Source organism: Perognathus longimembris, chromosome 10, assembly GCF_023159225.1.
Source record: "Perognathus longimembris pacificus isolate PPM17 chromosome 10, ASM2315922v1, whole genome shotgun sequence".
In the NCBI taxonomy this organism is placed as follows: domain Eukaryota; kingdom Metazoa; phylum Chordata; class Mammalia; order Rodentia; family Heteromyidae; genus Perognathus; species Perognathus longimembris.
Genome location: NC_063170.1, coordinates 33,545,345 through 33,617,433, shown reverse-complemented (window position 1 = coordinate 33,617,433; position 72,089 = coordinate 33,545,345). Strand labels below are relative to the sequence as shown.

General features: G+C 41.5%; 1 protein-coding gene, 1 long non-coding RNA gene and 1 pseudogene across 2 annotated transcripts; 2 read left to right on the top strand and 1 right to left on the bottom strand.

The window, feature by feature from the left end:
- Nucleotides 1-11,090: 11,090 nt before the first annotated feature.
- Nucleotides 11,091-12,181, bottom strand: LOC125357933 (annotated as a pseudogene).
- A 23,642-nt stretch (nt 12,182-35,823) lies between these two features.
- On the top strand, nt 35,824-52,029 carry LOC125358566. Its single transcript, XR_007212330.1, has 3 exons — nt 35,824-35,956; nt 40,372-40,376; nt 52,017-52,029. It is a non-coding gene; the product is annotated as an uncharacterized LOC125358566 (long non-coding RNA).
- LOC125358565 (electron transfer flavoprotein regulatory factor 1-like) lies at nt 49,653-49,947 on the top strand. Its single transcript, XM_048355797.1, has one exon. The coding sequence runs from the start codon at nt 49,672-49,674 to the stop codon at nt 49,921-49,923; it is 252 nt and encodes an 83-aa protein (XP_048211754.1). The 5' UTR covers nt 49,653-49,671; the 3' UTR covers nt 49,924-49,947.
- Nucleotides 52,030-72,089: the final 20,060 nt, after the last annotated feature.

Here is a 72,089-nt window from a genome sequence, read left to right as displayed (position 1 = left end):
CAGAAAAAAAAGCAACGTTCTTTAAAAAAATAACACAACATTGAAAATATCACCAATATATGATTATGATTTTTTTCAATAAGTTAATTGCACAAAGTCACACAATGTATTGATTTAGAGCTAAAAGCTCTTTTAAACCTGGATTATCTGTAAACTCTATTGTAATTTTTTGACAATGTATACACTCTTTATCCTCAGAGCCATATGTCCCCAAAGAGCGAAAATGTTTTCCATGAGCTGCTTCTAGAAGATCAACTGGACACCATCAACCTCTCAGAGATGACCCAGGTTTATCAGCAAATTAAAGCTTCCAAGTGATTGAAGTCCATTAGTACAGAAACCCACTTGTGTTAAACTCAGTTCCTCAGTCATTGGTCCTTTAAGTCCCTAAGCATCCCAAGGAACATACTTGGGACAATGACTCATCAGAATTTATTAGGAAGCTTGATAAGACAGATTTCTTGGTCTGCTCCTTGAGTTTTGGCCCAGCATGTCTGGGATGGAGCTCAAAAATTGCTTTTCTAAATGAGTTTCAAGAGGATGCTACTGCTCGTGATTATGTGCAGGGGGCATGCTTTGAGAACCTCTGCTTTTGAGATATGGAGAAAGAAACCACTTCTAATTTTGCTACTAATTTCCAGACTATTTTGGACCTAGAGCAATCATGAAATGTTAGATGCTAGAGGGAACTTGCATTCATTTGTCTTTCATATGTACTCAAACTGATATTTATTGGCCACTATTTGTGAGGTGCTAGAGTAGACAGTTGGAGTAAGTGGAGGAAAAGCTGACATAACACTTTTCTTCTCAGCTCCCCATAGAATGGGAAGCACATTGCACAAACAAATGAGGAAGAAATATCAAAGCACAATTAGCCAGAAGTTGGCATAGGTACTTTCTATTGATCTGATAGATTAAATATGGTCACCAGGTCAATCTAGCTCCTCCCATCAAGAAACAGTTCATTTTCCTGTCTTCTGAATCTGGGCTGCCCTTCTGACAGGCTTTGATCAATAGATTGTGTTAGCTGGGCATGGTACCACCTGCCTAAAATTCCAAGCACTTGAAAGGCTGAAACAGGAGGAATTCCAGTTCAAGGCCAATTAAGATAAGACCCTCTTACAAATTAAGAGAAAGAATGTGTGATAAGTCATGTTGCAAAATCTAGGCATCAAAAGGCCTTCAGAACCTATTTATACTTGATTGCAGCAATGAGAATGCCATTTCACAAACGAACTGAGAAGAAAGACCCCATGGGAGGAGAGAGACTCTCTGCTTCAGTTCAACCAGCACCAGGCCCAGTCAACTCTCCAGATGACTGTAGACACCTGAGTGAGCCCAGGTGGGATCAGCAGAAATGCAAGAAATGACAAATACTTGTTTTAAGCCACTGCATTTTAGAACGTTTTGACATGAAGCAGGCAAGGCTAACTTGGAATCATTACATTGTGAGACAGGTGCTTTAGACTGAAGGATGACCACATGTGGGGAAGGTAAAGGGCAGAGTAGCAGAACATGATAGACCAAGCTCAGTTGAGTCTTGTGCAGATGGGCAGCTCTCAGCTCTCCAGCAACCCAAGAAAGACCTGTCCAGGAAAGAGTTAATGAGAGGGTGCGATGAATGTTGTAATAAGCCATCCAGATACCTGTTACCTACCCCGCTTCAAGGTCAAGGCATTTTGTCCTTTGGGTCCTACAAGTAGTGATTATGGCTAGCAGCACTCAGCTGATTCCTCTTGGGAAGTTCCTGTCTAAAGAGAGCTACCCAGCCCAGGGATTGGTCCATGTTGGGAGAGCTTATATCCAATGACAAGTCAGTATGTGTATGTGCCTGACCCCTGGCCAAAGCAATGCCAGACAGGTGGGATCAGCCAGGGCCTTTGTTGAGTCTGCATCATGGTTGAGGCTACATCACAGTTTAACTTCTCACTTGACTTACGCCAATCTTGGTCCTGAATTTTTTTTTATTGTTTTAGGATATCATGTTTTAGAGTTGCTTGCTATACAGTAGATAATTAATGTGCCAGCTATAGGTCTTTAGAAAACTGAGCTTAATCTCTCAAATCTTCAGTTTCCCAATCTTTAAAATGGAATAATGTAATGTTTCACACAGTTATTTGGAAGGTTAAGTGAAATATTTCAGGCAAAGTCCTTAGTATAGTGATCGTAGTATAGTGCTTCAATTCAGTATGTCCACAATTATCATCTATGGATTCAGAGTTAGATCCTCATTTTAAGATCTGAGAGTAAGTCAGGCACCTCTTAATCCTAGCTACTCAGGAGGCTGAGATTGGATGATCAGGATTTGTGCTAAGGCCCTATCCCTCTGATCAGAAAGAGATAAGGTTATTCCCTGTCACTACTCCACCATCTTAGACCTTCCTCAGAGGATTAAAACTTGAAGTCAGCAAGGGTAGACAAGTCTAAAGACTTATCTTCAAGTAACCATCAAAAAAATAAGAAGTGGAGATGTTATTTGAGTGGTAGAATACTGGCCTTGAAAGGAAAGAAGCCAAGCATGAGCACCAAACCCAGAGTTCAAGCCCCAGTACCAACACACACACACACACACACACACACACACACACACACACACACACACGATCTGATCATTTCTCCCAGTTTTAAAATCTTACAGTAAATAGTATTGATTTTTCCCCCAGAATACTGGGCAGAACTTCCTATTCTGTTGCCTAAATATGTTTTCTGAATTTTCTCTTTCTATTTGTTTCTACATTTCTACTTCTTAAAAATTGTTATGTCCATACATTTTAATAATACACAATTGATGCATAGTTGCTTACAAAAACTGGTAATGCTTGCTGTTCTCAATAGAAAGGAGACAGCTTGAGGTATCATCTTAATTATTATTAGCAGTTATTGAGTACTCATGAAGTGTTAGGGTATCAGGACACGCTCAGTACCTACTTAGGACCCCTAAAACTGCAGGCCACTCACAAAGCAAGCATTCCTTATTCCCCCAAGTTATTCCCTGTTACACAGATAAGTGAAGGAGACAAAGAGCTAGTAAGCATTTTGCCCGAAGGCACAGATGGAAAGTGTTGCCCCCAAGGGCTCCACGGATTCTGTATAGTCTGCAAGTGAAAGTACTCTCCATTCCATCAGTGTGTTTGATTGGACCAATTCCCTTTCCATTGCCCCACAGCAAAAATCGTACCTAGATGAGCTCAGCCAAACCCAGTATGGGTGTCTCATCTTTTAGCAGTAAGTCCTTTCAAGGATCTCTCTATTAATAATATGAATGGCATTGGAGGCAGCATGTTGAGTTTTAGTGATATCCCGCTTCTGCATGAATAACAGCATGTGCTGAGTCAGAAATTTGGAATTGCTTTAATTCCCTCCCTGTGGCTTTCACCTCAGGAATTGGCTTCCTCCACAGCTATGTCTTAATATGCCAGCACAACACAACAGCCTTCTTGGTTGCAAGACTCCAATTTTTCTTTTATTCAGACCTTATGGTCTCTTCTGCCCTTGAACTACAGTACAAGTGAGTTTTTACTTTAGTACATACTGTCCTGAGAAATTCAAGACCAAAGGATAACATTCTACAAAGACTGCAGAATGAGAAAGGGGTTGCGTAGTGCCATATTTGTCCCTAGTCTTCTTTGGATAGAAGAAGGACTTACCCTAAGGAGACACAACATTACAAAATATTTGTATTTAAAAAATTTTTTAATCTGATGTTTGAGCTGGGTACTAGTGTCTCATGCCTGTAATCCTAGAAGTGTAGGAGGCTGAGATCTGAGAATCTCCAATACATTACCCGCCCATTCTCCTTGGAAAAAAAGCCAGAAGTGGAGCTATGAACCATGCATTAGAGTGCCAGCCTTGAGCAAAAAAGCTCGAGGACCGCACCAAGGCCCTGAGTTCAAGCCCCAGGAACAGCACAACAACAAAAACCAATCTGATGCTTGCCATCTACAAGACACAACATACATTTTTGTTCTATTTATTTACTTTTGCTGGTCCTGGGGCTTGAACTGGTGTTGTCCCTGAGCTTTTACTCAAGGCTAGCCCTAGTGCCAGTTGAGCTACAGCACCACTTCTGGGTTTTTCTGAGTAGTTTATTGGAGATAAGAGTCTCCTGGACTTTCCTGCCCAGGCTGGTTTCGAATAGTGTTCCTCAGATCTCAGCCTCCTGAGTAGCTAGGCTTATAGGCATGAGCCACCAGCTCCTAGCTGTTCTTTATAGTTAATGAAATAAGAAGCTTATTGGGAAAAAAAAAGAGTTGTCTTAATGAAGATTATTAAATATTTGTTAAGATGACATGTTAATTAATTATTCATTATTGTTAGTAATTACATGCTAGCTTACTAGTGTGTCTTGTTTCAAAGTTTCAGGAAATGGAAATCAGATACAGTTGAAAATGGATGCCCTTCTCAAGAAGGTATAAACATCTTAATCCAAAAAAACAAAACCCTTGATCTTCTGTGTTATAGAAATCCTTTGGGTACTACACTCTGCACATAAATAGGAAAGGGGAGATTATTTATGCACAATGAAGATCAATTTAGCATCATCAGTTCATTCCATGTTGTCAGGAGTGTTTATCAAGCTCTCTTCCCGAAAGGTCTCTGCCAGATGGAGAATTCTCTGACCTATAATTCACAGACTCTATACTTAGATAGGTTTTTTAAAGGTCATCTTTTCAAATACTTTCCCTGTGTAAGGTTTTCTCCTTGACATTCTAACAGATGATTTGCAGATTCAACCACTATCTTACACCACCTCCCCTACCAAACTTGCCCTGACTCTCTTCAGAAACCTCAGCAACACAATGAGTTTCTGTAGTCTAAATGAAACTGTGCCCCTTCCCCATTCTGATGTTAAAGGGCTAATCCAGAGTGTGGCTGTATCTAGAAATACAGCCTTGAAAAGTGCATTGAGCTTCATTTAACACTAAAGTCATAAGTATGATCAGATTGGGCTGCCATGACAAAACAAAAATACTGGAAATATTGGATGGCTTAAAGGGCAGAGATGAGTTCTCTCATGAGTTTGAAAGCTGGAATTATAAGATCAAGCTAACACTGTCACCACCTTGATCTTAGCCTCTAAAATTATGAGAGAACTCATTCCTATTGTTTAAGCCACCAGTAGTTGGTATTATTTTTATGGCAGCCTGAGCTGAGATAATTCTCTACAGTTTTTGGGCCTTCTATCAAGCATGCCTCTTTGGTTGTATCTACTATCCTCTTTTAACCTTTATATCAGATTCAGTCTATTTTCCTATCCTGTTAGTCTGACACCCTTTGGTCATACATTGTTTGGCCAATATATCTTTTTTCCTAAAACACATAAATAATTCAAATGCAATAACTTGGGTCTGGTGTCACTATTAGAAATGGTTGAACCTTAAGAAGCAGGGCCAAATGAGAAGTATTTAGTTCATTGGAGGTGTACTATCGGAAAAGTTAGATCTTGGCTCATTTTTCATCTTTTTTACTTTATTTTTACTTCCTGTCCACAAAATTAGTGGATTTGCCCTTCCATGTGCTGCCTCAACACAGGCTAAAAGCAACAGGATCAACTGATCATGGATTGAAACCTCCAAAAATTTTAGCCAAAAGAAACCTTTCACCTTATAAATTATTTATTTCAGCAGCTGACTAAGGTCTCATAAGAAAAAAATCATGTTTTAGAAGCCTCCTGTTATGCTCAAATGCCTAGAAGGGAGTTGTAAAGACTTTGGGCATCCCATAAACATGAATTGTTAAATAAGTGGTAATTAAACTACTCCTCCTAGTTTCCAGGTCTGTGACCTTGAGTAAACTAATCCTCATTTTTCACATGTGTAAACACAAAATTTATCTTTTAACAATTTATGTGGTGAAACTGTAGTGAGAATGGAATGAGATACAACTGACACATAGTAAGGGATTCATTGAAAAAGACATCATTATTATTCTTCTCTAAAGCCACATTTGAAAAACAATATTTCACCTAGAAGTCATAAAATCACTTAAATTCAGTTCTTCAGTATACAAAGATATACAGGTCATTTGTCTTTCACTTTCTCTTGTTTTGGGATCAACCAGATATCTCTACACCTAGAAGAGATGAATGACAGAGCCCAGGTTCTCCTCTCTCTGCACTGTTTCTCCAGAATAAATTATTTTTTGCATCAGTAATTTTTCTACTTCTGTTAGTTGTGTATAAACAGCAATTGGATGCATACAAAAAAATCTCAACTACAGGGCTGGGAATATGGCCTAGTGGTAAAGTGCTCACCTCATATACATGAAGCCCTGGGTTTGATTCTTCAGCACCACATATATAGTAAAAGCCAGAAGTGGCACTGTGGCTCAAGTGATAGAGTGCTAGCCTTGAGCAAAAAAAAAAGTCAGGGACAATGCTTAGGCCCTGAATTTAAGCCCCAAGACTGGCAAAAAAACAAAACAAAACAATAAAAAATCTCGACTACAATATGTCCTCTTAACCACAGATATTAAATGTAAGAATGAAGAAACATTAAAGATGCACTTAATAATTCCAGAAAGTAAAGGCCTTGTTTTTTGCTTTACCTTTAAAAAATTCCAATATCCCAAACATGATTTGGAACAGTTTGTACAGAAAGAAAACCACATTAGCATCTTAGAAAACTTCGAATTGCCACATGCACATGGGGGTATGATCTGTTCTAGGATTTTAGCCTTTATTTTGATTTTTTTTGTCTCCATTGACAAAAGCCAGGAAAATTTTCCTGTAATAATACTATTTGTAAACATTGGTAAAACATAGGTCATGTTTATTAAGAATCTATTGCATTTAATTTGGAATCTTCACAAAGGATTCCTTTTGTGGCTGGCTCAGGAATCTTTCCAATGTTAAAACAGATTTTTGGTTTCTCAAAACCTCTCTACTTCTTCCAAACTCAAAAGTGTAGCCAATGCTAATTGAATTTTGAAAGAGACAATTTAAAGTTGACTAGTGTGAGTTATTACAGACCCAAATTGTTTTCTCAAAGCCTAGATTCAGAAAACCAGCCAAAAATTCTTTGTGTATGCACGCATGTTTGTATGCATGCATGAGTGTGTGTGTATGTGTATGTGTGCGTGCACACACTGGACTCAGAGCTTGGGTGCTGTCCCTCAGGTTTTGCACTCAAGGCTAGCACTCTACCACTGAGCCATACCCTCACTTGTAGCTTTTTATTGGTTAATTGGAGATAAGAGTGTAACAGACATTCCTGTTTAGACTATATTTGAACCATAATCTTCAGAGCCTAGCCTTCTAAGTCATAAAGATTACAAGTGTGAGCCATTGGCACCCAACCTGAACCAAGAATTGTTTTTTTTACAATCACTTATTTATTGTCATAAAGTAAAATGAACATAGTAAGCAGCTTCATTGGGATGTGGCCATTTCTGTAGGACCATTCAGGAAACAGGAATTCCCTCTGTTCCTCCCAGTTGAATCCACTCCAGATTCCTGGGATGATAACACAGGACACAGTTGCCCACAGTGCCCAGAGCCCCCACATCACATTCCTGGTATTTCAACTGGAAAGCAAAAGAACTTGTCCTCTCCTTTTTTTTACCTCTGGGGACTAGCATGGTGTTTGTGTTCCCTCTAAGATGTCCCAGTTCCCTAAAGGGGATGTTCATGTTTATTTCCAAAGGATCCCAAGAAAACAGCATAAGCGAGTGAAGTGCACAAAACTCACAGTATCTAAACTCTTTTGTAAAGGGACATTCCTCTGACACTACCCAGTTACCACTGGGTGTCAAGCTGTAGAACTGACATGTTTACAGCTCGTACAGGAGTAGGTACAGGTCTGGACCTTATGGGCTAGCTTGATGCCCAGCAGAATCTACTCCAAGCCCACACAAACCTGGGCAAATCTCTCCTTGTTGACTTCACACACATACAGACATAGTGGTCCTAACTCTCCAGAGGGGCTGGATACAGTCCTTGGTTTAACTGGCTCAGCCCGGATGTGTGGTTCAGCAGGTTCTGCATGGTGGCCATGGAGATGAGGCTCCCCTAGAAACTGAACAAGCTGAGCTGGGAGCACTGGCTCAGGGTGGGCAGGATGGCAGAGAGCTGGCTATCAGTGACCTCACAGTGTTCTGAGGCCAGGGTTTGCAGGGTGCCAGCCATTTTCTACAGTAGGGCTCAGAGGGGTTCAGGACTGAAGTTACCCATGAACAAACTCCTGAGACACTGATGCTTGAGCTACTGGTGCAAGAACACTGGGACAGATACCTCAAGTCTGCTATCCAAAATGGAAGTGAACTCAAAGACACACACTTCAAGGGCTTGAGGGTCCTGAGGTCCTTGTCCAACTTTTCACAAAGGAAGAAGGTTTCATACATATAAACTTGTTGGGGATTTTCCTGCTGCAGCAGTTGGATCAAGTATTTGTGGAAATTCTCAAAGCTGGAAGTACAACCTTGCATGTTTGTCTCACAGGGAGAAAAGATGCAAAGTTTCTTCAACTGGACCAGATAAGGAACCATCTTTTCCATAGTCCTGTGATTCCACAAATCATCCACAACCAGCTCCTGGATGGGGTCCAGATGAAGCACGCACAGAATGCTTTGTGTTTTAAGAGGTGGAGCCTGACAGAATCTGCAGCTTCTCAGAGCACAGCTGAACTCCGCCTTTCCTTATCTTGGCCCAGTGAAGCAAGTAGGATAGGACAAAATTCTGGCGCCCGTCAGTGATGGCAACATCTATGAATATTCTCAAGGGCAGCCTCTGTCATCTCTAGACAGTGATTCACTGCTGACTTGTCAGTCAGGGCCACTACAGAGTAGGCTCCACCAGATGTTCAGGGACATATTCCACAGATCTGTCATCTGTAGTTTGCATCTACTGAGCCACACTTTCTGCTCAAGCAGCGTATCAAGCCCCTGCAGGGTGACTTGAAACATCTACAGGTCTGATCTACCCATCAGGGCCCCCAGGGGAGGCAGGCCAAGGGCCAGGCCGGCACCATGGCCTTCAGCACCTCCATGCATCTCTTGACGACTTCTGTGAACAGTGTAGAGATCCAAGAGAAGGACCTCCAAAGCAGAGATGACCAAGGCCTGGTCCTCCAGCAGGATCCATTATGTTGACCAAATGTAGACCAGGTCCTCGGGACTCTCTGAGGACAGCAGGCACAGGCAGTGAGTGACTCCACTTATCAGAATTCTTTTCTCTCCTGGCTCCTCTGAAGCTTCATTCCCCCTGTCTACTCGCCCCTCCCTTAGCCAACTCCTAGTGTCAAATCAAAAGGCAGCATCAGCGCAGTACTGAAGCTCCACCCACTTCTGATTGGTTGGGTTTTTGTTTTGTTTTGTTTTGTTTTGCTTTCTCCAAAGGGTCCATTTAATCGCCTCCATTACCCATGACGGCCATTCAACCTGTGCCTCTTGAGAGTGAAACGCAGGGCAGGATACCAGGGACCACCTCTAGGTGCCTTCTTAAAGGTTAGCCTTCCTGGATAAGTGGTTCCATAAGCCCATCCTCGCTCTTGTATGTACATTCCTCCTCTCTGCAGCTGGGCTAGATTCTCTAAGTGAAAACTGTCTCTCTGCTCCAAGCAAACTTCTCTGAACCATGAATTCTTGGTAAGTGGCTTATGCACTTTAACTGTCCGTTTGTGATTTGATTCTGGATGAGAAATTTCTACGTCAATATAAGTCTCACTTTAAAAGAAATCTTTTAGTTAGAATAACAAAATTGAGAGACACAGGGTAAAAAAGACAAATGATTACAAAAGCAATACTTGCAAAACTGTTTAATGTAAATTTATTGAACAACTCATGCGGGGAAAGGGAAAGGAGGAGGGGAGAGGGGGGAATGAGGGAGGAGGTAACAAACAATACAAGAAATGTATCCAATGACTAACGTATGAAACTGTAACCGCTCTGTATATCAGTTTGACAATAAAAAATTTTTAAAAAAGAAATCTTTTAGGTAAAGGTCTTTTCTGAATATCAAAAGAAAAAAGCTAAAAAGAATCAAATTTCCTAGTATCATTAATTACAAAACTGAAAACAGTATTTTTTTAGATATGGACATGGAATAAAGAAGTACATCAGTCTTAATATTTTAATTTATACAATTCCCTTTGTGTGTGTGTGTGTGTGTGTGTGTGTGTGTGTGTGTGTGTGTGTTAGTCTTGGGGCTTGAACTCAGTGACTAAGTGTTGTCCTTACGTTTTTCTACTCAAGGCTAGCATTCTACCACTTGAACCACACCTGTACTTCTGGCTTTTTGCTAGTAAATTGAAGTTGAGAGTCTAACAGACTTTTCTGCCTGGGCTACCTTCAAACTATGACCCTAAGATCTCAGCCTCCTGAGTAGCTAGGATTTTTAGGCACAAACCACCAGCACCTGGCAGCGTTTAGATTCTTTAAATTTGGAATTATAATTATCTGTTTAATACAACTATACATCTAATAAAATATATACATTTAATGTAACTATACCATCTTATAACATAAAGAACAGAGCTGAGATAGTTACAATGATATTTCTATGCAGAGCTGAAATTAAACTACCCCCACATACTACATTCTATCCCCCTTTTATAAGTATCTCATCTGAAGGTATACAGAAATTATTTTACTATGTGGCTATAAAGTATCAATTCTACTGCCATCAATAAGGTATCAACAATTGTTTTTATGACATTGAGCTATTTGTAACAACCATCACAATCTTAAAATCACAATTCCAGAAACAGTGTAGTCATGCTTAGAATAGTTAAGGAAATCTAAAGACCTCATGGTATACCAAACATATAAAAAGCAGATTGATTTTACGAGGCAAGAACTCTTGCCACTAGGCCATATTCCCAGCCCTGCTGATCGATTTTAGACTATAGGTCTATGCAAATAAATTAACTAAAAATACTCTGTGTATGCTTATGTTTCTTATACAAATAACAAAAACATTCACTTCAAGAATAAACTTCTTAGAAAAAAAGTCCAAGAGTTGATCATCTTAAATTTTATGCTCATTTTTCCTACTTTAATCAATTTCCTACTTCTATCAATTTCCAATATATTTAAGCAGGAAAGTCTTGCTAATTTGAGCACATGACTCTATAAGTGTTCCTAGCTCTGCAAAGTTACATATGTCTAATGTTGCTTTTGGTTTACCATTTTTTCTTTGCTTCAAATCCCCATGCCAGTTTCTTCTTTTGAGCAGCCTGTGAATTTTCAGCTTCCTTTTTGGCTTCTACTAAGTTGTGGCAGTCAATTGCTTGACCATTTTTGCACCAAGCTCTAAGTAGCTAACTGGTTGCTAAGTTCTTCAGCCTTCTCAACATCCTACTCCTCCAAAGCCTGATCTATCCTCTTTTGGAGACCTGACTTTTCAACTTTTTTCTTTTTCACAGGAGGTTCAAATCTATTATTGGCTCTGAAACACCGAGTAAGCTCCTTCTTTCCATTGGGCTTCATTTGAGGACTGTTCACTATGAGATTCTTTTTCATTCTTCAACACATAATTTCTAGAGTGTTTCTTTTTCTTCCTCTGAATCTTGAGGCTGAAGTTTTCTGCTCAGGATGTTTTTTATGCAATTCTTGACATTTGTTCCACGTATTTCCTTGGCTTCCAAAATCCCCAGGATTTCTGGTGACACAGAAATCTTGTATTCATTTGCTTACTCCTCCTTGACATATTAGAACAGATTCGTGATGCAGTGACAGCGATAATAAGCAATTCCGTGTAGTCTTGTACTCCAGAACTTAACATCAACTAATAATCAGCCCCTGAGCGCCCAGTGGAAGCTGCACGCTGCTTTCTAGGCACTGCAGAAGCACTGCAGAGAATCAGCTGTCCACAGCACATATTTCAGCACCTGGACAGCTCCCGTCCCACAGCCTAGGGAGAACTTAAGGAGCAGCTCATTGAGCCCTCTAGTGATAGCTTTAGATGTTCCATGGCTCTTTTTAATCTCACCCGTGAAAACTTTGTTAGAAAAGATAAAAACATAAAAAGTAAATATGCAAATTCTCCTTGCCATATCCACTCCTCATAGGCAATACTGATAACACTTCTTTCCTTGCTCTCTTTGCTTTTTATTTTCAGCTAATAAAATTCCTAGGAAGATTTGTTTGGATAAGATATTCCCATGTAGCCCAGATTGGCCTCAAATTCACAATCCTCCTACCCCAACTTCCCAATTGCTGGGATTCCATGCACATGCAACCACATTAGGCCTTAGAAGACTGCTTAAAATATCAATATCAATATCAATACCTCCTACTTACTCCTGTGTGACATTACAGAGGGCTGCCTGACACTGTATGTACCAGACTAGAATGTCATAGATCTGTTTTCACTACTTCCTACGTATTTGATCTTAGCCAAATCACTAGGCTTGGTGTTCTTCAGTTCTGTGAAGTAAGGATAATAAAAATTTGTGCATCATAACAGCTATAGGTGAAAGAAATGACTAAGTACAGGTTTTCACTAACCCATAACTATTGCCTTTTTTCCACTGCTGCAAATTACACATTAGCTGCTACAGAGTGTTCTATGGTGTTAGGGATTGAATATTTATGTTTCCTCAGACTCCAATGTTGACATTTTTATCCATAATGCTGAAGTGTTTGGAACAGGGTGTTTGGACAATGATTAGGTCATTAGGCAGAGTCCTGTGTATGGCTTCAGTGCTTAGAAAAGAAGCTACAGAGGATATCCTTGCCCAATTTCACCACAGGGGACACTGAAGATGACAATGTATAAACCAGGAAAGATCTCACCAACCATCAGATCTGCTCTTCCACTTCAGCCATGTCACAAGCCCCTTGCTGCATTGTGGGACTTTTTGGGTTGTTGTTGTTGTTGTTGTTGTTGTTGTTGTTGTTGTGTGTGTGTGTGAGAGAGAGAGAGAGAGAGAGAGAGAGAGAGAGAGAGAAGGTTGGTTTTAGGGCTTGTACCCAGGGTCTGGGCACTGTCCTTGAGCTTTTTTGCTCTAGGCTAGCACTTTACCACTAGAGCACAGTTCCACTTCAGGCATTTCTGCTAGTTAGTTGGACATAAGAGTCTCCTGGACTTTTTCAGCCCAGGCAAGCCTCAAACCATGATCCTCAGATCTCAGCTCCCAGAGTAGTTAGGATTACAAGTGTGAGCCACTAGCACCAAGCCCATAATCTGTGTGTGTGTGTGTGTGTGTGTGTGCCCATATTGGGGTTGAACTATGGCCTGCATGTTTCCCTTAGCTTTGTTGCTCAAGGCTGTTGTGACTCTACCACTTGAGCCACACCGCCACTTCTGGGTTTCTGCTGGTTAATTGAAGACAAAAGTCTTAAGGACTCTTCTGCCTGAATTGGCTTTGAAGCATGATCCTCAAATCTCAACTTTCTGAGTAGCTAGGATTAAAGACTTGAGCCACCAGGGCCTGTCTTCCATAATGTATTTTTTTAGGTTGTCCACACAATTTAAAATATGATTATCCTTTTCTGTCTTTTATATCTCCTTTCATCCAGATAGACTTTTTTAAAAAAGAATTTGCTTTGGGCTGGGAATACGGCCTAGCAGTAGAGTACTTGCCTCGCATACATGAAGCCCTGGGTTCAATTCCTCAGCACCACATATATAGAAAAAGCCAGAAGTGGTAGAGTGCTAGCCTTGAACAAAAAGAAGCCAGGGACAGTGCTCAGGCCCTGAGTCCAAGCCCCAGGACTGGCCAAAAAAAAAAAAAAAAAAAAAGAATTTGCTTTTATCTCACTTGGCCCAGCTGGAAGCATTTCACGTTTCAAACCAGGGGCACATGGCATAAGTTTCACTAGCTACCCAACTTCCTCTTCCATGTGGAGCTAATATGTATGTGGTTTTCCTAAACCAAGTAAATCATCTCTTTGGAGATACACCATTTTGTGTGTGTGTGCTGGTACTGGGGCTTCAGTTCAAGGCGTGCTCCCTGAGCTTTTGTACTCAAGGCTGAAGCTGTAACACAGAAGTGGAGCCACAGCTCCACTTCTGGTTTTTTATTGGTTAGTTGAAAATAAGAGTCTCATGGATTTCCATGCCCAGGGTTGGCTTTGAAACACAAACTTCAGATTTCAGCCTCCTGAGTAGCATAGCTAGAATTATAGGCATGATCCAATGGCACCTGGATGAAACATATCATTTTTAAAATGATCACTTCCTATGTGAGTTTCACCTTTGAAATTCTAAAGGAATCTAAACAATATTTGCCTAATTCTCTCTGCTATGACTCCTCTAAAAATACATCTTAGCATAAATTGAATTAAAAAGCAACTTCCACTTACAGAAATCTGTTTCTACAAGCAGTCAAAATTACAAGACTTCTGTGTGAAAATGCTGAAAACACCATCTTTCCCCAAAACCAAAGACTGTTTTCTGTGTCAGACATCTGTTCTTCTGACAGAATTTCCCTTTATTTGTCCTCTCTAGGGTAGCTCAAGAGGTGGTGAATGTGATTTAAATCTGACAATAAAAGCAAAGCAACAATAGATGGCTCCTCTCGTCTAAAAATAAAGATGAATAAAACTCACTGGTAATTTGCCTTAATTCCTGGTTACCTCTTATATGCCAGAGAAAACGGGCTTAAAAATCTCCTTTTGAGATCTGGGAATGTGGCTTAGTGGTAGAGTGCTTGCCTGGAATTCATGAAGCCCTGGGCTTGATTCCTCAGCACCACATAAACAGAAAAAGACAGAAGTGGCACTGTGGCTCAAGTGGTAGAGTGCTAGTAATTGAGCAAAAGGAACCCAGGTACAGTGCTCAGGCCCTGAGTTCAAGCCCCAGGTCTGGCAAAAAAAAATCTCCGGTTGATTAAGATCATTATCTTTCCTTTCCTTTAACACTTTTATTCGAGACCATTTGTCATCAAATGGAGAAATGATCCTCTTTAGAATAGAAATGAGTGAGTGTTGGTGACCTTGGCTGTATTTAGTCTCTGGTCTCAGAAGAGGTAATTCTGACCTTGCTTGAGGAGCAAGGATGGAAATTAAGGACATGCAATCCACTCACCTCCATCAGCCAAAAGACACTGCTGATCTGTTTCTTTATTGTTATAATGGTGATGTACAGAGGGATTACCATTTCATAAGTCAGGTAGGTCATGAGTACATTTCTTCTTGGACAATGTCATCCAGAATGTAGTCATGATATAACAGAACAATATTTTAAAAATAAAACCCAGGGCTCTGATTCTAGAGGCAGATGGAGTCCAGTCATTCCAGTGCTCATATTATCCTTAAAACTTAAAAGCAAACCAGATGCCAGTGGCTCATACTTGTAATCCTAGCTACTTAGGAGGCTGATGACCAAAGTTCAAAGCCAGCCAGGATAGGAAAATCCAATTAAACACAAAAAAGTGAGAAGCAGAGGTGTGGTTCAACTGATTGAGCGCCATCTTTGAGTGAAAAAACTAAGGACAGGGCTGGGAATATGGCCTAGTGGTAGAGTGCTTGCCTTGTGTACATGAAACCCTGGGTTCAATTCCTCAACGCCACATATATGGGGGGGGGGGGCATCCAGAAGTAGCACTGTGGCTCAAGTGGTAGAGTGCTAGCTTTGGGCAAAAAGAAGCCATAGACAGTGCTTGGGCCCTGAGTTCAAGCCCCAGGACTGGCAAAAAAAAAGTTAAGCAGTGCCCAGGCCCTGAATTCAAGCCCTAGTAACACATGCATGTATGTGTCTGCGCATGCGCACGCGCGCGCACGCACACACGCACACACGCGCACACACACCTAAAAAGCAGCTGACCAAAGAAATCTGTTCAACTCCCTTGCCTTCTCCTCCACTTGTACTCACAGTTTCACAGCCCCTGGAAAGAAAATAACTATGGTGGACTGAATGTTTGTATCTCCCTCAAATTTGTATATGAAAATCCTAACCCCATTGTGATAGAGTAGAATACCCCTTAGCTATGTCATGAGCATGGGGCATAACGAGTGTGATTAGTGCCTTTATAAGAAGATGTCAGAGACCAGGTGAGGATACACTGCATAGTGAGAGTCTGTAACCATGAAGGACTCTGCAGAACTTCACCATGCTGCCACCTTCATCTCAAACTTTCATCTCTACAACAAGAAGAAACAAACCTCTTATCAGCCCCCAATTTTACCACCAAATCTTCTGTACTTTGTTATATCAACCCACTCTAACTAATACAGGGAATAAATGGGCATCTGTTGAGCATCTGTTGCCTGTTGAGCATTCTTGCTCTACTAAGTTAAAAGCACCCTGATTTTATTTTCAATATGTAGGACTCATTAAAAACAACCTTCCTTTTTAAAGTTCTTGAATTGAAACCCCATTTGAACAATTACTTAAAGGTAATAAAAATAAATAAATAGTAACAAAATAAAATGAATGTATCTTTTCTAAAAATGTTTTTGTGTAACAAGCAAGATCAGTCAGACATTCTCTCTGTAGTGTCTGAATCTTGAACTATAAAATACAAGGTCAAAGAAAGGTTGAAATGTGATCATTCCATTAGTGCCCACTCTGTTCCAGGACTTTTATTTTTTATTTTCTGTTTTGGTCAGCATTGTTCAAAATTAGAAAATCCTGCTCAGACTAAACCTAAGGTCTCTACTGTTTTCAGCTTCAAAATTACTGAAACGTATTGGGTAGCTCAGGGTTAAAGAATGATTAGACTTATTTTAGACACAGCAGAACCTAAGAAATGAAACAAGAGGGTGTCCATTTTTACCCCTATAGTCAACATAGTATTGGAGGTTCTAGACAGAGCAATCAAGCAACAGAAAGGAAAATGTCATTGTTTGAAGATGACAGAACAGAAAAAGAGAAAATCAACATTTTCAGAGAACCATAATATCCCCAAATAAGCCAAAGCATTTTAGGACAGAAAGAACAAAACAGGAGTCATTATACTACCTCATTTTAAATCAAACTACAAATTTCTGTAGTAATTAAAACAACATGATTGGCTATCATCAAGAAAACAAACAACAGATGACAGAAGCTGGTGAGGTTGCAGGGGAAAAAGAACTATGCACTGTGGGTAGAAATGGAAATTATTGCAGCCACCATGAAAATCAGAATGGAGATCCTTGAAAACAAGAGGGTTCTTTTTGTGATTTTGCTTTTATTTTCTCCTTTGTCACTTTTTTATTTCTGTGCCTTTTATTTTGTGTTTAAGTTTATCTGTTTTGGGACGGTAAGGGGAAGCTCAGAAATGGTGGGACAAAGGGTGAATAAATGTATCAGTGATAATAGACACTATGTTGAAAATGAACTATACAACTTGTGGGGGAGGGAGTTAGGAAGGGAGAAAATGAGGGAAGAGGTGACACAGTTCTAAAAGAAATGTACGCATGGAAGTAACACTGTGACTCAACTGATAGAGTGCTAGCTTTGAGCTGCAGAGCTCAGGGACAGCACCCAGGCACAGAGCACAAGCCCATGACCACCACCCCCCCGCCAAAGAATGTACTCATTACCTGACTTATTTAACTTTAACCTCTCTGTAATCACCTTTACAATAGCAATAAAAAACTAAAAATACTAACTAAGTGTATCGCATGATCCTATGTCTCTCCTAAGCATATATTCAAAGAAACATCAATCAGCAAGCAAAGAGATAGCAGCATATTCATGTTTATAGCAGCACTATTCACAGATATGGAGCCAGCCTAGGTGCCCATCAGCAAGGTTAATGTGATATATATACATATGTGTGTATACATATATACAAACATTTCAAGAAAGAAACACCTCCATGAGTTGCTAATATTTTCTCTGACTCCCACATTTATGTCATCTACACTGAGAACTTGCTGATTAATGTTACAAAAAAAAAGTCCCTTTGAAACCAAGTCTAAGTCTTCTTTTTTTCAAGATCCAAATTCATCCTACTTTTTGGAGCACAGCACAGCTTCAGGGGCAGTTGAAATCAAGATCACAAAGATGGGACTAAATGCCAGTTAAGCCCCTGGAGGAAATATTATACAGATAGGAAAAGCCTTAAGTGCAGAACTTTGCACCAGGATTCAGAAACCCACAATGCAAGTCGAATGGCAGCCCAAACCATTAGCTTTCCCATATGTCCATTGGTGGATGTCAGACAATGGAAACGGGCACTATGAGCACTTATGAGCCATACCCCAGGGTCAATCAGTCCAACAAAGAGTGCTATTCCCTGAATGTAATGCCATGGGAAAGGCATGTTCCCATTGAGACCTGGGAGGGAGGGGATAGCAAAAATAGAAGCAACAAAAGGAAAGGCATCTCAGTCCCAGTCACATGGCAACAGAGCAACCTAAGTGTTGGCTTTGACAAGAACACAAATAGCAGACCATTCTGTTTATCTTTTTTACTGCATAGGAGGTTTCCTTAGGAAATGACATTTGGTCTGTACCACTGACAGGAACATCAAATTATGTAGCAAGTAACACCCTAGGCATTTGACTTGGGTGTCACTGAGCTCCCCAGAGGCATAAATTCCACACAAAAAGAACGAATGGGAGAAAAATCCAGTCTATAGAATTGGAGAAAATCTTTGCCATCTATTCATCAAAACAAGTAATGTCCAGAATATATAGAAAATTCAAAATATTAAACATCAAAAAACCCAGATAATCCAAACAATATGGACAAATGAACTGAACAGATATTTTTTTCTAATGAAAAAATGCAAATGGCCAATAAATATATGAAAAATATTTAACATCCTTAGCTATCAGGAAAATGCAAATCAAAAACTGCAAATCAAATGCAAATCAAAAACCCTTATCAGTGTAACCACTGTGGAAATCAATCTTGAGACTCTAAAAAAAGACCCTATTAAAAGCAGAATTACCAGATGATTGAGCTATATACTACTCCTAGGTATATTATCCCAAGGGATTGAAATCTGCATATAATAGAGACACCTGGACACTCTTGTTTACTGAAGCACTGCTCACAAAAGCCAAGCTATGGAATCAGTCTAGGTGCCCATTGGCTGATAAATAAAGAAAAATATGGTGCACATAGACAACATAAAGAAGAGTGAGGGGCTGGGAATATGGCCTAGTGGCAAGAGTGCCTGCCTCGTATACATGAGGCCCTGGGTTCCATTCCCCAGCACCACATATACAGAAAACAGCCAGAAGTGGCGCTCTGGCTCAAGTGGCAGAGTGCTAGCCTTGAGCAAAAAGAAGCCAGGGACAGTGCTCAGGCCCTGAGTCCAAGCCACAGGACTGGCCAAAAAAAAAAAAAGAAGAGTGAGGGCTAGGAATGTAGTTTAACGGTAGAGTGCTTGCCTGGCATTCATGAAGCCCTGGGCTTGATTCCTCAGCACTACATAAACAGAAAAGGCCAGAAGTGGCGCTGTGGCTCGAGTGGTAGAGTGCTAGCCTTGAGCAAAAGGAAACCAGGAGCGGTGCTCAGGCCCTGAGTTCAAGCCCCAGGATTGGCACAAAAAAAGAGTGAAACTGTGTCATTTGCAAGCAAATGGATGGACCTGGAAATCACCATGTTAAGCAAAATAACATAAGCTCAGAAAGACAAATATTGAATGTTTTCTCTCATATGCAGAATCTAAATGTCTTCTTAGAAAAAGTAGAAAAGGAGTATTTGAGAAGAGGAAGGGGACCAGCAGAAGGGATGAGGGGACAAGAGAGAATACGGGGCAAACGTGGTAAACACCTTATGTTTTATGCCCAGATTTGGGGGCCCTAAAATCCACCAAGGAGCCAATTCCAATGCAAACGCATGAGTCTTTATTGCAAGCTCGAGCTTGGACTCACAACCATCACCAATGCAGTGGATCTGGATTGAGAGCCCTGACCCTTCTGTTAGTAAGGTTCATAAAGGTAAAAGTGTAGCACAGATGTAGGGGCTTGGCACAGGGGATAGAGTAAGCAACAAATGAGCAAGTGTGGCACAGATGTAGGAGGTTGACACAGAGGCTGGAGCAAATAGCAAGCCATTTACAAAATCAATTTTGGGGTCAGGTTGACCTAATTATCAAGATGGAGCCAGCTCTACAACATATGCATGTATGAAAATACAATGAAGCCTTTTTATCTTGTACAATTAATGAACACCAATACATTTTCCTTGTACCAGTACTGGGGTTTGAACTCAGGGCCTGGTTCTACCCCTTAGCCTTTTTGATCAAGGCTTTGTGCTTGGAGAATAAGAATGGACTTTCCTGCCTAGTCAAAAAGCCAGAAATGGAGTTGTGGCTCAAAGCTTTGAGTTCAAGCTGTAATTCTGGTACACACACACACACACACACACACACACACATACACACAGATCGAGAGAGACAGAAGGGGCAGGGGAAAGAAAAGGAAGGAAGGAAGGAAGGAAAGAAAGAAGGAAGGAAGGAAGGAAGGAAGGAAGGAAGGAAGGAAGGAAGGAAGGAAGGAAGGAAGGAAGGAAGGAAGAAGAGAAGAGAAACAAGAAACCTCTCAGAACCAATTTGGTCAAACTTTCACAAGCAGTCAAAACCCTTTCTCTAGCCAAGCAAACTCTGAATCAGGAAAAGATGCCTTTGGAGGATGAGCCTGAGCTTTCTCTATTCTTTGGCCATTAAATAAAGTTTTTCACTTGCTCTCACGGGTGTTTAGGTTAGTAGGAAAATAACCTAAAAATTTGGGTAACAGCCTTATCAGAATTCCATTCCTAGGTTTAGAAAAAAAATGGAAATAGGATTGTGACAAGTGCACGTCCATACACATTCAAAACTACATTATTGACAGTAGTTAATTTTTTGACAGTAGTCAAAATGTAAACACCAGCTCAGTGCTGATGGCTCACACCTGTAATCCTGCTACTCATGAGGCTGAGAATCACAGTTTGAAGCTAGTCCAGGCAAGAAAGTCTGTGAGACTCTTATCACCAATTAAGCACCAAAAAAGCTGTATGTGGTGCTGTGGCTCAAGTGGTAGAGCACTAGCCTCGGGCAAAATGCTCAGAGACAGTGCTCAGGCCCTGAGTTCAAGCTCCAGGACTGATACACACACACACACACACACACACACACACACACACACACACACACACACCCTAAAAGGTGAACACAGCTAAAAATATCCATTAACAAATGAATAGATAAGCAAAATAAAGTATACATACACTAAAATATGGTGCAGCTATAGGAAAAACTGAAATGCGGGTACATACCATCATAAGAACAAAGGTTGGAAATATTATGGTAAAGAAAGAAGCCAGAGCTGAGGCATAGTTCACTGGCAGAGCACATGCCTAGAAATTTCAAGAAAAGAAAAAGACACAAATAGAAGCATACTGTATAATTCCACTTCTATGTAATTTTCAGGATAAATAGATCCATAGCTGAAGAATGAGGATTGATTGTGGCCAGGACCTGTGGAAAGATAGTGATGGGCAGAAACAGCTTCGTGGTTCACAAATTTTCCTCAGGAATGATAGGAGTTTTCTGACTAGATGGGGTGGTTGTGCAACATTGTGAATGTAATTAATACCTCTGAATTGTTCACCTTAAATTCACTGATTTTATGTGCTGAATTTCACCTCAATAAATTATAAAAAGAAAAAAAGCACCTCAAATATGGTTTCATATGAATCTATTCTTTTAAAAAAACTCACTTTATTAAACATTCTTTTCAATACAAAAACAAGTCCCAAAGTCAATAACTCCTGGAGAAGACGCCCAGAACTAGAACATAGAGTTGTTTATAACTCATTGATAGTGCAGACTCAGAGTCCTTGCCAGGCTCCAGAACCACGTTGGATCCGTCAAGGGTGGAGGAATAGAACTTCACTGGGAGATGTTTCTCCAAAACAGAGGCAGTTAGTCATGAAATCATTTTTTGAGTATTTATAGCTTAATGCCCAAGGGAGACTCCTTTAAAAGCCCAATTTGTGACTTAGGAAACTGAGTCTGAGAATGCTTCTCTCTGATGACTAATGAACTCCTCCTCCTCCTCCTCCTCCTCCTCCTCCTCCTCCTCCTCCTCCTCCTCCTCCTCCTCCTCCTCCTCCTTCTCCCTCCTCCTCCTCCTCCCTCCTCCCTCCTCCTTCCTCCCCCTCCCTCCCCTCCCTCCCCCTCCTCCCCCTCCTTCCCCTTCTCCCCCTCCTCCCCCTCCTCCCCCTCCTCCCCCTCGGCTTGTGGAAAAGTAGTAGTTTGTTAGAGCTCCTGTAATGACACAGTCTGCAAAGCTTGAGCAGAGCAATGTATTTGTTCACACTGAGTCTGGAAATGCAAGATCAAAGTGTTGGCAGGGTTGATTCTCCTAAAAGTACTGTGTTTGACAGTGTCCATCCCAGATGTCACTTGTGTTTCAATTTCTGCTTCTTCTAAGGCTGGATTACAGCCCACTTGCACAGCCTCAGGCTAGTTTAATCGCCTCTGTGAAGGCCCTATCAACAAATGTGGGTACCTTCTGGAGAACTGGGGGTCAGGGCTTCCACAGATGCACACTGAGGGAACACAGTTCAGCCACAATCAATACTTTAAACTGACTCAGGGGCTGGGGGTATAGTTAAAGTGGTAAAACAAACTAGCAAGTGTGAAGCCCTGCATTCAATCCCCAGTTCAAAATAAACAAATCAATAAATGAAGCAAATCCAACATGTTGCAAAAACTTCAAACAAGAGTACAATAGTAAAGTAGATTTAATCTACCATTAACAAAGACAGGCAGTTTCAGCCTATACTCAGTGTGTGTGTGTCCATTTGAGCAGAAGCTCCACTTCTTGCTTTTTGCTGGTTGATTAGAACTAAGAGTCTCATGGGCTTTTCAGCTTGTGCTGACTTCCGACATCAATTCTCAGATCTCAGTCTCCTGAGTAGCTAGAATTACATGCATGAGCCACTGACACCCTGTTTTTCTTAAATTTTTTTTTATGGAGACTTTACTTTCCCAGCTTAATTTATTTCAAGCACTACTGACAGAGTTTACAAAAAGGAGTGAGCTGCAAGTTGCTGTTTTCCATTACCTAAGAAAAGAATCTGGAGGTAGAGTTTAGAAGGGGAAAAAAGTGACATTCTAATTTTATTTTCCTTTTTAATGTATACATTTTTTGCATGGATTTGTTTGATCTCAATCAACACTGATTTTGTGAGTAAAATGTGTGAAATGGAGGGGACTTAGGGACTCTTGAGAATGTCACTGTAAGGAATTGCAGCTCTTCAAGCTGGTGAATGCACCAGGTCCTCCGGAGAAAGGAGGCAATCAACTCCAGCTTGTCTTCTATAAATAAGGACTTTCTCCTTCTAATGGAAGTTCAGGGCTTTCCATTGGTCCCATTCCTATCTGTATAAATGCTTGGTGAGGAAGCATTTGGCACACAGAAGATTCTCACAATTCATAATGGCTTCCTCTTTTCTCTTGTTAGTTTCAAGTTCTGAATGTGTGTAGGAAGGCTCAATTGCTAACACTAATTATTTTAATCCCAATTTATTATCCAGCTTTGGAAATGTTGGCCTCCATATGTCTCTGTCTCTAAACCTATCTTTGAACATTATATGCATGAAAAACATACATATTTTCAATGAATTCAATAAATTTTTAATGAATAAGTCCAATCTTACACAAACTCTCCCAGGTGTGGTAAGTCCCACCTATCATCTCAGCATGATCCTATTTCAATTTAATATTCTTATAATACATTTTGAATTAACATATTATATGTTCACAGTTTTAAATTTTTAGGCAAAAATAATTAACATCATAAATATTACACATAAATACCTATATACTTAGATATATATATTTTTAAACCCATGATACAGTGAAGCTTCAATAAGTGAACTGCGATATAGGGATGACTGCATTTTGCTTTGACAGAAAAGATTGCTTTTTCCCCAATGGTAATACTGTATCATTCGCTGCTTGGGGCTGGAATGGGAGAGTGGATTAGATGCCTTTTTTTTTTCCAGAGTCAATAAAACTTCTTTATTTTCATTGGGGTATAGAAGTGGGGATAGGAGAGGTAGGAGCAGACTAGGGGCTTCTCCTCAAGGTCTGCACTGCTTTGCTTGCCTCAGACAACTGGGGAAATTTGGAGGAGATCCATATCTGAAATTCCATTGCCTAAGCATCTGCACACACACATCTTCCATGCACTGGATTAGACTCCCAATCCTGACTGATTTCTGGCTTGGGTTGGCTGAGTTCTTTGGCATCCACGTGATCTGGCTGACCCTACAATCTGAGCACTGAGCAAGGTGGGCCAGAAGATGAAAGAGGCTCCTAACTCTGAGACCTGGCTCTTGTCTGTCTTCAAATGGCCCGGAGTTTGAACTCTGGGTTTTCAGTATCCTCTTCTGAGATCACACAGTTAAATTAGTTGCAAGCTTTAGCAAATATTTAGCAAATATTTCTGTCTATCATAGGAGGAATTCTCTCATCTAAACCTGACTGGACCCACTAGCTATCTTAAGGAACAAAGGAAGAAAGTTGATTTTCCATCGAAGCCTTTTACTTTTCTGTCTCCTTTCTGGTGACTGTCTTTTTAGTTCACCTAGATGTACCAACACTCAGTTCCAAGAAAGCTCCTCATTGGAAATGACAGTAGGCACAGAGAAATCAGAACTTCTCCATCAATGGTCTCCATGAAAAGAACTCTTTGTCCTATCAATACTTCTAATTCCAGCTGCCCATTTCCATTTTTATGCCAGTTCTGGAGCTTGAATTTAGGGCCTAGGAACTGTTCATGAATTATTTTGTCCAAGGCTAGCATTCTACCCCTTGAGCCACAGCTCCCCTTCTGGATTTTTAGTGGTTAGTTTAAAATAAGAGTCTCGGGCTAGGGATATGGCTTAGTGGCAAGAGTGCTTGCCTCGTATACATGAGGCCCTGGGTTCAATTCCTTAGCACCACATATACAGAAAACGGCCAGAAGTGGCGCTGTGGCTCAAGTGGCAGAGTGCTAGCCTTGAGCAAAAAGAAGCCAGGGACAGTGCTCAGGCCGAGTCCAAGCCCCAAGACTGGCAAAAAAAAGAGTCTCACAGACTTTCTTCCTGCCAGCTTTGAAGCTTTGACAAGTGTTCCTCAGATCTCAGCCTCCTTAGTAGCTAGAATTACAGGCCTGCCTGAGCCACCAGTTCTCTGCTCGACCATTTCCTTACTTTTGAGACTGTACTTCTAGTTTAATTGGCTTCATTATTTATTATCTGACATTTTCTATGGTAGTCATTTTCACAGAATTACTTTTTCCCCTTCATATTTGATAAGGGTCTGTGATCAAAGGAAGGAAACCAACACAAAGCTAAAGTCAAGCAAAGCTTTATTCTGCACGGAACATCAAGAATCATACTGACCAGTCAGGGCTGTTTCTAAGGAAAGAGAGACCCTGCCTAGTCTTACAGGCTACTTTTATAGGGGAGGGCTACAGACTGCTGGGGAGGGTTATGGGCTGCAAGGCATGTAGCTGTCAGGAACTGGCTCTTATCATCATTAGTCAGGGTCAGGGAGGTTACATGCGTGCTCTTTGCTGATTGGGTGCCTCTGCCTGGTCTGGCTTGCCCTTGTTTAGTTATCAGGAACTAGCAGACCACATTGTAATGGCTTCCAGGACTTGTTTTTCTGAGCAAATTTCAGGAGGATTGTATCAGCTAGGTTATGTTAGTTCAAGCACAAAATGCCCCATAATATATCTTCTATTCTAAAATGGAGTTGCTCAGGCTATGACCGCTGTGTTAGGTCCTTACAATATTACGGTTGTTTCTCTAAAAGTATATCACATCAATTTTCAGGGGAACTTTTTGAAAAACTGGGAATACTGTAAAACTGGATGGTGGTGATGAAGGATTTTTCAAAAGGATTTCCTCAAAATTCTAAGAACTTATGAGTAAGACCCAATGCAATATTTAAACTTTGTATTAATATTACAAATGCTTATAGCATCAACTTTTGTGTCAAATCAGTATTTATGCATGAGAACTACTCCCAAAAAATTGCAAGTTTTAATCTGTTTCTGTAACTATTTTATCTCATAGTTAATAATATATTCCTGGAATTTCTGAAAATCAAGTCAAATTATCATGCACAGATAAATATTTAATTCTATTTAGTAGACAAGGTAGAGGTGTCCTATTTAATTAATGATTACACACACAGATATGAAACATCTGCCTTGGCTCTTGTAGTTTAGTCATGTAATTTCATGTAATTATTCCCCACAAAGAACCATTCATTCAAAATAAAATTCTTAAATTTGCTTTGATTTTTTTTTCTGTGAGTCATCTAACCTGAGTTTATTGAGCTAGAAGCATGATTCAGTGGCAGAGCATTTGCTGAACACATTTGAGGCCTCAGCATCACTATCACAGCAAACAACAACAAACAACCCCCCCCCCAAAAAAAAAAACATGCAGCTGGGTGCTGGTGGCTCATACCTATAATCCTAGCTAACCAGGAGGCTGAAATCTGAGGATTGAGACTCAAGGCCACAGCCTAAGCAGAAAAGTCCATGAGACTCTTATCAACAATTAACCACAAAAAGGAAGAAGTAGAAGTGTGGCTTGGTGCTAGAGTACTAGCCTTGACCATAAAAGCTTACAGCCGGCATCCAGGCCCTTAGTTCAAGCCCAAGTCCAGTACACTCATTCTCTTTCTCCCTCTCTCTCTCTCTCTAAAAAAAAATCCCACATGAGTTTGTTACTATTTTAAAGAAACCTACAGATTGATAAACATTTCACTTAATTTTTGCTGCAGAATTTATACTCCGTCTCTAGGTATGAATCAACTGTATTTGAAAGAAACGTAATATTTGTTTCCTTGAACCTCTGACTTTATTAACAAGTTTTAAATTTTCTTTCATTCATTGAATTATACTGACACCACAAATAGGAATAACCAAAGTGATACATAAGCCTATGTTATGTCAACTGAATGCTGAGATAGAAAAGCCCTGTTGTGGAATCATTCCAAGGGCGCATGCTCGTACTGACACATTTCTCCTGTCATGGAGAAGGCAGGCCCAGATGCCATGTTCTACTTAGCCTGGGGGCCTAGCATCCCCTCAACAGGGGACCGTTCTTGAGTGTACACAGCTTCTCAGGAACAGAGAATATACTAGATAAAATTGTATCTTGTCTTGTCCAATCATAAGACAATCAGTGCCAGGAACATCTTAAAGGAAAGCAGTCTAAATCTTGTATTAAATATATATAGTGGAAGGAAGATGGCTGAAAGAGATCAGGGAACAACCTGCGCTCTCTCCAAAGAAGCTGGGTTTTAGGGTCCCACCAGGCTTTCTACATCTAAAGAGTCATACCAAGTAAGCTATAATAATTCAGAGATTATACCAAAGAAGAAAATTATAAACTGCCTGCATAAGAAGACAGCTGTCAGCGCCGGCAGGTGGCAGGAATGCTAGGGCCAGGATGGCCCAGCCCACGGGCTTTACACATGTCCTCAGCACAGATTTGAAGAGCCTCACCAGAGAAGGCAGGGACAAAAGCCCACAACTGAGCAGCCAGCCAGACACAGAGACAAGCTCATCATGTGAAGGATGGTCTGAAGCATCCACAGAAATCGTGAGTGCCTCACAAGATACCTCGTCCCTCCCAGAGCACAATATCTGGATGAAAACCTCTCCCCTGACCTGAGGACACCATTTCTGAAAGGGGCAACAAAGAGGCTGCCAGAGCAACTGGCCGAAAACACTTGCCATTTTTGAAAAGGAGTCTGATCCTCTTCTACCTGCCTCTCTGGCAGCAAACAACAGACCTGAGCAGGGGGAGGCAGCCTGGTCCAGGGGGAGGCAGCCCCACCCCTCAGCAGTGAGCAAGGATGAGCCCAGCATTCCAGCAAAGTTCCAGCCCAACTCACAGACTGCTGAGCACCTTGGAATTACAAAATTGAAAGTCTCTAAAATTTCACTGAGAAATCAAACTGGAAAGGTCATAAAAGCTGACGATGACTGTAGGCTGGGCTAAGAGAAGGATCTCAGGTGCTAGTCCCTGCATAAGGGGAAAGCTACTGATGCCAAATGTGTCAAGTCCTGCCCACACCCAAATACTCTGCAGAGATTCTAGGTCTCAGATAAGAGCCACCTCCTGCCCACTTTAGCACTTAAGGCCACTCCCCCTGCTAGCATATCTTCCTGCACTTTGACTTAACAACCTCTATCGTAGGTCCTCAGCCATTTCCTGGAAATCAAGTGACCAGAGACCTGACCACAGTTGTGTCCACCCCTGTGTCCCACAGCCTCCAGCTGCAGCAGCAGAAAGACTTCAACCCAGGCCTAACTGCAGCTGCTGCAAATAGTAAACCCCGCCCTTCCAACCCTAGCCCCTGTCCCTATAAAAACATCCCCTCTGCAAGGCTAGCATTACATTGTGTTGCACCCAGCCTGAAAGGCACAGTACTGTTAAGTTTGCTGGCAATAACCTTTGTCATCCCTCTATTTGGGGTCTGTGTGGTCTTCTGGGTTGGAGCTTTTGTAAGGGCTAACCTGAGAACGTGAGTGACTAAATATAAGTTTAGTGTTAAAATTACAACAGCTTCTAAACCCTGGTGATGACTCCATGCTAGAGGGCTGCACCCCCACCCATGAGATTAGTTTCTTGTAGTTTGACATTTAAAAACATAGGGAGCCCTTGTTCCCCTCTATACCTAGGTAGCAACCATAGTACCAAGCAGTAAAAAATGATCATAGTCATAGACTATAGAAATAACCATAATAGTAGTAGAAATGCCATGGTAACTGTTGGATTGGTTTACTTATGATTGAGTACTGGATTGTTTTAGCCCACTCAAGCTTGCTTAGTGGTAATGGGAAAATGTAGTGGCAATTGTTAAAATAAAGTTGGTACTAGGTCAGCCTGACCACAGAATTCTGCTTCTGTAAACAGCTTGCTTAACCCATTTGTGACTTGCTCTACCACCTGCATTAACCCCCTGAATCAGTGCTACATGACCACCTGCTGTCAGTTCCTGATATCGAGGCCAGTTCCCGATATCAAAGCTAAAATAGATAACTGAAAGGATAGCCAATAGAAATAGGACAGGACTTGCTTGCTAACTGCCATCCAATCAAGTATCTGCCAAGTTGGAAATACCCTGCCCCTGATGTAATCACAATAAAAACCCTGCCTATCTGAGGGTTGGGGCTCTCAATCCAGATCTGCTGTGTCAGTGATAGTTGGGAGTCCAGGCTCGAGCTTGCAATAAAGACTCCCATGCATTTGCTCCTTGGTGGTCTTTGGGGATGGAGCATGGCACCCACGGGTGCTGTGGCTCACCTGGCCTGAGTGGAAATGAGATGTGTGAGTGACAAGGCTGGGAGTAGGTCACTGGGCTGGTCTGAGGGTGGTAGTTGGTCAACACTTGCTTCTCCCCAAATTGTCACTCCTACACCCAAGGCATGGGTGTGGCCCCTGTAACCCTGCCCTGCCAGGTAGACCAGTAGCCGGGGATTAGACTGTGAGGAGGATTGTGCACTCTGAAGAGAAACTTAGGAAAACAGGTAGGGAAAGTAGAAACACTGGCTGTGAACCCAGCCCTTGAATTTGTAGCCAGCTTCCATTCACTGGTCTAACAGAAGGGCTCTGTAGAGGACATCTGTCTAACTTCCGGGCCGGCGGGTAAGGAGCCTCCCCGGTGGACCCTACCTCTTGCTGCAGAAAATCTTTTGCACTAAATCATGCTCTCCTCAAAGAAGTTTTGTACCATTTTAATTAGCTTGTGATGCTCCGCTGCCACAGCACTTGCTGAGTGGTGGTGAGTATCTGGTGGGCTGGTAGCGGGAAGAGATGGCTATGCCTCCTTGAATGTGAACAGCAGAGGCAGGGGCGGTGAGACCTTGCTGCACACCCAGCTCTCTGGTGTCCCCAGTGCCTGTTAAATTCTTTATGAAATGAACCACCTGTATTAAATCTATTATTATTATTTTTTTTTTTTGCCAGTCCTGGGCCTTGGACTCAGGACCTGAGCACTGTCCCTGGCTTCTTTTTGCTCAAGGCTAGCACTCTGCCACTTGAGTCACAGCGCCACTCCTGGCCATTTTCTTTATATGTGGTGCTGGGGAATCGAACCCAGGGCTTCAAGTATACGAGGCAAGCGCTCTTGCCACTAGGCCATATCCCCAGCCCTAAATCTATTTTTTAAATGTGAAAATAAGTTACCGTTTGGATAAGAGCTTAAAGGATACCAAGAAGTTCCTGCATTCTTTATTATAATCACAAAGGTTTTTACATCTACAGTGTCTTTCTTGTTGTCAGTCATGGGGCTTGAACTCTAGGTCTGGGTGTATCCCTGAGCTCTCAAGGCTAGAGTTCTACTATTTGAGCCACAGCTTCACTTCTAGTTTTCCAGTGGTTAATTGGAGATAAGAATCTCAAGGGCTTTCCTGCTCTAGATAGCTTTGTTTGTTTGGTTTTTTTTTTGGCCAGTCTTGGGCCTTGGACTCAGGGCCTGAGCACTGTCCCTGGCTTCTTCCCGCTCAAGGCTAGCACTCTGCCACTTGAGCCACAGCGCCGCTTCTGGCCGTTTTCTGTATATGTGGTGCTGGGGAATTGAACCTAGGGCCTCGTGTATCCGAGGCAGGCACTCTTGCCACTAGGCTATATCCCCAGCCCCCCTAGATAGCTTTGAACTACAATCCTCAGATCTCAACCTCCTGAGCAGCTAGGATTACAGGTGTGAGCTAGAGTGCCGCCTACAATGTCTTAATCCCAATTGGTACCCTAAAGTGTTAGATGCAATTAAGAATAATTAGATTGTTTAATCAGTTACTGTTTTTAAACCTTAATAATTACTGTTAAGTCTTTTGTTACTACGTTTGATCATCTACAGCATTTATACTCAGACTCACAGAAGGACATGCTGTTTACAAGTTTGTCACATGCAGTTTTGGCTAACTTCCAGGTGAAAACATGCTCAAAGACTTTTGGCCACTTTGTTGCTTTATTTGGAGTAAAGTGGCCTTGTAAATATTCATTGTTCTGAGAACTGCAGTTCCAAGCCAGTTGGGGCAGAGAAAGGTCCCTGTGAGACTATCATCTCCAATCAGCCAGCAGAGTGCTAGAAGCAGATGGCACTGACTCCAAGTGGTAGAGCACTAGCTTTGAGCCAAAGAGCTCAAGGACAGGGCTCAGAGTTCAAGTCCAGCAACCAACCAAGGGAAATGCCAAATGTGCATTTATTCCAGCTTGAAAAAGACACTCCTCAGACTCTGGCAATGGTGAAGCATTAACAGGCTTAGATGAGACACTGCTTAGATGAGAGGAGATGGTATCAGATCCTGTAGTGATTTGTGCTTGGCCCTTCAGTTTAAGCAGAGCCAGGAGGTCAAAAGAAAATAGTTAATAAGAATGCCTACCTAATATTCATCCTGTCTCTCTTCTTAATGGACAGGAGCTTAGAGCGAGTCTTAGGAAAGTTTGCCATGGCACCTTCCTGGGTGCTATCCACCTATCTAGACCTATCCACCCATCTAGCCACCAAGGCCTCTTACTGGGGCCTTTAACCATCCCAACCCAGCCTCAGCCTCTGACTGCTTGTTCCTAACCAGTGCATAGTGCCCTCTCCCACATTTTCTACCAACTCCAGGACCACCTAGGATGAAGGACAGAAACTAGTCAAGTCATCCAATTTTAATGTGCCACTTTAAACCCTTCCTTCTGCCATTTGTGTGCCCTCTAATATTTTTATTGTCCAGCCTTCTTACTAAATGGGATGTGCCCTGCCCCATTATTCTTACCACCTCAACAGCCACCACGGTCCAAGGCCACACACACTGGATTCACAGCTGTAAGGTAAAGCTCCATCAGCCTACAGTGCCCTCCTTCACCACAGTTCCCACAGGACCTCTGTCTCTGCGGATAAAATAAACTTGGACCCAGCCTTCCCTGAGTCGTTGAGAAGTGACCTTCTTGTGGAGAGGAGGAGGACCTTCACTAATTGGGCTATCAAGCAAGTGCTTCTCAGATGGCACCCACTCAAATGGCAACTCAGGATTTTACCCCTTTTCAGCAGGAAGTGGTTTCAGAAGAAACAGCCATCGCCCATATTCCTGGCCCTGTACTCATATCTATTAAACAACAATGGGGGAATGTTAGCATGTCCTCCTCTATTTTAACTTAGGAACCTCCATCTTAGGTCCTCAGCCCTTTCCTCAAAATCAGGTGGCCAGACCAGACCTGACTGCAAGTGTTAATGTAACCTGAATGACTAAATACAGTAAGTTTTAGTGTTAAAATTATAACAGCTCCTAAACGCTGGTAATGACTCCATGCTAGAGGGCTGCACCCCTACCTGTGAGACTAGTTTCTTATAGTTTTTTTTTTCTTTTTTTGCCAGTCCTGGGGCTTAGACTCAAGGCCTGAGCACTGTCCCTGGCTTCTTTTTTTTTTTTTTTGGCTAGTCCTGGGCCTTGGACTCAGGGCCTGAGCACTGTCCCTGGCTTCTTCCCGCTCAAGGCTAGCACTCTGCCACTTGAGCCACAGCGCCGCTTCTGGCCGTTTTCTGTATATGTGGTGCTGGGGAATCGAACCTAGGGCCTCGTATGTCCGAGGCAGGCACTCTTGCCACTAGGCTATATCCCCAGCCCCCTGGCTTCTTTTTTTGCTCAAGGCTAGCACTCTGCCACTTGAGCCACAGTGCCACTTGTGGCCGTTTTCTGTATATGTGGTGCTGGGGAATTGAACCCAGGGCTTCATGTATACGAGGCAAGTACTCTTGCCACTAAGCCATATTCCCAGCCCAATTTCTTGTAGTTTGACACTTAAAAATATAGGGAGCCCTTGTTTCCCTCTGTACCTAGGTAGCAACCATGGTAACGGACAGTAAAAAATGACCATAGTCATAGACTATAGAAATAATCATAATAGTAGTTATAGGAATGCCATGGTAACTGTTGGGTTGGTTTACTTATGATTGAGTATTGGATTGTTTTAGCCTGCTCAAGCTTGCTTAGTGGTAATGGAAAACATGGTAGCAATTGTTAAAATAAAGTTGGTACTAGGTCAGCCTGACCACAGAATTCTGCTTCTGTAAACAGCTTGCTTAACCCATTTGTGACTTGCTCTACCCCCTGAGTTAACCCCCTGCATCAGTGCTATGTGACCACCTGCTGTCAATTCCTGATCCCCAGGCCAGTCCCCAATATCAAAGCCAAGATATGTAACTGTAAGGGTAGATAGCCAACCAAGAAAACCAACACTGGAATTTCCCTTGAGTGAGCCAATGGTGTCAAGGCAGCTGTTGGCCATGGCAGCTTTGGCATTTGCTTTAAAAGTAGCCTGTGAGATCAGGGAGGGGTCGCTCTCCAAGAAGACAGACCTGACTGGTCAGCTAGTGATCTCTCCTTTGATCACGGACCCCAAGTGTTAACTCCTACCATCATAGCCCCCTAGCCTCCTGCTGCATTACTGAAATGCTTTCAGCACAGACCTAACTATAACTGTTGCAAATAGTAGGCCCCGCCCTTCCCTCACTACCCCCTGGCCCTATAAAGACATTCCCTTTGCAAGACAAACATGTGTTGTATGCCTAGCCAGAAAGGCACAGCATTGTTGGTTTGCTGGCAATAATCTTTATTTGTCCCTCTATTTGGTGTCTGCATGGTCCTCTGGGCTGGAGCCTTCACTCCCATCCCACTGCTGCCTAATCTACATTGGGAGATCTGCAAAGACTCCAAGATTGTAAGGCAGAACATTATTCTGGAAACTTAAACTGATTAAAGAATTTATCTGTTCACTTTGAATTATAAGTAAGGTTCAGACATGCCTGAGTGTGGGAATGTAGATAACAGCCACAATCCCATATCAAGAAGGCTTCTGAACCAAACTATGCCCAACTCTGTGGACATAAGCAGTGTGGCTCCCAAACAAAAACCACCACAGATGCCTCCTACCTGTGAAATAAGGAACTCCACCCCCTGTGCCACACAGATTTTGGCTAGAAGGACAGCTGCACATCACCGAAACGAAAGCAATGACTCCACTAAGAGACTGCACACCAAATATCAAGACACAAGGTCCCCCAAAGAAATGGGAGAATCTGTTTTTTTGTGTGCTTCTTAACTGATTTTTTTTGTTTGTGTTGCTCTACTGTTTAGTCTTAGGTTCTGTTTAGTCTATAGCGATTGCTAGGCCTCTTTCTTAGCTGTGTGCATACTTAATTTTGACTGCTCAATTTTCTATTTTTATTATTTTTAATTTAGATCTTAGGTCTTACTTTTTTCCTCTGTTATTTTCTTTTTCTTTATTCCTCTATTATTTATTCCTTTCTTTATTTTTCAATGTATCTTTTATTTCTTTTAATCTTACTTTAATTTGTTTTCCTATATTTCAGGTCCTTCTCTCCTTTCTTTTCTTCACTCTCTTGATCCCTAATTGCTTGTCTTCAAGTTTGACTATACTCAGTTCCATTTTGACTCTGTTTAGTTGGCTCATTCTGTTACCTTTTCAGTTTAGATTGATTTACCCTGAATAAAAGATTTTCTCACTGGCTACAACCATATATGGTCTCCTTTCCTGCACCACAATACCCATTCCCAAACAAAAGTGAAGGAGCTTTTATAAAGAAGAATACCTATCTATGATTTAAAACCTGTGATTTAGGGCTGGGGATATGGCCTAGTGGCGAGAGAGCTTGCCTCCTATGCATGAGGCCCTGGGTTCAATTCCCCAGCACCACATATACAGAAAACAGCCAGAAGTGGCGCTGTGGCTCAAGTGGCAGAGTGCTAGCTTTGAGCAAAAAGGAAGCCAGGGACAGTGCTCAGGCCCTGAGTCCAAGGCCCAGGACTGGCCAAAAAAAAAAAAAACACACAAAAAAAAAACCCTGTGATTTAAAGTCTGTGCAATTATAGGGCTCTAGGTTGGTTTTTCACCTTAAATTGTGTTCTGTGTGGTTTGGATTTTCTCTTGTTTCCATATGGGCAGAGAAAACTATAGAAACACAAGAAAAATAGCAAGTCAAGGAACTGCCACACAAAACAACCAGGCAATAGAGCAGAGAATGAAGGATCTAGAAGACAGTTCTCAAAAATGTTTTAAAAACATTGCTGATAAATATGTTTAATGAAAAGGTAAGAAGCCTACACAAGGCTGGGCATGAGCATGATTGAACTAACCAGTTCCTCCAGGATAGGTCTGCATTCCCTCTCCCCACCCAGACCTAAGCTGCACTTGCAGAGTGCCTCCTTCCTCTAGCCAATGTTATAAGGATGCCCCTGAATAGGGATAGCCACCATTTTGCTCCTTCCCCTGTGAGGAAGATGGCCTTGTCAGCCCCTCTGATAAACCTCCTTCTGTATGTGTCTGTGTCCTTGTGGTCCTCTGGGATAGGTGCTTTCAAACAGCAAAAGCCATCACAGAAAATTCTCTAACTCATGGAGGCTGAAAAGCACATTGCTAAATCACCAGTGGGTCATTGAAGAAATCAGAACAGAAATTCAAACGTTTATAAAATTTAACAAAAATGAACACAAAGAAATACCAGCTCCTTACATGAAGCCCCGGGTTCAATTCTGCAGCACCACATATGTAGAAAATGAAAAGAAGCGGCACTGTGGATCAAGTGGCAGAGTGCTAGCCTTGAGCAAAAAGAAGCCAGGGGCAGTGCTCAGGCCCTGAGTCCAAGCCCAGGACTGGCAAAAAAAAAAAAAAAAAAGAAAGAAAGAAAAGAAATACCAGCTCCTCTGGGACACAGCAAAGGCAGTGCTCAGAGGAAATTTTATAGCTCTGAGTGCCTGTATCAACAAATTGGAGAAATCTCAAATCAACAATATACTGTTGTACCTTAATCGCATTGAAAAAGAGGAACAAGCCAAACCAGTAGATGGAAACAAAATCAAAATTAAGTCAGAAGTAAATGAAACACCAAAAATGCCATAGAAAGAATCAACAAAACAGAGTTGGTTCTTTGAAAAAATTAATAAAATTGATAGACTCTTGGCAAATCTGACCAAAAACTAAGAGAACACACCCAAATAATAAAATTAGAGATGAAAATGGGAACATCGTGACAGAAATGAGCAAGATTCAGAACATTATAAGGGAAGACTTTGCAAACCTTTATGATAACAAATTGGAGAATCTGGAAGAAATGGAAAAATTGTTAGTGAATATTGTTATATCCAAACTAAACCATGAAGACTTAAACCAACTAAAAAACCCATAACAAGTAATGAAACAGAAATGGCAATAAAAGACCTCCTATCCAAGAAAATCCCAGAGCAGATTCACAGCCAAATTCTGTAAGTCCTTCAAAGGAGAACTCATTCCAGTGCTACTCAAACTCTTCAATGAAATTGAAAGCAAAAGTTCGCTACCAAACACATTCTATGAAGTCAACGTAACTCTCATCCCAAAAACAGATAGAGACTCATCAAAGAAAGAGAACTACAGACCCATCTCTTTGATGAATGTTGATGCAAAACTTCTCAATAAAGTTCTGGCCACCTCACATCAACAACTAATCAAAACTAGGAATGTGACTTAGTGGCAGAGTGCTTGCTAGCATGCATAAAGCTCTGAGTTCGAGTCCTTAGTGCCACATAAACAGAAAACGCCAGAACTGGTGCTGTGGCTCAAGTGGTAGAGCACTAGCCTTGAGTAAAAAGAATTTCAGGAACAGTGCTCAGGCCCTGAGTTCAAGCCCCATGACTGGCAACAACAACAACAACAAAAAGCATTCATACACCATGACCAAACAGGATTCATTCCAGAGTTGCAAGGCTGGCTCAACATATGCAAGTCAATTAATGTAATTCAGCACATCAACAGGAGCAAGGATAAGTACCATAAGATCATCTCATAAGATTCAGAAAAAAGCATTTGACAAGATCCAACATCCAACCATGATAAAATCTCTGGAGAAGCTAGGAATCCATCGGACATTCCTCAGTATAATAAAGTTTATGTATAACAAACCTACAGACAATATTAATGGTGAAAAGCTAAGACCATGGGGTTGGGAATATGGCCTACAGGCAAAAGTGCTTGTCTTGTATACATGAAGCCTTGGGTTCAATTCCCCAGCACCACATATATAGAAAACGGCCAGAAGTGGTGCTGTGGCTCAAGTGGCAGAGTGCTAGCCTTGAGCAAAAAGAAGCCAAGGACAGTGTTCAGGCCCTGAGTCCAAGGCCCAGGACTGGCAAAAACAAAACAAAACAAAACAAAACAAAAAAGCTAAGACTATTTTCTCTAAAATCAAGAACAGGTCCAGGATGTCCACTCTCTCCACTCCTCTTCAATACAGTACTGGAATTCCTAGCAAGAGCAACATGCAAGAGACAAATACAAAGGGGATCCAAATAAGGAAATAAGTAAAATTCTCCCTCTTTACAGATAGTGTGTTCCTGTATTTAAAGAACCCATAGACTCCTCTCTCAAATTACTTGAGCTGATCTGGAACTTTGGCAAAGTTTCGGGGTATAAAATTAACCTACAAAAACCAGTGACTTTCCTTTATGCCAACAGTAAGAAGAGGCTGAAATCAGAAAAAAAGAAATCTCCATTTGTAATAGCCTAAAAAAAAAAACACCTAGGAATTAAATTAACCAAAGATGTGAAGGACTTCTATGATGAAAACTTTAAAAACCTGTAAAAAGGAAATTAAAGCAGAGTTAAGGAAATGGAAAAACATTACATGCTCCAACATTGGAAGGATTAACATTGTGAAAATGGCAATACTGCCCAAAGCTATCTACAAATTGAATGCAATACCCATCAAATTACCAACAATATTCTTCAATGATATAGAAGAAGCAATCTAAAAATTCATATGGAATAATAGAAGACTCCTAATAGCAAAAATAATCGTTGGCAGGAAAAACAGTGCTGGAGGAATATACAACCCCCTACACACACAAAACTACTAATCCTCAAAGAAACAACAACCCAAACTAATAAATTGGCTATAAACTTAAAGGAAAACTCCTCAGACAAAGAGTTAAGAATTGCCAATAAACACATGAAGAAATGTTCATCATCTCTGGCCAAAAAGAAAAATGCAATTCCAAACTACATTGAGATTCCACCTCATCCCAGTTAGAATGACCATTATCAAGAAAACTAACAATAACAGATGCTGGCAAGGATGTGTCCAAAAGGGAATGCTACTACACTGTTGGTGGGAATGCAAACTTGTTCAACTTCTCTGGAAGGTAGTATGGAGGTTCCTCAAAAGACTAACATAGAGTTGCCCTATGACCTAGCAATCCCATTCCTGGACATTTATCCAATTGACCACAAACCAGGCCTCACTAAAGTAATCAGCATAACCATGTTTATTGCAGCATTGTTTACCATAGCTAAGATATGGACCCCACCCAGATACCTCCCAGTGAACTAATCTATCAAGAAAATATTGTATATATACACAATGGAGTTCTATGCTTCCATTAAAAAGAATGATATTACATTTGTAAGTGTAATATGGAGGTCAGATCTGGCCAGTGCCATATTGGCCACATGGCAAGTTGTACTATCTAGCATCTAGTTTTGATGGATGTGCCTGGATTACTACAGGAAGGGAAGTCCCATCCCCAGGTAATGGGTGTTCCTGAATCCCAAGAGACAGGGGTGGGCACATGCCCTATAGGTTACTGAACCTGTCAGTCAAGTGCTTGGGACTGAGAGTTTCCTGTGACCCAGCCCCCTGACCTGACCCTATTTAGGGTCAGGCCAGCTCAGGCACCATTACACCATGCCACGTCTCCACCGTTCACGTCCTGTGTCCTGTCTCCTGGCTCCTCTCTCATCCCCATGGTGTCCCAATTCATGTCTCCAGAGCTGAATTGGTTTGTTGGTAGCATTTTTGTTCTTTCCTCCCTCTGTGGCCTGTTTCCTGATAGTGTTAAGGACCTGTGTGTATGGGCTGCAGGAGTTACTTAGAAATCTTCTGGAAGTAAGTCTCTGTGTCTCTGTCCTGTTTTGTAGTATATGTTTTTCTGAAACCTGGGACCGGTCCATCTGGAACTTCCCCAATAAATTCATCTTTTTGCTTGAGATTGTCCCTGTTAGGTTTTTTAAAGTATGTAGCCGTTATAGGAGAATACCACGTGGTATTCAGGCAGGAGAGAAAGTTTATTACCAAACTGCTGGCATGTGGCAGAGATGATCCATGGCCGGAGAGAAGGGAGAGAGAGAGAGAAGGGAGAGAAGAAGCGACCCCCACCCAGCCCTGCCTTATATCTAAGGCAGGGGCAAGGGGTGTGGCCAGGTGGATTAGGATGTGACCTCAGGGAAAGGGGAGGTAACTGCCTCCAGGTCTGCAGGTTACCCAGGTAACTGGGTGGAGACTTAATGAAGTGGGGGCATCTACATGGAGCCCTCAGGGAGAGGACCTTATATTCCAGCCTTTTAATAGTTATGAAAAAGGGCAAAGACTCTCTGGCTGCTTCCTGCTGGCAAGGGGCATCGGCATTAGGGGTAAAAGGCAGAAATGTGGCCCCTCCTGGAGAAGGCGAGCAGCAGGGTCCCTTGGTGGTAGATGCCAGTCCTTGAATGAAGCCTGGAAGAAGTCTCATGAGGCAGGGGCTGGACAAAAAAAATATTAAGGCAAAAGGAAGGGTTTAGGGCACAAAATTAAAAATTGGGGTGTCTTGGCTAGTTCTTGTACTCAGGTATGGACATTAGATGGACAAGCTACTATCTCTTGATCCCCCGGCTCTGATTAATTTTGAAAGGGTGAGACAAAGTGACTCCATTTTGGATGTGATCATTTTCCTCTTACTCTACTCCATGATACTTGTTCCCAGAACTGGCTGAGTCCCAGTGGTCTAGGTGCTTGTTGCTGGGATGGCTTGCCCCCGTTGGCATTCAAAGGATTTGAACTCAGGCCTGGGCACTGTCCCTGAGCACTTCTGCTCGAGGCTAGTACTCTACCACTTGAGCTCCACTTCCAGCATTTGGCTGGTAAGAGATAAGTCTCTTCAGCCATGCTTCCAGCCTGGCTCTTCGCTGCTTAGTTGGGAGATGGAGTTTAAGAGATTTTCTGCCCTGGCTGGCTTCAAACTGCAATCCAAGGAGTCTTTGCCATAAAAGCCCTTTTTGATTTCCAATTAAAACAACAAGGAGACCAAGGGGACTAGAGCTTACCTGTACCTTGTCAAGAACTGACCAAATACTTGCCAGAATTCTGCAATGACAAAACTCAGTAGATGTGATGAGTTTTAGCACAGATATATAGTTAGATTCAGCAGTAGACTCTTTCGGAATTCCAATAGTAAATGACATTTTTTTTGTCCAATATTTCAGAACCATGTGGTCAGTTAGAAAAACAATTTTGCTAGCAAACAACAATTTTCAGATTATAAAATGGAGAAACCATATTTTGATAAACTCCAGTGGGATGCCATGTTGAGGGAGGTGGCAGGGGGACACAAACACACTAATAGAGAACACTTGGCACGGCATAATGGCGCCTGAGCTGGTGCCTGTTAAACCCAATATCCACCACGTGGTCAATGCTAAAGAAAAGAACTTTTAGATATCTTTGCTGACAAAGCACATTGGTGGTCAAGCCTCAGTTTCGGAGGTCTGTGAAAAGAGGCAGCTTTGTGAGCAAGGCACATAAAGATGGTACGACTTGGAAATTTTATACAGTAAGCAAGTAAGCAGGAAGATGAGAGAGAGAGGGAGAAAAAGGAAGAGAAAGAGAGGAAAAGAGAAAGAGAGAGAGCCTGAATATAAGTGACTTCTAACCATTTACCATTGCAGTGGCAAAAACTGTATCTGTGCGAGTATTTCGAGCAGGCCTCATTGCGTTGTCAAGAGGCGTGCTAGCAGTGTCCCAGCTCGGGTGTGACTGTGATGCAAAAAGCTCGGGAGGGAGGCGCCTGGCGAGTGGATGAGAGCTTACCGGGCAGAAGCAGCAGAAGCGGCAGACGGAGCGGCAGAGAACCGGAGCAGCAGCAGTTTCACTCACCAGGGTAGACAAGTGGTGTGGAGGTGGAGGTGGATGTGGAGGCCAGCAATGATATTAGTGAAAAGTGCCACGTGGCGACTCGCAGCAGTTCGGTTCGCGGAAAAAGGGCCGTCAGGACTGGGGATACTCCCAGAAAAAGGAGGAAAATAGATGGGAATTTCACCTGTCCTGACTCTTAAGCCCCCATCTGAGTCACGGCACCATATATGTTAGGTTTTTTAAAGTAGGTAGCCGGTAAAGGAGAACGCCACGCGGTATTCAGGCAGGAGAGAAAGTTTATTACCGAACTGCTGGCCTGTGGCAGAGATGATCCATGGCCGGAGGGAAGGGAGAGGGAGAGGGAGAGGGAGAGGGAGAGGGAGAGGGAGAGGGAGAGGGAGAGGGAGAGGGAGAGGGAGAGGGAGAGGGAGAGGGAGAGGGAGAGGGAGAGGGAGAGGGAGAGGGAGAGGGAGAGGGAGAGGGAGAGGGAGAGGGAGAGGGAGAGGGAGAGGGAGAGGGAGAGGGAGAGGGAGAGGGAGAGGGAGGGAGAGGGAGAGGGAGAGGGAGAGAGAGAAGGGAGAGAAGAAGCGACCCCCACCCAGCCCTGCCTTATATCTAGGGCAGGGGCAAGGGGTGTGGCAAGGTGGATTAGGATGTGACCTCAGGGAAAGGGGAGGTAACTGCCTCCAGGTCTGCAGGTTACCCAGGTAACTGGGTGGAGACTTAATGAAGTGGGGGCATCTACATGGAGCCCTCAGGGAGAGGACCTAACAGTCCCCGAGTGGTGGACTCTTGAAGGGATGGGGAATCCCCTCCCTTGAACCACATGAAAGTAAGGACATGAAAAGACTTGGAAAAACTTTAAGTAAAGCCAGACCTCCCCCCAAAACATAAGCTGCATGTTTTCCTCATTTGTCATAATTATAATGTGCCTATAAATCTACAGGTAAATACAATAGATAGTAAAAGACAAAAAATTGCACTTGGGCATGCTTAATTAAACAGGACTCTAACCATAAATAGTGAGACTAAAACAGGATATTTCTAGGAAATAATCACAAGGGATCAATAGCTATGTGCATATAGCACATATAGTGCATATAGCTATAATGCATATAGCAAGGAACTCCAAGAAATGGAAACAAGAAGTTGTTTATTGCACTGTTTGTGGTTCTTTTCCCCCCTTCAGTTTATTCCATTTTTTCTCTGTAACCTTTGATTTCTGTACCCATTGTCTTGTATATAAGTTTATCTGATTTGGGGAGGGGAATTGGAAGCACAAAAACAGTGGCCCAAAGGGTGAACCAATATAGCAGTGATACTCACTAGACACTATGCTGTAACTGAACTATACACCTTGTAGGAAAAGAATTGAAAGGGAAAAAACTGGGAGAAAATAAAGGATGGGGTTACACTGTTCAAAAAGAAATTTATTCATGAGGAGAGGGGAGGGGGGAATGAGGGACGAGGTAACAAACAGTACAAGAAATGTGTCCAATGCATAACGTATGCATAACCTCTCTGTACATTGGTTTGACAATAAAAAAAATTTTAAAAAGAAATTTACTCACTACCTGACTTACCTAATTGCAACCCCTCTGTACATTACCTTTACAATAAAAATTAAAATTTAAATTAAATGTGACCCTTAAAATGCAAAAAAAGGACTTCTTATTGTAAAGGTGATGTACAGAGGGGACATAAGTAAGGTAATGAGTACATCTCTTTTTGAACAGTGTTACCCCCTCTCTCATTTGGTTTATTCCCTGTGGTCAGGTGTTTTTTTGTTGTTGTTTTTAGTACCCTTTGTGTTGTATATACATTTATCTGATTTGGGGAGGGGAAGGAGAATCAAAGAAATGGTGGGACAAAGGGTGAGCAACAGCAATTGTGCAGCAATATTCACTAGACACTATGTTGGAAGTGCACTTTACAATGGGGCGGGGGGGACGGGAGACAGGAGGGAGGGAAAGTGGGAGAAAAGCCTTGCTTTGGGAATGAGCTGCTTTTTGGAGTATCTCTAGCCCAGGTCCTTTGCACAGTAAGTTTGTCTTATTTGCTAAGCTTAGTTCCAACATCTCTTCTGAAGGTTTTCACACCAGCCTTCTTTGTTATACATTCCCCTGGAAGAACTCATTTCCATGAGAGTTATTTCTTTTATTTGAATTATACAATCATTAAGAGTCAAACTAAGCTTGGCACAGGTGGCTCACACCTATTCTTCTACTCAGAAGGCTGAGACATACAGGATTAAAGCCAGCCTGGGCAGAAACATCTGTGAGACTCTGTCTCCAATTAACCAGCAAAAAGTTGGGCTCAAGGCATGGGTCTAGCAGTAAAGCACCAGGCATGAAAAGTGGAGCAAGTGTGACAGGGTCTGGGTTTGAGCCCGAATACCAGCACCAAAGGAAAAAGAAAGAGAGAAGAAACAAAGGAAGGAAGGGAGGAAGGAAGGAAGGAAGGAAGGAAAGGAGGGAGGGAGGGAGGGAGGGAGGGAGGGAGAGAGAGAGAGAGAGAGAAAGAAAGAAAGAAAGAAAGAAAGAAAGAAAGAAAGAAAGAAAGAAAGAAAGAAAGAAAGAAAGAAAGAAAGAAAGAGAAAGGAAGAAAGAAAGAAAGAAAGAAAGAAAGAAGGAAGGAAGGAAGGGAAGGAAGGAAGGAAGGAAGGAAGGAAGGAAGGAAGGAAGGAAGGAAGGAAGGAAGGAAGGAAGGAAGGAAGGAAGAGGGCTGGGGATATGGCCTAGTGGCAAGAGTGCTTGCCTCGTATACATGAAGCCCTGGGTTCGATTCCCCAGCACCACATATACAGAAAAATGGCCAGAAGTGACGCTGTGGCTCAAGTGGCAGAGTGCTAGCCTTGAGCAAAAGGAAGCCAGGGACAGTGCTCAGCCCCTGAGTCCAAGGCCCAGGACTGGCAAAAAAAAAAAGAAAGAAAGAGAAGAAAGGAAGGAAGAGAGAAGCACATTAATTTCAACCTCAATTTCCAACAGTTCTACCCTCCAGCAAAGTTTGTGTCTTCTTTGGTTTTGTTTATTATTTACCTCTTTTTCCTAACAAAGCGCCTTGCACTTGGGAAGCTGAGGCAGGAGAACTGTGAGTTCTAGGTCAGTTCTTGACTTGGACTCTCTGTGTCAGGTCCTGGAGGTACACACCTATAATCCTAGCTACTCAGGAGCAAGCCCAAGCACACAAATCCCAAGAAACTCTTATTCCAACTAACCAGTAAAAATCTAGGATTGGAGATGTGGCCCAAGTAGTAGAGTTCCACATTTGAGTGAAATACCCAAGCCCATGTGGGAGGCTCTGAATTTAAGCCCCAGTATGATAGAAAAATAAACTAATATTTTTAAAGACCTTGTAAATTTGAGTCAGTATCTATGCCCTGTCTTGTCAGGAATATCTTCTCAAAATGAGTACATTATACAGAAGAGTATCTTGGGTTTAGATTTCAGATCTAGACTAATTTGCCTCTGCCCGGGTAACAGATGCTCACAGGCTGCTTGTGGCTGAGCCCACAAATTAAGTAAAGGCCAAAAGCAGTGAGAGTATTACAATACTGCTTTTCCTTAGGAATTGGAAGAAAGGAATATAATCAGGACTATAAAAGAGAGACCCTGTTTTAGCCAGCTTATATTGCTGGTCACTTTGCTATGTACTTTCCCCCCCTCTTTTTCTCCTCAGGCTGGAGAGCCAAATGTAAATACATTTCCCCTCCCTGGGAAGAAATAAACTCGAGAAAATGAGACATACAACTTCAGAGATGTGGCATCACTGAACTGGGAGTACACAGCCAAAGCTGCCATCTGGTGTGGGGCACACACTTCACCCTGTACTCTGGAACCAAGCTCCTCAACTTCCTCTTTAAAAATGACTTTTTCAATCCAGGCATTGGTGGCTGACACCTGTAATCCTAGCCACTCATGAGGCTGAGATCTGAGGATCACAGTTCAAAGCCAGCCAGAGTAGGAAAGTCAGTGAGAAACTTATCTTCAATTAACCCCTAGAAAACCAAAAGTGATACTGTGACTCAAAATGGTAGAGCACTAGCTTTGAGTACAAGAGCTCAGGAACAGGGCCCAGGCCCCAAGTTCAAGCCCTACCACTGACAAGTGCTCTACTATCTGAGGCACACCTTTTCTTCTGGCTTCTGTTTTTGAAGATAATTTTACTGGCTAATTGAAAATAAGAGTCTCTCAGATTTATTTGGCTAGGCTGGCTTTGAACCATAATCTTCAGATCTCAGCTTCTTGAGTAGTAAGGATTAAAGGCTTGTGCCTAGCTAGGAATTGAAGTTTTGACCAATCTTGCTTTCCAATTTTTTTTTTAACTAATGAAAAATTAGCATATGAGAAGGGAACATAGGACTGAAGTCAAAAGTACTTCTTAGGGGCTGGGGATATGGCCTAGTGGCAAGAGCGCTTGCCTCGTATACTTGAAGCCCTGGGTTCGATTCCCCAGCACCACATATACAGAAAATGGCCAGAAGTGGCACTGTGACTCAAGTGGCAGAGTGCTAGCCTTGAGCAAAAAGAAGCCAGGGACAGTGCTCAGGCCCTGAGTCCAAGCCTCAGGACTGACAAACAAAAAAGAAAAACAAAACAGATTTATCTGCCCAGATGAGCTTTCAGCCTCAGTCCTCAGATCTCAGCCTTCTGAGTTTTACTGCGGAGAAAATAGTTAAAAACCTGAAATAGTCAAAGAAAGTTTAGGCAAATTAGTAGTGCTGGTGTTATAATCCCAGACCTCAATCTTTACGATAATAAGAAAAACAGAGCCAGGCAGCAGTGGTTCACACCTGTAATCCTAGCTACTCAGGAGGCTGAGATCTGAGGATCGTGTTTCAAAGCCAGTGAGGGCAGGAAAGTCCATGAGATTCTTATCTCCCAATTAACCACCAGAAAATCAGAAGTGGCTCAGTGGTAAAGCACTAGCCTTGAGCTGAAGAGGCCAGGGACATCACCCAGGCCCAGAGTTCAAGGCCCATGAGCGATAAAAAATAAATAAGAAAAACAGCTTGGTACTGACACACAAACAGGCCGGAAGATCAATGGAACAGACTAGAAGACCCAGAAATAAAGCCATATACTTACAGTTATCTGTACTTGATACTTGAGAAGGGAACCAAAAGCATGATGGAAAAAAAAGATTGCCTCATCAATAATTTGTGTTGGGAAAAATGGCCATCATACATAGAAAACCAAAATTGGATCCCTGTTTATCACCATGCACCAATACAAACTCAAAGTGGATCAAAGACCTCATTGTCAGACATGAAACACTGAAATAATTGCAAGCTGGAGTAGGAGAAACTTAAGAGGCATAGGGAGAAACATTTTGAAGAGTTCCAAGAGGCACAGAAAATAGGAGACTTGACAAATGAGACTGCATCAAAATAAAAAGTTTTGCCTGGAGTCAGTGGCTCACACCTGTAATCCTAGCTACTAGAAGGCTAAAATCTAAGGATTGCAGTTCGAAGCTAGCCTGGGGAGGAAAGTCCATAGGATTCTTATCTTGAATAAAATACCAATCTTGGGCATTTACCTATATCATGACAAGCCAGGATACTATAAAGACACTTGCACATCCATGTTCACTGCTGCATTGTTCACAATAACCAAATTATGGAGACAGCTCAGATGCCTTGCTATCTATGAGTAGATAAAAAAAATGAATAATGTCATTTTCAGGGAAATGGATGGACCTAGAAAATATCATGTCAAGTAAGGTAAGCCACGTTCCAGAGACAAATGGCTCATGTTTTCTCTTATATGTGGAAGCTAGATCTAAAATATGACTGGATGTCTTAACTTATGCAGGACAGTAGTCATTCACACACAGACTAAAGGAGGATGCGCGTATGGGAGAAACACAATGACATATCTCCTCTGAACATTTTGAATACTATTTATTGAAACAAGTTCTAGGTAATGGAAACATTGGGAGTTGTTTTTGGGGGTTCTTTTGTTATTGTAGTTTTTGGTGGCAGTAGTAGTTTTGTCATTTTTTTGTTTTTTTAGGGGGGACAGAAATTGAGAGAGGAAGAGTGAACAAATGCAGTCTTGGTATTCAGTAGACAATATGTGGAAAATGACCTTTGCAGCTCATAGGCCCCTAGGGACAAGAGGGGAAACCTGGGAAAGTGAAAGAAGCTATGACATTGTTCAAAACAACTGTATGTATTACATAACTTATGGAATGGTAACCCTTCTGTACAAACTTTGATAATGACAATAAAATTATATTTAAACAAGTAGATTAAAATTCAAATTCATAACTAGGAGAGAGCAAGGAAAGTGATGACATTGTCCAAAAGAAATGTACTGACTTTTATAACTGCAATGCCTCTGTATATCACGTTTCTAATAACAAAAAAAGTTTTTAAAATAAACTTCATAGTGTTTGCATTTAGATTCTAAAGAAAAGAATTTGTAGAGAAATCTATGCAATATGTGATTTGTCCAGATTAGTTTCCATTTGGAGAGGAGTACTGAATTCCAAATCCAAATCCAATGAATTGAAATCCATGAATTAAATCCATTAATTGAAAGTCCTGCAGAGAACTACTGGGAAACTTCCATGTGGAGGGGAAAAAGAAAATCTCTCAGTCTAAGGAGGGAATACCTTTTAAAATACTGAGTTTGACTACATTTTTTGGTGCAGTTAACAATTGAAGTTATCTGGCCTTCATAATAATTATTACAGAATTGAATTTAGAAAGGAATTAAATTTGTCTTCCAGTAGCTCCCACCTGTACTTAAGAACCAATGTTCAAAGGCAAGTGAGGTAGGAAAGCGTGTGAGACTCTTACCCACACTGAACTAACAAAACCCCAGAAGCAGAGCTGTGGTTCAAACGGTAAAGTGCCATCCTTGAGAGAAAAAGATAAGTAATAGCAATCACTCAGGCCTTAACTTCAACCCCCCCCCACACACACATACACACACACACACACACAGAATTAAAATTGTCAATTTAAAAAACTAATGACAAAAAAACAGACTATACATTGCTAAAATTTTGAAAAATAGTTTAGCAATTGACAGAAGAACCTAGTTATTAACATTTTCTAAAAATTTTTAGAATAACACCTATAATTGACAGTATTTTATCAACAACACTTAAGTTTTTCTTGTTGCAATTAATATATGAACACAACAAAGCAATAGCCTCACATCAGTTTAACTCTTGAAAGCATGTCAGGTTCATACTGCTCAGCACCTCAAATTGTGACTTGATTTGCCTGAGGGCCATTGAGGGTTTAGAAGCTGGTGTTCCCAGTTAGCTTTAACTGGCCTTTTGAGGAAAAAGTGTTCCAAAAGCTCATGTGAAAACTTCAACCCAGTGAAAAGTTGTGATGTTCACGCTGTTCAGCACCCAAAACTGAGTGAGTTTGCAAGAGTTCATTCGGCTCATATGGACCATTTAAGGGTTTAAAACCTGAATGGTATCTGTTTGTTTGATTAGAGCCATTGAGCTCAAAGCTGTTCCAAAATAGCTGCTCTGAAAACTTAACCCAGGTAAGCAAGTGTTAGTGTCACCTTATTCAACACCTCAAACTGAGTGAGATTTTTAAGGGTTTGTTCAATAACATCAAGTGTTTAGGATTTACCTGGATCACTTCAATAGGCCCTTGGAGTTGGAAGTATTCTGAAAGAGTTGTTTGAAATGCTTGAACAAGCGAAATGCTGTGAACTTTGCATTGCTCTTCACACGAAATTGGATGAGATTGGGGTTTCATTGGACTGAAATCAGTAGTCTAGGATATAGGAGCTCATTTTCCTGCTCAGCCGAACCTCAGACTCCTAAATTCCAAGGGTCAGAGATTGAGCTAAACAGAAAACTCAAACTCAGTTAAATGCTGTGAGGTTCACAATACTCTGTACCTCAAATCCAATGATTGTTAAGGAATCATACTGAGGGCTGGGAATATGGCCTAGTGGTAGAGTGCTTGCCACACATACATGAAGCCCTGGGTTCAATTCCTCAGCACCACATATACAGAAAAAGCCAGAAGTGGCTCTGTGGCTCAAGTGGTAGAGTGCTAGCCTTGAGCAAAACCAAGCCAGGGACAGTGCTCAGGCCCTGAGTTCAAGCCCCAGGACTGGCACAAAAAAGGGGGGGGGCTGGGAAGATGGCCTAGTGGTAAAGTGCTCCTCTCTATACATGAAGCCCTGGGTTCAATTCCTCAGCACCATAAAAATAGAGAGAGAAAAAAGCCAGAAGTGGTGCTGTGGCTCAAGTGGAAGAGTGCTAGCCTTGAGCAAAAAGAAGCCAGGGACATTACTCAGGCCCTGAGTTCAAGCCCCAGGACTGGCAACAAAAACAAAAACAAAGAAACAAAAAGAAAGAAAGAAAGAGAGAGAGAGAGAGAGAGAGAGAGAGAGAAAGAAAGAAAGAAAGAAAGAAAGAAAGAAAGAAAGAAAGAATACTGATAATTTAAGCAACTTAAGATTTAGACTCTAATTTTCTGAGTTATCCAAAAGTAACTCATTGACTTCAATGCATGTAGAAGACTTAAAGTATATGTTTGAGGTTTAAATTTTTAAATAATATCATAAACACTTTCAGAAATTAAGTGATACCTAAAATTACTCAAATACTTTGTTATTTAAGTATTTTCGATGGAATCATAAATTTACATATTTGATTGAATTTGACTGTGCATAATAGTGATTGTTTCCATGAATATTATGGTTTCTCCTGTGTACTAATAAATGATAGGGAGAACAACAGGCCCACCTACCTGTGCGCAAGACCCAAGAGCAGACACACCCACACTGGTCTGTGCAGTCGCCTTGGGGCTCTTCCCGTCCTAGGCCCCGCCCCCAGTAGTCAGGATAACAGCACACCCGCTTTCGGACCCGTGAGCCCTGCCCACACAGGTATGTTATGTCCAAAAGTGGATCAATCTCCATGTTAAATGAAAATGGCCAATTCCTCAAGAGGAGAAGTATTGAATCTTTATAAGAACCTGCTGTTTCTTGGACGGGACTATTTTAAAAGGCGTTTGAAGAATGTTTTTCTTAAAAACAAAGACGTGAAAGATCCAGAGAAGATCAAAGAACTTATTAAGCGAGGCGAATTTGTAATGAAAGAGCTAGAAGCCTTATACTTCCTTAGGAAATACAGAGCTATGAAACATCGCTATTATTCAGATACCAGGGCTAACTGATCATAACACTATAAATTGACTGAATATGAAGTACTCTAGCTTAAAATGGCCACATATACAACATATTTACATAAGGACCTGAGCTGTCCTACTAGAGTACAATTAATAGGAGTCAATCATGACACTGTGAGCTATATCCACAACCCTGTATGTTCAATTTTTATTACCAAAATAATTTTACTATTACCAATATTATTAAATAATTATTAAATATTAAGTAATATTAAGTTAATTTAGTGATATTGCCAATTCATGAATTGAGTGCCCAATTTGCAAACAAAATTATAGTACGTTTCCTAACAATGTTTTAGCCAATCATGCTTGGCCAATTGCTCCATTTTACTGTCAAGAGAAAGCTATCTATCTAATGCACCTTTACTAAGTAAAGCACTTTTTCCCTTCCCTTGGCTGGTACTCGAAGGCAGATAATCCAGGTTCCCTATGGACAGATCACTCCTAAGAATGATTTCACCTTAGCATAGAGTTCTGTGTGAGGGAGGATTCCTGCTATTTGTAATTCTGTTGCTGGCTCCTTCTGCAACTCACCAACAGGCTTCCCTCCTGAAAGTCATCCATAATGTTATAAAAGCAGATTTGTTTCACATCTGCTTCTAAATGAGTTAACATGACCAGGCCCAACCCTACCTTGAAGTTTAAGCAAACACTTTTAATGATTTGAAGAGAACATTTCTAATTTCAAAGCTAAAAAATAAAGGTTTTACTAGTATACTTAAAAAAATAAATAAATGATAGGTATGTAGATAGTCTACATAATGTTTCTTTAGACATAACTTACTTAAAGGCAAGGAAACTTCTTTATGCCTCTGTAAAAATACCTTTTGGGGATACATGTCTCTGATATTTTTTCTTCAAAGTGTGCAATTGTCCCTGATAAATTTTCATCAAGCACTTACTCAGGAAGTGGGTTCTTTCACTATTTTTGTTTGTTAACTTTTGTTAGTCACAATACCAATTATTCTAGTGCACAATTGTACACAATAAATTATACACCATACCAATATATGTGCAACTCATTTCACTCATGTTGTCTTTTAGGTGATGCTGCCATCCTGTGGCCAATTGGAGCATTTTTAGAATATACTCCTGGTCAGTAATCAGTCATCAGCAAGCTCCCTTGACATAGGTCCTCCAAAATCGTGGATATTTCTTCTGGCAGTACCAATCTCTTCACTGTCTATGAATAAAGTTGTTCTTTGTGGAGTCTGAAAAATTATTCACCCAAGAACTTGTTTTATTTACTACTGATTTTTATATAGATTGACATTAGCTTCCTAAGTTAGGTAAAAAGAATCCTTTCAAATTCCCTGTCTTCACACAAATATGTTTGTTATTGATTTCAAAGCATGCTAACATGTAAAACAAAAGTCATTTATTTTGACATAGTAAATAATATACAGTCTGAAAATAGCCCTATATTGTAGATAAAAATTATAACTCAGTTAACAATGTATGGGAGGTTGTCCTTATTGCATACTCTTTGTGGAGAACATTAAACTTACTGATTATAGTTGGGATGAAATTTAGAAATTTTTCAAGATGGGTATTTTGATACATGTAGTTTTCTTATTTTCTTTCTTTCTTTCTTTCTTTTTTTTTTTTTTTTTTGGCCAGTCCTGGGGGCTTGAACAAAGGGCCTGAGCACCGTCCCTGGCTTCTTTTTGCTCAAGGCTAGCACTCTACCACTTGAGCCACAGTGTCACTTCCAGTTTTTCTGTTTATGTGGTACTGAGGAATTGAACCCAGGGCTTCATGAACCCAGCACTCTACCACTAAGCCACAATCCAGCCCTCTTATTTTCTTTTATACTGAGATAAAAATATTGAGGTAGCCTATTCAACAACTGGTGTTGGGAAAACTGGATGGCCATATGCAGAAAACAAAAAGTGAATCCTGCTTGTTACCATGCACTAGCATCAACTCAAAGTGGACCAAAGACCTGAACATCAGACCCGAAATTCTGAAACTACTGTAAGAGGGAGAAGAGAAACATTAGAACTTATTGGCATAAGGCAGGAACTTCCTGAATAGAGTCCCAGGGGCACAAAAGATAGGAAAGAGACTCAACAAGTGAGACAACATTAAAATTAAAACTCTCTAAACAGCTAAGGACACAGTTACCAAACTAGAAAGACAGCCAACCAATTGAGGAAAGATCTTTACCAGAAATACATCAGACAAAGGCCTAATATTCAATATATACAAGGATATCAAGAAACTAACCCTCTCCAAATTTAATACACAAATCACTAAATGGGCAAGGGAGCTAAGAAGAAACTTCTCAGAAGTGGTAAGAATGGCAAGGAAACATTCATTATCCCTGCCATAAAGGAAATGCAAATCAAAACAACCCTGAAACTCCATTACACCCCAGTTAAATTGGCCAACATTGTGAATTCAAACAACAACAAATGCTGGCAGACATGTGGAGAAAAAGGAACTCTGCTTCACTGCTGGTGGGAATGTAAACTAACACAACTAATACAGCCACTCTGGAAAGCAGTCTAGAGGTTCCTCAAAAAAATAAACATAAACCATCCCTACAACCCAGCCATTACCACGCCTAAGCATCTATCCTGAGCATCATGAACCAAGATACAATAAGGCCACCCACACATCTATGTTCATTGCCACAATGTTCACAATACTCCAAAATATGGAAACAACCCAGATGCCCCACAATAGATATGTGGATCCCAAAAATGTGGGACCTATATAAAATGGAATTGTACACAGCCATTAGAAAGGATAAAATAATGGCATCAACAGAACTAACACAAATCATGTTAAAAGTGGTAAGCCAAGACCAGAGAGATAAAGAAAGGGTGCATGTTCTCTGTGTTATGAGGAAGTTAGATCTAAAACACACTGTGATATGACAAATTACACAGGATTCTAGATACTCACATACTGTGAAACCAAAATTAGATAATCTTAGGAGAGAATCACAGAGATGTAATGTCCAAGCTCCTCTTCATATGCATACAAAATAATAAACATACTGAAACAAACTCCAAAGATATGGAAACAAAGAACTCTCTTCTTAATTTGTCTTTTCTTTTGCTGATGAGTCTGTATTCTTAACCTTCTATGCAGTATAGTCCTGTGCATATCTGTAGGAGGGGGGGAGTGAGTACACAGAATCTGAGGAAAAAAGGGTAAAAAAGTGCAGCAGTGGAGCATATTGATGAAGGTGAAGCATGCAACTTGTGGGTGAAGATGTGAGGGAAGGAATGGGAGAGAATAAAGGAACAGATGACACTGTACAAAAGGAAATGTACAAATTGCTTGACATACGTAAATGTAACCCCTATGTATATCACCTTTATACTAACAATAAAGTAAATTAATTAAAGAAATGAATTCCTGAGAAACTTGCTTTGACAGACCCTTCTTCATATTTTCATAGCTCTGTTAAAATATGCAAAAATTTAAATGCATTATATAATATGATGAATTTTTGCAAATATAATGGTTATGGGTGACTATACTTCACCTGGTTGGGACTCATGGAGAGGTTGGAACTCATAGTTTTTGAGAAATAATTGGGAGGAATTAGGAGAGAAGTGGGAAGGGGGGAACCTTCATATAGATCTAATTGCAGATATAAATGGCTGTGTATATATTCATATAATGACTCATTATGAAACATATTTTGTCTTCAAAAACATAAGGATAGGACCGAGACTGTGGTCTAGTGGTAGAGTGCTTGCCTCTTATACATGAAGCCCTGGGTTCAATTCCTCAGCACCACATATATAGAAAAAGCCAGAAGTGGTGCTGCTGTGACTCAAGTGATAGGGTGCTAGCCTTGAGCAAAAAGAAGCCAGGGACAGTGCTCAGGCCCTGAGTTCAAACCTCAGGACTGGCAAAAAAAGAAAAAAAAAAAACAAGGACAAATCACCCAGCTCACTCAACCAAATAGTGAGTTGGGGTCCCAACATGCAGTCCCCCCAAGAGATTGACAACAAAGAAAAATCAAACAAACAGAGAATCACAGGAACCACAAAAGAGAAAAGCCCATAAACAGTACACACAAAGATGGGAAATCACGAAGATATCTCCTGCACCCCTCATGGGAGCACGGTCAGTGGCCTCCGGGGACTTCAGGAAACCAGAGGACTGCAGAACCTGGGCTAAGACCAGAGGTGAGACACTGAGACACCAGACCCAGAGAAAATCTCACTCACATAACAGAAGCATACTGACACTCAGTAGACAGGATCCTAGAAGAAACACCTCTAGAAACATCATAGTAAAAACATTAGACATGAGTAGCAAAGAGCTCATTTTAAATGCTGCAAAGTAAAAGAAGGAACTTTACTACAATGGAAAAGAAAATAAGAATAATGATATACAAATTTGACACAATCCCCATCAAAATCCCCATGACAATTTTTACTGAAATAGAGAAAACAATCCAAAAATTCATATGGAACAAGGAAAGAACTAGAATAGCCAAAGCAATGCTAGGCAAAAGAAGCAGTGCAGGAAGTATCGCCATAACAGATTTCAAGCTCTATTACAGTGCCATAATAACAAAAACAGCTTCGTACTGGCACAAAAACAGACCAGAAGACCAATGGACTAAATTAGAAGAGCCAGAAATAAAACCACATACTTACAACCAGCTGATAGTTGTTGACCAAGGAGCCAAAGACATACAATGGAAAAAAACCATAGCCTTTTCAACTATTGGTGCTGGGAAAACTGGGCAGCCACATGCAGAAAATTAAAAGTGGATCCCAGCTTGTCACCATCCACTAACATCAACTCAAAAATGGATTAAAGGCCTCAATGTTGGACCCAAAATTCTGAAATTACCGGAGGACAGAGTAAAAGAGACATTAGAACTTATAGACAGGAACTGAATAAAGTTCCAGGGACACAACAGATTGGAGAGAGACTTGACAAATGGGATACATTAAAACAAAAAGCTCTGCATAGCTAAAGACATAACCACTGGAGGGAATGTGGCCAAAAGGGAACCCTACTACGTTGTTGGTGGGAGTGTAAACTTGTTCAGCCACTCTGGAAAGCAGTATGGAGGTTCCTCAGAAGGCTAAACATAGAGCTCCGCTACAACCCAGCAGCCCCACTTTTGGGCATCTACCCCAAGGATTACAAACAAGAACACACTAAAGCCACCAGCACAACAATGTTCACTGCAGCACAATTTGTCATAGCTAAAATATGGAACCAACCCAGATGCCCCTCAGTAGACAAATGGATCAGGAAAATGTGGCACATATACACAATGGAATTTTATGTCTATATCAGAAAGAATGACATTGGCCCCATTGGAAATGGAAAGACTTGGAAAAAATTATATTAAGTGAAGTGAGCCAGACCCAAAGAAAATGGACTCTATAGTCTCCCTCATCAAGAATAATTAGTACAGGTTTAGGCTAGTCACAGCAGAGGATCACAAGAGCCCAATAGCTGTCCCCTTATGAACACATAAGATGTTGTTAAGTGAAATGAACTTTGTGTTACGGAAATGAGTGTTATATCACTGTTGTAATTATTTTCAACATGCCATGTGAAACCGTAGCTATTTTTGTTGATGATCCTCTTGTATCCCCTGTAGTTGTCCCCGCACTATCACTGCATCTCATCTGAGTGCCCTGGATACTGTATATACTGGTATTAGAACTAGGGAAGGGAAAGGGAATATCAAATTTGAGAGACAAAGGATAAAAAGACAAATGACTCCAAAAGCAATGCTTACAAAACCATTTGGTGTAAACCAACCGAATATCTCATGGGAGGAGAGGGAAAAGGGGAGGGGGAGATGAGGGAGGACGTAACAAATTGTAAAAGAAACATACCCACTGCCTTATGTATGAAACTGTAACCCCTCTGTACATCACTTTGACAATAAATAAGTAATTATTCAAAAAAAGACATAGCCAGTAAACTAGAAAGACAGCCAACCAATTGGGAAAAGATCTTCACCAGTAATGCAACAGACAAAGGTCTAACAGCCATCGTATACAGAGAAATGAATCCCTCCCAAATATATAAACCAATCAATAAATGGGCAAGAGAGCTAAAGAGAGATTTCTCCAAAGAAGAAATAAAAATGGCAAAGAAACACTTGAGGAAATGTTCATCATGCCTGGCAGAAGAGGAAGTGCAAATGAAAACAATCCTGAGGTACCACCTTACCCCAGTCAGAATGGCCTATATTCTAAACTCAGGCAACAACTAATGGTGGTGGGGATGCGGAAAAGGAGGAATCCTACTGCACTGCTGGTGGGACTGTAAACTAGTACAACTACCCTGGAAAGCAGTCTGGAGGTTCCTCAAAAAACTAAACATAGACATATCCTACAACCCAGCCATTCCACTCCTAGGCACCTATCCTGAACAACAGGAATCAGGATATGACAAGGACACCTGCATTCCATGTTCATTGCTGCACTGTTCACAATAGTCACGATATAGAAACAACCCAGATACTCCACTACAGCGGAATGGATCCAAAAAATGTGGTATCTATATACAATGGAATTTTACACAGCCGTCAGAAAGGATAAAATAATGGCATTCACAGGGAAATGGACAGAACTAAAACAAATCATGCTTAATGAGATAAGCCAAGAACAGAGAGACAAATGGAGCATGGTCTCCCTGATATGCAGTGTTAGATTTAAAATGCAACGAGATATGACAAAGCAAACAGGACTCAAGATACCAGTACACAGTTGGACCGAAAAAGGAGAGTCTTGGGAGAAATGCACCAAATAGTAAGATCCAAGCACCTCTTCATATGCACATAAAGTAATATACAGACTGTAAAGAACTCCAAAGATAAGAAAACAAAGGATACCTTAATTTGTCTTATAGTTTTTAGAAAACTCTATATTCTTTACCTCACATATGGTGTATACATGTGCACAACTGAGGGAAGTTGGGAGGAGGACACAGAATGAGTGTTATGCAGGTGAAAAATATACAGCAGAGGGGCCCAACAGCTGCAGTGGACATTGAATAAAGTGAACTAAGCAACTCAAGGGTGGTGGTAGAAGGGAGGAAATGAGAGAAAAAGATGGAACAGATGATACTAAGCAAAAGGATTGAAATGTACATACCACCCGACCTAGAAGAAATTGTTTTATCGTTTATGTTCATAGATACCATGCTTTGGAGATTAGAATGACAATGTCCATCATTGGGAAGGTTAAACTGTGTACTGTGAAAAAAATATAAGGACATGCTTAGAAATTGAGATTATGGGTGAAATATAAAAATACTAGTGATACAATGTGCCCTACTGATAGGCAAAAGATGTATCAAGTTGGAACTTTTTTAGTTTTTTTACAGTCTGGCATGCTGTTTATTTTAGCTTTTACAACAAAGCAAGGGTTTAATGAGCCTGAGAATTTCACAACCATTGACAATACAGAATTTAAGATTCCAAAACAGCTTATAATTTGTAGTACATTTATGAAGGACACTAGACACTACACTATTCTCTTTATATACATTCATCCCCTTTCAATAGTCCATTAATATTAAGGTGCAAAGATCTTGGACAAAAACCAAGAAAATGAAAACCTATAACCTTATTTTTACTAACAAGCCTGTACATGTAAATAAGTTATTGCCACTTTAAGAATTCCTGGTTTACTTTCTCTGTCATTCTCTATGGCCAATTGGATGGGTTTTATGTGAGGATTTGCTGTTTTGGTGCATAACTCAAAAATTTTAGCATCTTTGATATATTTTCTTGTTACAGTGAACAGAAAGTAGTTATTAAGGCTTTAGGAATTTTCCTTTGCAAAATACTAACGGCTAAAGTTCTGAAAGGGACTTTTCCCTTTTTGGGTACACAATTCATTATTTCAAGCCTTTCTTAAAGCTTGAAAGGTTGTGTTCCATAATCATGCTATGCATTTAAAGTACATTACACCCCCCTTTTAATTTAAAAAGGAAAATAACACCAAAATATTTACTTGTATATGAAGCAGGCACTCTTGCCACTAGGCCATATCCCCAGCCCCAAAGTATTTACTTGTAAAAAGAACTTCATGATTTTGAAAAAAATCACTCCAAAGTTCTCATGAGAATAATGAGGTAAGTTCTGATTTGATCATCTACCCAACCCTCAGAAGACTGAAGAAAGCATGAGAGAAGTGCAGCTTCGCTCTGCATGGACGGACTAGTGGCAGTCTATTCCCCACTTCCGAGAATACAATTCTTTTAAGAATCATAATCAGATGCATGATTCAATTTAGAAAGCTGAAGGCAAAACAGCTATGTGATTAAAGTTGGAACTTTTTTATTAAAAGAAAAGCATCCACATAAACTGAACAGGCTTTCGATGCCCCATAATAGAGCTGTGTGAAATGTGTGTAGATCCTCAGATGTTCACTCACCTGTTATTCTCTTACTTGGGGCATGCAAACAGCATCTCATTCCCATTTGGCCAGGATCTCACTGTGGAGCTGGGTCTGTACTCTATGAAGGTGGCTCTGTGAATCCACCTGGTGGCTGGCATTGGTAGGGTACGTCTACACAGGTCATGTCTGTGACACCATCTGTATGTAGCCAGCATTTGTAAGGTATGCCTCTATATAGCCAAGGCCAAGTGAGCTGTTGTCTATAAGGCTGGAGTCTATGGAGTCATGTTTGCATGACCTTGGTCTGGGAGCAACAGATATGCAACTTAAGTCTGTGGGACTTTGTCTAAATAGATGGGTTCTGTGGGGCAAGATCTATGTGGACAGTTTCTGTAGAACCCACAGCAATGTGGTCAGGGTCTTTGGAGCTACACCACTGTTCACAATGTGATCCTTGCCTTTGTGGGTAGGACCTGGGATGCAGCCTGAGTCTGTTGAACCTCAGCTACATAGTGTGGTTTTGGGGGAATGCATCTACACACATAGGATCACTGGAGCCATGACTACACAGTTTGGGTCTGTGGAGACAAGTCCACCACCCTGGGGCTTGTGGAGCTACATATATGCAGCTCAGGTCTATGGAGCCATGTCTACCTGACTAGAGTCTGTGGCCTTTGGAGTTGTGTCTATACCTTGGTCTGCTGAGCTATCTGCTCATGGTCTGGGTAGCGTCATGTACAGGTCCTAAGTCTGTGGTGTTATGTGCAAGTGGCTGGGACCTGTGGGTCCTTTCCTATGCAGCTGGTGTCTGTGAGGCTACCTAGCAGCCAGTGTCTGTGGATCCACCTCTACATGGCTAGCTGTATGAGGTATGCAGCTATTAGGGCTGTGGAGCCAGCATATTGGCAGCTGGGATCTGCTGACCCACATCTAAGAGGCTATTTGATCTAAGTCTTTAGAGCTGCATATACATGGTTGGGTGTATGGAGACTTGTATAAATGGCCATGGCCTGGGAGCTGCACTTCTGCAGCCTGTGTCTGGTTGCACCTTCATGAATGGAATTTGTGGGACTGCCACTACATGGATGGTATCTAAGGGGTCCTTATCTACATAGCCAAAGTCTTTGGAGCCTTGTTGATGGGGCCAGTTTCTAAGGAACCATATCAACCACAGCCAGCTATGGGGAGCCTTGTTTCTACAACTAGGATCTTGTTTGCTGTATCTAGACCACCAGAGTCTGTGGAGCCACATCTACGTGGTGTAGATCTACTCAAATAGCAATACATCTAAGTGGTCTGAATCTACATGGTCAGGACCTATGGATCCATGTCTACATGGCTTGGGTGTGGGTACATGTTTACATGCTTGGAGTCTTTATAATTGTGTCTACACATCTAGGGTTTATAGCACATGCATCTATGTCACAGGAGAGTTTGTAGGAACCAGGTACATGAAACCGAGTCTTGGGATTGCATCTGTTTAGCTGTGGTGTATCTGTAAAGCCATGTCCACACCACTGTGTCTGACAGGTCCCTGTCTGTAGAATATGCTGTAGAGTTCCTTTGTGTGGGACCAAGCCCTGTGGAGGCTGTGTCTCCATGGCCAGGGTCTAAGAGTCAAGGGTTTACATGGCCAAAGACCATGAAGACTGTGTCTATGCGGTTGGAGTCTTTGAGATTTGTGTCTGTGTATACAAGGTCTGTGGGAACCCTGGCTAAACTGCTAGAGTCTGTAGGCTCTCCATCTATACAACAAAAGACCATGGGCTTTGGGTCTGTGGGGCCATATCTACACAGTCATGGTCTGAGGGACCTGCATCATATGGCCAAGGACTGTTGGCCTAGGTCTAAGCAGTGAGGTATGTGGGGCCCATATTTACACAGCAGGGTAGGTGGAGATTGCATTTCCACGGCCCTATGGGTCTTGATGATCTGTATTGAGGCCCTAGAGTTCTCCAGGGCCAGAATCTATGCAACTGGAATCTGTGAGGCCTACAAACACATGGTTGAGGTCTATGTTTGTGTACATGTGACTTAAGTCTATGGAGTCTGTGTGTACTTAGTTTGGATTACTGAAAATATCATATATACTGCAGGAGTCTGCATGGGGCTGTGGGGTCTGCCTACATGGCTGGATTATGTGGAGCTGGTGAGTACCTTGCCAATTTCTGTGGAATCCTTGTTTACACGGTGAGGTTCTGTAGGACCTGGGTCTATGTGATCAGGGTCTTTGGAATCCCTATCTATGTGGTCAGTGACTATAGGCCTTGTGTCCATGAGGTTGGGTCTGTAGAGTCCACATCTATGTGTCCAAGATTTGTAGAGTCAGCATTTACGTAGCCAGCTTCTATGGAGTCAGTGTCTACGGCTGAGGTACTTAGAGAGTGGAGCTATGTGGCCAGGATTATGGAGTTTGTGACTAATTGGATAGGTTCAGAGGAGTACCTATCTATACCACAGGGCTCTGTGGGTTCCATGTCTATATGGTCAGGGTCTGTGGAATCTCTATCTACATGACTGAGACCCACATCTACAAAGACAAGATGTGTGGGGCCCACGTCCATGCAGCTGGGATCTGAAATGTTTGCATCTACACAACCAGATTCTATAGAATCCACATTTACTCAGCCAGGGTCAGTAGAAACCCTTTCTACGATGCAAGGGTTTGTGGAATGCACACCTATGCAGCCAGAATCTGTGGGACTCATATCTACATGGCCAGGTTCTGTGGGTCCTACATCTATTTTGTTATGGTCACTCAAGCCCTCATCAATGCAATCAAGGTCTATGGGGCCCACATCTATGTGGTATGGGTCTGTGGGGCAGGCACCTATGTTTCCAGAGTCTGTAGTGTCTGTGCCTATACAGCCAGGATCAGTGGGACTGATGTCTACACTGCCAGACTATCTAGGGTCCCTGTCTACACACTAGGAGTTTGTGGGACCCATACCTCTGTGGCCAGGATATGTGGGCTCACATCGATGCAGCTAGAGTGGATGAGTTTTGTGTCTCACTAGATGAGGTCTGTGTGGCCAGTGTCTACATAGCTGTAGATGCTGAGTCTATGGGACTCAAGTCTTCACATTTTGAGGCGTTTTAGGGCTTGCATCTACATGACTGAGGTGTGTGGGGCCTGTGTCTACACAGCTGGGGTCTGTGGTGCCTGCATCTATTCAACCAGGTCTGAGTCCCCATCTACAAGCCTAGGGTCTGTGGGGCCCGTAACTATGCTGCCGGGGTTATGGAGCACAGATAGGAGACCAGAGTGTGTGGGGTACACATTATGTGACTGGAATCTGTGGAGTGCAAGCTAATGCTGCCACAATCTGTAGAGTCGGCATCTATATGGCCAAAATCTTTATAGTCTGTGTCAAAGAAGCCAGATGCTGTGGAGTTCATGTCTATGCAACCAGAATCTCCAGGTCTGCATCTATGTGACTGAGCTCTCTGGAATCTGCTTCTACATGGATAGGGTTTTTGTTGTGATATGTAAGGCTCATTTCTATGTGGCTATAGTCAGCCTCAATGGCACCATAAAACCTATGTCTCTGCATTATGTGGCTTCATAGCCAAGATCTGAGGAATCTGCATCTACCAGTCTAGGAGCTCTGGGGCCCATATCCACTGGGTTGGAGTCTCTGGAGCCCACATCGGTGACCAAAGACTGTGTCTCATAGTCTATGGGGTCTGTATCTATATAAGTCAGGGTCTGTGGAACTCATGTCTATATGGCATGATCTGTGAGGACCATGTATTCTTGGTAGGGGTTCTTGGAGGACATTTCTACAAAGCCATTGACTCTGTGTCCCTCATCTATGAAACTAGGATCACATTTCCCTAAACTGATCAGAAACCTAACCATAACTCCAACCATATCTAATCATAACCATAACTAAATAATTATAGTAAACAACCCTAGCCATTATCCTAACCAAAACCTAACAATAAAAATAAATGTAACTGGGCTGGGAATATGGCCTTGTGGTAGAGTGCTTGTTTTACATACATGAAGTCCTGGGTTCTATTCCTCAGCACCACATATATAGAAAAATCCAGAAGTGGAGCTGTAGCTCAAGTGCTAGAGTGCTAGCACTGAGCAAAAAGAAGCCAGAGACAGTGCTCAGGCCCTGAGTTAAAGCCCCAGGACTGGCAAGAACTAAACTAAACTAAATGTAACTAATGCTAATCCTAAATCAACTCTAATTCTAAATAAAATCTAAGTTCTAATGCTAACCATAATTAAAACATAATGTTGAATTTAACTCAAAAGCTAACTGAACCTTAAACCAATCCTTAACACTAACCTCACTCCAATCCTAATCACAACAATATCCCTAAACCTAACTCTCATCCTAAATTCAACTATAACCTTAGCAGAATCCTAACCCTAATTCACTAACCCTAAACATAAACCAAACCATAAAATTAAATAAAAATTTATTACAAAAATACAATAAACCTAAATGTAAACATACCCCTTACAAAAACTGAACTATGATAGTAACACTAACCTTAATCTAATATTAATTTAATGATAACATTCCTAAATCTAACCTTATACTAACCTTAGATGTAAACATAATCATAGCCAACTCATATTATAAACTATAACTTTCTCCAATATAACATAAATCCTACATGTAAACCTGAATATAACCCTAAACCTATTCTAACTATAATCCTTAAACTAACCATAACTGGGTATTTGATTTTAAACTCTAAAACTAAATCAAAACCTAAAAACAAACCCAATTCTAATCCTAACTGTAGCCCTGAAACTTCCCTAACCCTAACCCAACACTAACCCTAAACATACACCAAACCTAACCCTAGCCCAACCCTAACACTAACAAATACTAACAATATCCCTTACCCTACCCCAAACCATAACACCACAACCTTAATTTAACCCTAGCCATAATATATCTCTAACCCTAAGCTTACTGTCAAGTATAACCAACATAAGCCTAGCACTAATCAAATCTCTAAACTTAACCCTACAGCAACCATAACCATAAAATATCCCTAAAATTAACCCTAATCTTAAAACTAAGCATAACTCTAATCCTCTTACCTTAACCAAATCATTAACCCTAAACCAAAATGCTAATCCTAAATATAACTCTACCAATAATCACTCATACACTAAACATGACCGTACTGGTAATCCTAACCCAACTCTATCTCTGTACTATGATTACCCTCCCTAAACCTAAACCTAATCAAAACAAACACCCTAATCCTAACATTATCCTTAACTTTAACTCTAACCCAATTCTAACACTTTCCCTGGCTGTATCCCTAGCTGTATCCCTAAAACGAGTCCTAACCCTAAATCAACATAAAAAATAACCCTAACCGGGGCTGGGAATATGGCCTAGTGGCAAGAGTGCTTGCCTCCTACACATGAAGCTCTTGGTTTGATTCCCCAGCACCACATATATGGAAAATGGCCAGAAGGGGCGCTGTGGCTCAGGTGGCAGAGTGCTAGCTTTGAGCAGGAAGAAGCCAGGGACAGTGCTCAGGCCCTGAGTCCAAGGCCCAGGACTGGCCAAATAAATAAATAAATAAATAACCCTAACCAAAAGGGAACCCTACTACATTGTTGGTGGGAATGTAAACTTGTTCAACCACTCTGGAAAGTGGTATGGAGGTTCCTCAGAAGGCTAAACATAGAGCTCTGCTATGACCCAGCAGCCCCACTTTTGGGCATCTACCCAAAGATTACAAGCAAGACCACACTAAAGTCACAAGCACAACCATGTTCATTGCAGCACAATTTGGCATTGCTAAAATATGGAACCAACCCAGATGTCCCTCAGTAGATGAGTGGATCAGGAAAATGTGGCACATATACACAATGAAATTTTATGCCTCTATCAGAAAGAATGACATTGCCCCATTCGTAAGGTTATGGAAGGACTTGGAAAAAAATCATACCAAGTGAACCAGACCCAAAGAAACATGGACTCTATGGTTTCCCTCATAGGGAATAATTAGTACATCTCTAGGATAGTCATAGCAGAGCATCACACATTCCCAATAGCTATGCCCATATGAACACATAAGATGATGCTAAGTGAAATGAACTCCACGTTATGGAAACAAGTGGTATATCATTGTTGTAATTATTTTCAACATGCCATGTGAAACCATACCCTTTTCTTTCCCTCTTGTATTCCCTTCCTGTGGTTTTACCCCTACTATAACTGTATCTGATCTTAGTACCCTGGATGCTTCATGTATGTGTATTGGAACTAGGGAAGGGAAAGGGAATACCAAATTCAAGAGACAAGGGATAAAAAACAAACCATTCTAAAAGTACTATTTACAAAACCATTTGGTGTAAACCAACTGTACAACTCATAGTGGGGAGAGGGAAATGGAGAGGGGGGAGCAAGGGAAAATGAGGGAGAAGTGGGGGGAAATGAGGGAAGGGTAATAAGTTGGATAAGAAAACATACTCACTACCTTATATATGAAACTGTAACCCCTCTGTACCTCACTTTGACAATAAAGAAGAAAAAAATAACTACAACTAAAGATATATTGCTAAACCTAACCTAAAAGTAATTGGAAACCTAATAATCCTAACTCTAACTATACACTGGACTCTTTTTTTTTTTTTTTTTTGGCCAGTCCTGGCCCTTGGACTCTGGGCCTGAGCACTGTCCCTGGCTTCTTCCCGCTCAAGGCTAGCACTCTGCCACTTGAGCCACAGCGCCACTTCTGGCCGTTTTCTGTATATGTGGTGCTGGGGAATCGAACCTAGGGCCTCGTGTATCCGAGGCAGGCACTCTTGCCACTAGGCTATATCCCCAGCCCCTACACTGGACTCTTAACCTAACATTAACACTACCATAATCCAAACACTAACCATACCCCTAAACCAAAACTTACACATAAACCTAACCATAAAAGTACTAAAAACTATTCTTCATCCTAACCCTAATCCAATTTGTAAGTCTATCCTTGTCAAAACTATTTACCTAACCCTAATCATAATCCTAGTATCTTGTACCAAAAGTTTATTTAAATGTGACCCTAACCCTAAAATTAACCAAAACCCTAAGACTAACCCTAAAGAGGACCTCACCTAAGCTTAAAGCTTTATCTCTAACTCTAACCCAAACCAAAGGTCTACTAAGCCTACTTAACTAAGCCTACCCATAAACCTAACTTTTAATCTACCACAAAACCTAAACGCAATGTTAAAGATAATCCTCCTGAATCCTAACTCTAAACCAAACTGTTGAGAACTTCAAACCTAAACTTCACTGTAAACCAACCATATCCTTAAACCTAAACCCTAATTTAATCCAACCCTAACCCTATGCCTGATCCTAAGCATAAACCTATCAAAAATCCTAAGCCTCAATCTAACCCTACTCTTAAAAAGAGACTCTAAACAAAACCCTAGTCATAACTCAGACCCTAACTTTTACCATAACACTAACCCCACCCATATCCCTAAGTATAAGCCTACCTTCCTAGGCACCAGTGGCTCATGCCTATAATCCTAACTACTCAGGAAACTGAAATTTGAGGATCTCAGTTTGAAGCAAGACCAGCAGGTAAGTTCCTGAAAGTCTTATACCCAATAACCACCAAAAAGCCTTCCAGCTTTTTTGAATCTGTGGTTCAAGTGATAAAGTGACAGCATTAAGTGAAAAGGCTAAAAACTATGAGTGCACTGGCCTTGAGTTCAAAACCCAGTACTTTCACAAACACACACATACACACACATGTCCTAACACCTACCATAAACTTAACTCTATTGAGAACAGTAATAAAAAATCTAATCCTTAGCTCTAACCAAACCATATCCCTAAATCTAACCCTACCCAACCCTAAACTTGATCCTTCCTCCAAACCTAATCATATCTATAACCCTAAACCTAACCCTAGTCATATTTTAATATTAAAGTTAATAACAACCGAATCCTAATCAAACTCTAACTCTGTATGTCGCCATAAGCCGAACTCTAATTCTAACCCCAGATAAAACTACCCTTTAACCTAATCCTAACAAATTTCTTAAACTTAACACTTACCCAAAAACTAATGCTAACTATATCTGAAATGTCACCCTAATTCTAACCCTAATCATACAGTAACCCCAGCCCTAATATTAATCCTGTCCCAACACACTAACTCTAACCCTGTTAAATAGAACACTAACCCCAGCAGACCACTAACCCGCTTTCACCATAACCATACCTCAATGTTAATTCTAATCATATCTTTAACCCTAACATTAACCAAATCCCTAATAAAAATCTAATCTTAATCCTTTACCCTCCTAATTATGACCGTATCATTAACTCTAACCATAACCCTAACACAATAATCTTAATCCTTAAACATATCCCCCAACCTAACCCTAAAACAACTATAATTAAAGCTGTGATACTACTTTTATCACTGAACCTAATGCTAGCCCCTTAAATGTAACCCTAAATCTAACCATAACTCTGACACACCCATATTACTAAAACTAAACCTTAATGAAACCCTAAACCTAACCCTGAAAGCACCCAAAACTCAATCCCTCTCAATCCCAACCATAACCTAACCCCAAACCTTATCCTACCTTAACCCTATACCTAACCTGAATCATGTATTTAACCTTAAAATCAAGTTCAATTATAACCATAGATTTAACCCTAAACTGGTGCCTTACCCTAATCATAATCCTAATCATATCTGTAAAACTAAATCTAGGGCTGGGAATATGGCCTAGTGGTAGAGTGCTTGCCTTGTGTACATGAAGCCCTGGGTTTGATTCCTCAGCACCACGTATATAGAAAAAGCCAGAAGTGGTGCTGTGGCTCAAGTGGTAGAGTGCTATCCTTGAGCAAAAAGAAGCCAGGGACAGTCCTCAGGCACTGAGTTCAAGCCCCAGGACTGGCAAAAAACAAAACAAGCCAACCCCCCCCCCAAAAAAAAAAAAACAAAATCTAATCTTATCCTAACTCTAATCCTAATGTTAGACCAACCTTGATGTTAATAACTTTAACCCTAACCATGACTTACAATAACCCTTTCTATCCCTAAACCTAAATCTAACCACAACTATAACCCAACACTTAATATAATCCTACCCCTAAACATATCCTGAAACTTAACACTAACCCTAAACCAATCAGGACCAGAACCATAATCCTAAACATAACACTAAGCCTAACTCTAATTCATAAAAACCTAAACCTAAACCTTACTCTAAAGACTAACACTATCTCTAAATATGAGTCTATACCTAAAAGTAACTAAATGACTACCCCTAACCCTATCACTAAACCTAATCCTTTTGAAATCTAACCTTATCCTACTGTATCTTTAACCTAAATATTAAACTAGACCCTAACTGTTGTGCCAAGTCGCAAGACCACCCCCTAGAAGACCACCGAGATTCAGACACTCCGAAATGCAAAAGCAAGGCAAGGCTTTATTTAACGAGCTGCCAACTCGGGCCTTGTCCTACCCACCGACACAGCGGAGGTTAGGAGGGAGCCCTGAGCTGTGATTACACAGGGCTTATAAAGGCAAAGAACAAGGTTACAACAATCAGCTGTGCAAGCAAGATGAGAACACAGGTACAAATCTGATTGGCTCAGGGTTCGATTCTAAAATGGGGTTCACGTGGTGGGGCCTGACTTCAAAGTCTGGCACCTCATTTCCCCCTTTTTCTTTTTGGTACCTTGGGAGCCAATCATGGCTCCATTCTGTCCATTTCAATGGCTTGCATGTCTAGGGGATGATATAGAGGTAAGGCATGCGCCAGTAGGGCCAAAAGTACTATCCGAAAATAACTCTGGTCCCTCGGTTTTAAAGGGGGGCTGATGGGTGAAGATCATCTATCTTCTGTAATTTCTTCAGGCTGACTCAGGGGCGTTGACCTTACCTAGCCAGGAACCTATAACCTTAGTCTACTTTACCAAGGGACTGCAGGATTCACCTCACTTTGGAGTGAGCTGCCAAAATAACATCAACACTAGCCAGGGTAGTAAGGAAAGAAGGCAAAAAGAAAATTATAACAATATTCAGTCTAACTTTCTTTTCTTGAGGCGAAGGCGAAGCGGCTGAGTTGGGTGCTTGGAGACCTCCCATGTTCCACCACGGTAGTTGTCATCCAGGGCAAAGGGGTCAGCTGGCCTGGCGTGGAAGCAATGAACCCAAGTGGTGATGCCGTCTAGGGTTCCTTCCACTGTGGTTCTTAGGATTTCAGTCCCCTGGTCTGAATAAATGGGGGGTAGGGACAGAAGCAGAATCATATCTTTTAGAGTCCAATTCATTTTCTCTACCTGTCCTGCACTCTGGGGTTTCCGTCCCCAGTGCTGCAGCTATTCCCTGACTTACTTTTGAGACGAAAGCCTGTCCATTGTCTGACCCAATGGTGGATGGGAAGCCATACCTGGGTAGGATTTCTTCCAGGATCTTTTTAGCCACTACATTCGCAGTCTCATGCTTTGTTGGATAGGCTTCAACCCATCCTGAAAAGGTGTCTACAAAAACTAGCAAATATTCTGTGAAATCTACTTCCCAATACACGCCTGGCCTATTCCCACAGAGGCGAGCTCCTTTAGTAATCTGTTGATTGGGGGCATTGGCAAGCTGACAGGTCTTGCAATTTTTAACAATATACCTTTGCAGGCCTTTAACAGATCTCAATAAGGACACAATCTCAGGTCTACAAGCTTTCTTTCCTAAACAGATGTATCAGCTTAAAATTCTTACTGCCAATCAGAGCTTTTGAGTAAATGCGGGGGGGGGGGAGGGTGAGATTTTAATCTATTCTCTCATTTGACAAACTTCCCCTTACTAACCACTATCACAGATGACTGGCAAATTCCTGCCCAGTAGACAGACATGGGCATTGGAAAGGCATGCTTATGAACTATGCTTCTAGGACTTCCCGGCTTTAACTTTTGAAAGGCCAACAGTAGTGACTCTAGGATCTGACACCATCTCTGCCATCCAAGCAGTGGCTTACTGCCTCTGGATGCTCCATCACTTTTGTCCCAGGAGGAGTGACTTTCAACTTGGACTCAGGGCCTGAGTGCTGTCCCTCAGCTTTCCAGCTCAAGACTAGCACTGTACCACTTTTGAGCTCCACACCACTCCGTTCCCAGCACTCTGCTGGCTGATTAGAGACAAGTCTCTCACAGGGACCTTTCTTTGCCCGGGCTGGCTTTGAACCGCAGATTCAGATCAGTGAGTCTTATAAGGGGCCACTTTACTCCAATTATAAGCAATAAGGTGGTCCACACAGAAGTAGTTTTTAAGCATGCTCTCTTACCTGGAACTTATTAAGGGTCAGTATTAGATCTTGACAAACTTGTAGGAATCACCTGTGCTTCTGTGGGCCTGCTGGAAACTGTTAAAAAACCTACAAAGAAGCTGGAATGGCAATTAAACATTTTGGTAGCCATAATTCTCCTTTTCTCACTTTGCAATAATTATTTAGGACAATTTTACTTCCAAATTTCTTATCTAGAAATGTATTCTTGATTTCCAAAGCCTTTTTAACACTAACACAACACTTTAGCTTTTATCTGCATCGGAAAAACTGAAGCTCACAGGCAATCTGAAACCAGGTGCCGCCCTTTGCTTACGGGCTGCTTGTTTCAAAAAAGCCTCTTTTTTTTTTTCTTCAGTCCCAGTTACTGCATGGCATGAAGACCTTTGAATTTAAACTTAGTTTTGCATCATACTGCAGTCTTGAACATGTTCACACTCACACATGCACACACACATACATTTTCAAAAGATCTTAAAGCGCGCTGAATAAGCATCGGCCGTACATTTTTAAGACAAAAACCTTTAACAAATGATTTTAGCATTCTCCAGCCTCATTTTCCAGGGCTTGATAGCTTTAGTAAAACATTTTTAGTCTTAGTAAAACATTTTAGCGCACCAAACAATTTTCTGCTTAAGAAGGCTGGGTGGGGGTCCCCCAGAGTTCTTTTTTTTTGCGGACATTCTCACTGATTGACTGATAGTGGGCTGTCACCTGCACATCCCTCCAGTGAGCCAAAGTCAAGTCCAGGGGAGTGGAAGGAACGTTCCCCATCATCCATTTGTCAGTCAGGCACAGTGCAAGAAAGAAACACACAAAAATGAGCTATCTCCTTAACCTCCCTCCAGTGAGCTAGGATCAAGTCTAGGGGGCTAGATGGAGGTCCTCAAGATAGAACGTTATCCATAGCTCTGATCAGATGTTCAGTCCAAAAGGCTACAAAAACCAAAACAATTAATACAAAAGGAGGAAAACACACAGGCCTGAGAACAAGAAAAGCTACGAGTTGGAGATCTCCCAAGCTGGCCCACAACCTCCTACAAGGGTGCAGAAGGAATGGACCCGAGTTGGCCCACAACCTCCTGCAAGAAGGAGTGGACCCGAGTTGGCCCACAACCTCCTGCAAGGATGCAGAAGGAGTGGACCCGAGTTACGCGTTGGAGATCTCCCAAGTTGGCCCACAACCTCCTGCCAGGGTACAGGAGGAGTGGACCCAAGTTGGCCCACAACCTCCTGCCAGAAAAGCAGAAGGAGCAGACCCAAGTACAAGGTGGGCGGGTTGAGTCTCGTTTAGGAGGCCCTCCTGGTCAGTTCCGGACAAAAACCAAACTGACTCGCGCCCTACAAGTATAAGCGAAAGCAAAACAGACAGACAAATTACAGGACAAGACAAATGAACAGCGCTGTTTTCTTACCTTCAGTCTGGGATCTCGGGGTCTCTGGGGCTATCCCAGACGAAACCCCAAATGTTGTGCCAAGTCGCAAGACCACCCCCTAGAAGACCACCGAGATTCAGACACTCCGAAATGCAAAAGCAAGGCAAGGCTTTATTTAACGAGCTGCCAACTCGGGCCTTGTCCTACCCACCGACACAGCGGAGGTTAGGAGGGAGCCCCGAGCTGTGATTATACAGGGCTTATAAAGGCAAAGAACAAGGTTACAACAATCAGCTGTGCAAGCAAGATTAGAACACAGGTACAAATCTGATTGGCTCAGGGTTCGATTCTAAAATGGGGTTCACGTGGTGGGGCCTGACTTCAAAGTCTGGCACCTCATTCCTAACCATAACCTCACCCTAAGTGTAACCATAACTCTAACCCTAGAAATAATACTAGCCTTTATCCTCACTATATCCCTAACCCTAAAGTAACTGTATCCCTAATCGTAATTACAAAAAAAAAAAAACCTTACTCCAACCCTAAACCTAATGAGGTGCCAGACTTTGAAGTCAGGCCCCACCACGTGAACCCCATTTTAGAATCGAACCCTGAGCCAATCAGATTTGTACCTGTGTTCTAATCTTGCTTGCACAGCTGATTGTTGTAACCTTGTTCTTTGCCTTTATAAGCCCTGTGTAATCACAGCTCGGGGCTCCCTCCTAACCTCCGCTGTGTCGGTGGGTAGGACAAGGCCCGAGTTGGCAGCTCGTTAAATAAAGCCTTGCCTTGCTTTTGCATTTCGGAGTGTCTGAATCTCGGTGGTCTTCTAGGGGGTGGTCTTGCGACTTGGCACAACACTAACAGTAACTTTATCCCTAAACATATCTGGGAACCTAACAGTACCCCTAACTCTAACTGAAATCCTAACCCTATCTCTTAACTATACCCTTAAATTTAACACTAAGCCTAACCCCCATCCCAACCACATCCTCAACACTAACTCTAACCAAATTCTCATGGTAATGTTAACCCCTAATCTTAACTGTAAAGATACTAACTCTAACACTAGCCCTAAAATAATCCTAGACCTAAACTTAATCCTTACACTACTTCTAATCCAAC

Excerpts from the sequence above, each read along its gene's own strand:
- LOC125358565 (XM_048355797.1), top strand. The coding sequence starts at position 49,672 with ATGAAAATGGCCAATTCCTCAAGAGGAGAAGTATTGAATCTTTATAAG.